The sequence below is a fragment of the Petaurus breviceps genome, unplaced genomic scaffold, assembly GCF_028583685.1.
Source record: "Petaurus breviceps papuanus isolate PSGF00001 unplaced genomic scaffold, PetGlider_PUasm1.0 89262, whole genome shotgun sequence".
Taxonomy (NCBI): Eukaryota; Metazoa; Chordata; class Mammalia; order Diprotodontia; family Petauridae; genus Petaurus; species Petaurus breviceps.
Window position 1 is genome coordinate 131521 of NW_027187032.1, and position 63542 is coordinate 195062.

General features: G+C 41.0%; 2 protein-coding genes across 2 annotated transcripts in view; both read left to right on the top strand.

Moving 5' to 3' along the window:
- BPIFB3 (BPI fold containing family B member 3) overlaps positions 1–5013 on the top strand; it is a 35172-nt gene extending 30159 nt beyond the window's left edge. Inside the window, exons 13-15 of the mRNA XM_069107231.1 lie at positions 1450–1513; positions 3404–3480; positions 4780–5013. Of these exons, the coding sequence (XP_068963332.1) occupies positions 1450–1513; positions 3404–3480; positions 4780–4815 (177 nt within the window). The 3' untranslated portion in view covers positions 4816–5013. The remainder of the gene's footprint in view (positions 1–1449; positions 1514–3403; positions 3481–4779) is intronic.
- Positions 5014–24714: 19701 nt separating this feature from the next.
- On the top strand, positions 24715–47295 carry BPIFB4 (BPI fold containing family B member 4). The gene is made up of 16 exons (XM_069107232.1): positions 24715–24823; positions 27528–27590; positions 27957–28461; positions 30734–30838; positions 31037–31180; positions 32748–32811; positions 33444–33504; positions 35343–35434; positions 37564–37767; positions 39463–39516; positions 40831–41001; positions 42390–42457; positions 42628–42670; positions 43968–44031; positions 45978–46054; positions 47272–47295. The coding sequence occupies exons 1-16, from the start codon at positions 24715–24717 to the stop codon at positions 47293–47295; spliced, it is 1848 nt and encodes a 615-aa protein (XP_068963333.1).
- The last annotated feature ends 16247 nt before the right edge of the window (positions 47296–63542 follow it).

Below are 63542 nucleotides of genomic sequence, written 5' to 3' on the forward strand. Positions count from 1 at the left end.
TGTGTGTGTGTGTGTGTGTGTGTGTGTGTGTGTGTGTGTGTGTGTGTGTAAATAGAAGCTACATAGAAAGTAGATATAATACAAGGAGGAGAAGGCCTCAGCAGCTACAGGTGGGGCTGGGGAAGATGACCAAGAAAGGCCTTCCACAGCCTTTTAGCTGAGACTCCAAGAAATCAGTGCGTCCTGAGAAGTGGAGGGGAGGGGGGAGGGTATATCAGACATGGGGGCAGGACAAGAGTCAAAGGGTATTAAAGACTAGCGAGCGGGCCAATATGGTTCAATTGTTGAGTTTGTGGAGGGAAGTAATATGAAAGAAGATAGGAAAATTAGGGAGTGACCAGTAGTGAAAAGCTTTAAATGCTAGAGGAATTTATAATTCGTCTTAGAGCTAATAAGGAACCACTTGAGTTTATTAAGTGGGTAGAGGTGACATGGTCAGACCTGAATTTTAGGAAACCATTTCTGTAGCTGTGAAGTATGGATTGGAATCTCAAGAAACATGAGGCTGGGAGATTACTTACAAGGCATGTATGTGTATGTGTATACATACATATACACATATGTATGCACATATATACATGTATGTTATATGTTTTTCCTTTTCCATTGGAGGAGTGAGATAGAAGGGAGAGAAAATAAATACTTGTTAATGGAAAAATAATAATAATAAAAAAGGCTATTGCAATAGTCCAGTTAAGGAAAGATCAAGGTCCAAACTAGAGTAGCGTCTGTGGGATTGGAGAAAAAAGGATATATGTAAAAATATGGGGGAGAAAGAAACAAGATTAGCAACTGATTAGATCTTGTGAGGTGAGCAAGAGGGAGGAGCTGAGGGTGGCACTGAGGTTATGAGTTCGGGTGACTGGAAGAATGGTGGTTCCCTCAAAAACATTTGTGCAGTTTAGAAAAGGGGCAAGTTTTAGGGAAAAGATGATATAAAATATTGTCCCAGTTAGGACTGGGCCATGGAAGTTAATTGAGCAGGGAAGGCTTCGGGGTGATCTTGAAGTATCCATAGTTTGCAGGGTGTCTAAAAGTATAAGGTTGCTAAAGTCTTTTTTATTTTTAATCTATGGCTTTGATAGTCTCCAGCAATGTTGTGCTCATTTTATAGAGAAGGAGCCTGAGATTCAAAGAGGGGGAATCATGTGCCCATGGGTGGGCACACCGCCTGATATTGTTTGTCTAGGAAGCCTCAAAGCTGAGATTAGAACCCAGGTACTCACACAAGGTCCAACATGCCAAGCTCCCCTTAGAGGTAGCCCAGGTCACTGGGCATGTTGGCTGGAAGGAGGCAGCAAGGACCTCTATCTCCTTGCCTGTGGTGATGGCTCCTGACAGGGCCAGAGGCAAATGTACTAGGCTTCTAATAGGCTGCACGTTAATGGAGGAAAGGAGCTGATGGGACCTTCACCATGCCTGCCAACGCCTCTCTGTGCTCCATTTCAGGCTTCACATCTAGAAGAGTGGCTCAGTGATGTCGTGAGGGCGGCCTACTTGCCAAAACTCAATGGTATGGAGTGTCTGAACTTCTCATTAGCTTTCCAGCTCTGTTACCATTCCTTTCTTTAGCTTGTTGCTGCTAGTCAGGGCTCTGAGACACTGTTCCTTCACAGCACAGCCTGGGGTTGATCTCTTTTTACAAGCAGTTTCTTAAATGATTTCAACCAATTAAATCCTTGACCTACAACCTATAGATGAACGAGGCCAGTGGGATCTCTCCTGAGGCTCCAACTCTGCCTCCTTACACAGGCAGGATTTACCTCCCGGCAACTGGTCAATCAAAACAAATTTATTAAGTACTTATTATACACCAGGAGCTGTGATAGATGTAAAAGGAATAAAGGTGGAAGCAGAAATAGAAAAAAAAATGTGTGCATATATGCAGAGTAAATACATATTGAATGTAAGATAGCTTGTGGACAGAGTGGAGGAGGAGACTCAGGAAAGTTCTCTTTAGAAAAGGGCTTAAGGCAGCAAGGGCTTCCAAAGGCAGATATGAAAAGCTACTGTGTTCTAGGAATGTAGGACATCCAGTGTAAATGCCTGGAGTTAGGAGTTAGAGCTTTGTGGGTGGGGATATTGAGTAAGATAGAAAGACTATCTTTCTAATCCCATCAACAAGATCCAATGGAAAACACAGAAAACTGAATATAAGGGAAGCAAGGGTGGGTCAGTGGATAGAGTGCTGGGCCTGGAGTCAGAAAGACTTGAGTTCAAATTGGACCTCAAATACTCACTAGTTATGTGACCCTGGGAAACTCACTTAACCTCTGTTTGCTTTAATCCAGGGTTTCTTTAACTTTTTCCACTCAGGACCCCTTCAGTGCTTCTTAAACTGTGGGTGGTGTTGCATCCCAGTTTAATCCATTGGAGAAGGAAATGGCAAACTACTCTAGCACCTGCCAAGAAAACCTCATATGGGGTCATGTAGAGTAGCACATGACTGAACGATTGAAAAGGGTGCAGGACCCAATATCTCTATGGGCTGTGATCAGAAATTTGAGTCCTGGATCAGGGCCTCAGTCCCTGCTTCCTACTCCTGAGTAGCATAGTTGAGGTCCTCCTACCAATTCTGTTCTTTGAGTCTGGCCTCAGTCAGAATCACCAGAAAAGGGAAACTCTTGGTACTTCATTTTAAACATTGCCTATACATTTATATATACCCTAAATACATGGCCTGGGTGGATGAATTATTGGTAACTGACCCAGAAGGGGAGGGGTGTGTATATTCCCTTTTGAGTCTATGTGCTCACCTCCTCTTATCTACAGTTCCTATACTATCAGAGGGGCCAAATTGACCCCAGATTTCATGCAGCAACCTTTACTGAGTGATTAATTTACCAAGACATATCTTCCTGCAGGGGACAGAGATTCCCCTTAACATGATGCTAGCCCATTAGGATGGCATGATCTCTGAGTCACATTTCCAATAGAGTGATGAGTTATGTTGAGTTAGCTACACTCATCATATTTGGACCCAAGGTCATAGGCTGTGGTTCACACTGTATCTTTTAGACAGAGCAAAGTTAAGGGGGAGAGGGATCAAACACATAATCTTGGGCTCCTTTGGACATTTTTAATCCACTGAACCAGCCAGTTACAGAGTCAAGTAAATGACAACATCTCTCAAACTACTCTGTGGCTCTGAGTTGAAAGCATCTTATAAACAACCATCTCATCTATCCTTCTAGTGAAATAAGTTGAGTGTGTGATTTGTCCCCATTTCACAGAAGAGAAAACTGAGGCCTATAGAAGGAAATTGATTGGCTTGAAGTCATCCAAAGAGTCAGTGGAGAGCCAAGAGAAGGATTTGTCTCTTTGTGCAGGCCTCTGACAATTAGACTCAGCAGTTAACTTGCTGCACAAGTTGGCTAATGTCTCATCTCCTAATTCTTTACAGTGGCTTTGGAAGTAGGCATCCCTCTGCCTAAGATCCTCAATGTCAACTTTGCAAATGCTGCTCTGGAGATCATTGATGTAAGTAAGGCCTTGATTATTGATTTCACCTGGATGGGCTTTTCATGTTGCCTTAGAGAACAATACCTCACAATTCATTCTCTGATGAAGTTTGAGTGGGGCAGAGGATAGATCACAGGACTTGGAGTCAGGACAGGCCCTTACTAGCTTGAGAAACTATAGTCAAGTAACTCAACCTCTCTGTATCCCAGTTTCCTTATCTGTAAAATAGGCATAACTGTACCTACCTTCTAGGGTTGTTGTGAGAGTCAAATGAACATATGTAAAGTGCCTTGTGAACTGTGCACTATATAAATGCTAGCTGTTATTATTAGCTATTCCTTTTGAATATAAAGCAGTATCTCCTTCATTTTCTATTTTGGTTTTCATAATAGCCATTCTCTGAGATGGGGAGAACAAGGCAGGGATCATTGTTCTCATTTTATCACTGCGGGTAGTGAAGGGAAAATGCTTCATAAACCTTAAAAGATTACACATATTGGGGCGGCCAGGTGCCTCAGTGAGTAAGAGCACCGGCCCCAGAGTTGGGATGACCTGGGATTGAATCTGGCCTCAGACACTTAGCACCCACCCAGAAATAACTGGCTGTGTAACCTTGAGCAAGTTACTTAACCCCAATTGCTTAAAAAAAAAGATTACACATATGGGACATTATATATATAATGTCATTATATGTATGTATACATATGTATATATATGTGTGTATATATGTAACTGGTCATTATTACTGTAGCTTCTGCATTGGAAAGAAAACTGGCCTTGGCATCAGAGAACTTGGTTTAGAATCTTGGCTCTGGTACTCCCATTACTTTATGACTTTGGGCAGTTTACTTAATATTCTGACCTATAAATGAGGAAGTTGGATTAGATGCTTTCTAAAATTTTTCCCCAGATCTAAATATTGTGATACCATTAAATAATGATTAACCAACAAACATATTCAATAATAGTAACAACATCAGGGTCATGTAGCTGGTAAGTAACAGAGCCAGAACCTGAACCTAGATCTCTCAGTACAACTTCTGCTCTGAGAACCTACTGTGCCCCTGGTCCTGCGCTAGGCACAGTGGAGGGACCTGAGAAAGACAAAGAAAGGGAATCAATCAATGCTATTGAAGTAATTTACTAGGATCTCTTAATAAACATTTCCTGTGTGCCTCCTATGTGATAGGAAATGCTGGGGGCAGGGTAGTAGTCCTGTTATCTCTGAGCTGTTTGAGACATTGAGGGATTGATGAAAATGTGTCTGGGAGGAGGTCCAGGAAACTTAATGGATCTATGTTTAATCAATCCTTCCAGAATGCTGTCTTGCTGACTGTGGCTTCACGAGGCTGAGGGAATGGAGGAATCTCCAGGGCTACACTACTTTCTGAAAATATGGGTGAAGCCTTCAAGCCTTACTGATCTCCTCTTACTCTGATTCTCTTGTGCGTAGATGAAAAAACAAAAACAACCCATGGGTGCTGGGCTGGCCCTTGGTGGTTCTGTGACCCTTTGGTGATGGTGCCCAGTCCAGCTCACTCAGCCTCTTCCTCAGGATGTGGGGCCCAGTTGGGAGAGCACTCAGGGTTTACCCCTGCAGGTGCTCTTATTTCAATAAAGGGTTCTACTATTTCTGCATTCCCTGACTGATGTTTTTCCTTTGACCTTACCCAGTTCTCTGGTTCTCTTTTTCCCTTTCTGGCAACCGAACAACACGATTTGGAGGGTGGGATGAGAATGTCTAGGCTCTGTACTAACCCCACATGATATGATCAATTCCTGATGGAAAATAATAGTAGCTTGGGGCAGGTGGTGCAGTGGATAGAGCAATTGTCTTGGAGTCATGAAGCGTCATCTTCATGAGTGCAGATCTGGCCTCAGACACTTTACTAGCTGTGTGACCCTGGGCTAGTCACTTAACTCTTTTTATCTCAGTTTTCTCCTCTGTAAAATGAGCTGGAGAAGAAAATTGCAAACCACTCCAGTATCTTTGCCCAAGAAAACTCCAAATGGGTCACAAAGAGTTGGACATGACTGAAACTACTGAGATTATTAGCCTTGGAAAGTAATAGTAATGATAACAATAATAAAATTGATAAGCACAAAGTCCTATTCATATTTAGTTGAGTGTATGTGTGCGTGTGTGTGTGTGTTGGGGGGCAGGGCAGCAGATTTACTTTTCTTGAACAGAACAGGTATTCACCATGGAAACCAAAGGATGGATACTAATGTAACTGAGGTGTCTTGGGTGGTCATACTTCAGTCCTTCAGAACTGAAAGCACCTGTCATTTCATCAGTGTGGTCACACTCTCCTCTTAACATGCCCTAATAGACAGTCTTTATGAAAGGCTGTGTCAAAAAAAGAAAAAATCAAACAAAAAACAAAACCTCCCACAAAGCAAAATCATTGTTGTGCAGTCAAGGTGCAAATAGTAATGAGTCTTCCTGAAAATAGCTGGTGGTGTGGGGCAGTAGACCCTCCTTCTGTCGCTAGGTTTGTACTCAGAGCCTTCCCAGATGGGAGTCACTTGCTAGAATTTATGTTTCACTGTCACTGCCTTGGAGAGTCCCTTTCATATCCTCCACAAGGAGGAATCAGAAGATGATTTCAGCAGTAGGAATGATCAAGTGACTGAGAATAACCATCGATCTAGCATTTAAAGAGCTGCCAAGACTCATGGTAACCCTATCAGGCAGATTCTATGAATAGAATTTTTTCCACTTTAAAAATGAGAACATTGAAATCCAGAGACTGTAAGTCACCCACTGGTGCCAGGGGAGGACATGAACTTCATCTTGCAAACTCCAAGACCAGCATGCTTAAGTGAACAGATTTATAGGAAGTTTTTTGATCACATATTACATTTTATATGGATAAATAAATACATATATACATAAGTGTACATATGTATACAAATAAATACATATATATATAATGGTACATTGTACATAAATTAATAAAGAGACACAATTGCTTCTTACTATATTCTTCTCAAGAGCTCATTCTGAGTTGTCCCCAATCCCACTGTGTTCAATGTATACACTCCTACTCCATCTGATAGTACAGAGACCCTTACCAAGATGAACACAAAGACACAACCCACTAGACTATGCAACCTGCCTCTATAAGACAGTTCTCATTTTACATAAATTTGCATTATACAAATTCAACTTTACATAAAGAATTCTGAAAGGAATCTGCACCCCTGAAACATCTGTGTTAGTTAACTTTACTGTGGGGTACTGTGCTCTCTCTCCTGCTCTTGTGCCTCCACTAGGTGCTTCACAACTCCCCCTCCCCCCAAAAAAGAAAAAAAGAAAACAACTTAGAAAAAACACATAAAACTCGCCTCCAAGTGAAAGTAGACAAACAGATTCAGGGAGACACTGCTACTTGGGCAGATTGGGGGCTTGGCTGCCCAGAGAGGAGACCTTTGTCTAGCTCCACCTACTCACCCTGTGTCTGGTCCCCATGTATCTCCTATACCCACATACGTTCTTTGAAAACTCTGAAGTCTGTGGTCTGTAGTGTTTTATGGTTATAAAACACGTTTTGATCTCTTACTTCATTTGATCCCTGTAAAGGAAGATAGAATAGTTGTTGTTATACCCATTTTACAGACAAAGAAACTGGGGCTTGGCTTTGTGATCTTGGGCAAGAAATTTCCTCTCCTTTAGGGACTTTTATAATACCAAGGAGAATGTCTTTGAATCTTTTTTTTTCTCTACAGAATACCTTTGTTCAAGGATCTAGGGACTTCTGGGTGGGAAACTAAGAGGAGATGAGTCATATCGGGTTGGCTGCCAGCATTAGAACTGACTCTGTGTATCCTGACCTCATTGGTTTCTACCTACAACATCTCAGGCAAGTGGTTCACCTGACTCCTCCCCTTCTAGTGAAGGGGAATTCACAGCCTCCCAAGGCAACCCATTCCACTTTGGGAAATTCTCATTGGAATGAAGTCTTTCCTCACAGTAAGCCTAAATTTGCCCACGCTATTTCCACACATTGCTCCTTGTTCTGTCTACGTTGGGCCAAGGAGAACAAGTTCAGCCTTACTTTTCCTGTGGACAGAGTTGAAACTTGAAAGCAGCGACAATGTCCCTGCTAAGACTCTTTTCCAGGTTAAGCCTTCCCAGTGTCCTCCTTGAATGCTTTCACCATCCTGCTCTTCCTTCTTGGAATGTGCTCTAGGTCGCCCTTGTTCTTCCTCACGTGTGGTGCCCAGGACTGAACACATTACTGTAGTTGTGAGCTACCCAAGGAAGAATTCTATGTTCTAAGGTTCCTTCTAGCTTTAAAAGTCTACGTTCAACATCCTTCCAGCATTGACAGACTGTGTTATGAGATCACCTGGAGATCTAATATTCTCTGATTCTTTAATTAAAAAAATTAATGAATGCCAGATAGAAACAGACAGATAAACAAAATAGATAAGGGATAAGAGACAGAGAAGAGAGATAAAATGAGAAAGTGAAAGACACAGGGAGATCATTTCCACATACAAAGTAGAACAGAAATGGAAGATTTTATGTGAAAGGATTAATCTCTATTACATGTACTCTGGATGATAGACCCACGTTCTGTTAGCTCTACCATGCAAAAAATTATATAATAAATTCAACAGGCCTTGCTTGTCCGTATTTCCTTCTGAATTTCCTTGTATTGTCTTCTGTGCGTTAGCAAAGGCTTTAACACTCCTCTTTTACATCTGTTGTATTTTCTGATTCTAAGGTTCTCCATTTCAGAGATTTCCCTCACAAACTATGTTTCATTCTCTTTCAGTTTTACTTTCTGAACCCCATCATAATGACGATGATTTCTAGGTTTCAGACCTTAGAGACCATCTAATCCAACGTCCTCACTTTATAGAGGAAGAAACAGGACAGAGAGACAGTAACTGGCAGAGTGGGTAGAGCACCATACTTAGAGTCAGGAAACCTTAGTACCAATTGATCAATCAATAAACATTAAGTGCCTACTCTGTGCCAGCCACTGTGCTAAGCACCAGGGATACAAAAAGAACCCTCAAGGAATTTATAATCTAAGGGTGGGGGCACATGCAAATAAATATATAAAAAGTAAGCTATATTAGTTTAAATAGGAAATTCTGCCTCTGACACTTCCATGCTGTGTGACCTTGGCCAAGTCACTTACACTCTCTCAGTCTCAGTTTCTTCTACTGTTAGACTCTGAAGTCCCACTTAACTCTAAATCTTACTGTGAAGTAACTTGCCCAAGGCTACACAAGTTTAGACTTGAAGTTACTTTCTCTGACTCTAAATCTGGTTCTCTTTTCCCTACACCATGCCACCTAATGATGCTGATGAAGACAGAGATGGCCTAAAATTCTCTATAGATGCAAAAACGATGCTGGAGATATGTGAGGATTCACATGGGAGCACTGCAGTCACTTCTGTTGTAGGGCAGCCCCGGTGGTTCTCTCTCAGGGGCTGAAAGCCAGATCCGATTTTGCAAGAACTACTCAGACAAAGGAGCTGTTCTGACTCTAGGCCGCCTAAGCAGTAGACTGCAGATTGAAATCTCTAGCAGCCTAAGTGGCTCGATGGAGCCTGTCCTGGAAGTGGGGCTGGCTCCTTTATCCAGGCTAATCTTCAGGAAAGTCATTTTAGGCATAAGCCTAGAGGATGTAACTCCAAATCCAAGTGTGTTCTTATCAAAGGTCACCAGAAGCCCCAGGAGTCCCAGTGGTGTGTACTGTGATGAAATGTGGGTTGATTCTCACTGCGGCAGTCTGTAGTGGTCACTGTTATGTAAGAGGACAAAGCAATACCTACCAGATGTTGCTACCTTGGTTCATTTAACAAGCATGGTGGAATTCAAGAGCTGGATTAGAGCCTGGAAATTCAAGATCACCCTGGTGCTTCAATTTTGACAGATCTTCTCCAAAGAGGATACGGGCAGGAGAAATTTTTAAAAATTTGTTTATTTACTTTTAGTTTACAACATTCAGTTCCACAATCCCTTGAGTTTCAAATTTTCTCCCCCTCCATTTCATCTTCCCTCACCCTATGGTGGCATGCAATCAAATAGAGGTTCTACAATACCTTCACATTAAACATTAGTCAGGTTGTAAAGAAGGATTAAAACCAATGGAGTGAACAATGAGAAAGAAGGGACAAAACAAAATAAAACACAAGAGAGAACAAGTAGTTTGCTTCAATCTGAATTCAGACTCTGTAGTTCTTTCCCTAGATAAGGATATTCCTTTCCATCATGAGTCTTTTGGAGCTGTCTTTTAACCTTGTATTGCTGAGAGGAGCCCAGTCTATCAAAGTTAGTTGTCACACATATGATGTGTCTGTAATTGTGTACAAAGTTCTCCTGGTTCTGCTCTCCTCATTCAGCATCAGTTTGTATAAGTCTCTCCAGTTTATTATGAAGTCAGTCTGCTCTTCATTTCTTATAGCACAACAGTATTCCATTACATTCATATACCACAACTTGTTTAGCCATTCCCTAATTAATGAGCATCCCCTTGATTTCCAGTTCTTTATCACCACAAAAAGAGCTGCTATAAATATTTTTGTACATATGGGTCCTTTTCCCACTTCTGTGATCTCTTTGGGATACAGCCCTAGAACTGGTATATGCTCCAGAATGATTGGATCAGTTCACAACTCCACCAACAATGCATTAGTGTTCCAAATTTTCCACATCCTCTCTAGCATTTATCATTTTCCTGTTTTGTCATCTTAGCCAATCTGACTGGTGAGATGTGGTACCTCAGAGTTGTTTTGATTTCCATTTCTCTAATCAATAGTGATTAAGAGCATTTTTTCATATGCTTATAGATATTTTTAATTCATTCCTGTTCATATTCTTTGATCATTTATCAACTGGAGAATGACTTATATTCTTATACATTTGACTCAGTTCTCTTTATATTTTAGAAATGAAGTCTTTATCAGAGACATTGATTGTAAAAATTCTTTCCCAATTTCCCACTTCCCTCTTAATCTTGGTTACATTGACTTTATTTGTACAAAAATTTTTCAATTTAATGTAATCAAAATTATCCATTTTGCATTTTGTAATACTCTCTAACTCTTGTTTGGTCATAAAATCTTCCCTTCTCCATAAATCTGACAGGTAAACTATTCCTTGCTCTCCCAGATTGCTTACAGTATCAGTTTTTATACCTAGATCGTGCAACCAGTTAGACTTTATTTTGCCATAGAGTATAAGATATTGGTCTATGCTCAGTTTCTGCCATACTATTTTCCAGTTTTCCCAGCAGTTTTTGTCAAGTGAGTTCTTATCCAAGAAGCTGGGGTCTTTGGGTTTATCAAACAGCAGATTACTGTAGTCATTGACTGATGTGTCTCGTGTACCTAATCTATTCCACTGATCCACTACTCTATTCCTCAGCCAGTACCAAGTAGTTTGGATGACTGCAGGCAGGAGAAATTTTCAAGTGAAAAAAGGAGGAGTAGTCATAGTTCTTAATAAATAGCTCCTATCTTAGGTCACTGTGGGCAAGTGATTTCACCTTTTGGGGCTTCATTTCCCTTGTCTGTAAGATGGAGATAATAATACTTGCATTACTATCTTATAGTTTCTATTCCTGATTACCACAAACCAAGGTGACTGCAAGGAGAGCACTTTGCAGACTTGAAAGCAACAATGCAGCTTTGAGGAGTTATCATCACGATGATCATTACCATCATCATCATCATCATCATCATTATCATCATTATAGCTACTGCTTAGTGTACTGATTAATTTCATATCATCTCTGGAGAAGGAGCCTTTGATTTGGAGAGAGGTGGAAAACCTTTTCCAAATAGGAATTAGGATTTTAGAGTTTTCTTTAGAAAAGTTTAGAGTTTCCTAATATTCTAGGAGGATTAGTATTCAGAGAAGCAAAATAAGTCAATGAATGAATGGTTAACAGAAGGATAGAGTGCCAGGTTTGGAGTCAGGAAGACCTGAGTTCAAATCTAGCCTTACTAGCTGTGTGACCTTGAAAATCATTTAAAATCTGTCCTAGTTTTTCTAAATATCAAATGAGGATAGCAGTAGAATATATCTCCCAGGGTTGTTATGAGGATCAAAGGAGATAATAAATTGTAAAACTCTTAGCACAATGCCTGGTGTATAGTAAGCTCTATATAAATGTTAGTTATTGTTGTTATTATTAATGACTGGGCCTGAATTGATGAATTGGTAGGAGCTGATTTTCTACCCACTTGTTTGTACTACCTATGTAGCTGACTTTACTTGATATTAATTTGCCTCATTTGGGTAATCTGGTCAACATGGGCACCTTGAGAGAGTCCTTGTCTTGTAGTTAGAAGATCTGAGTCTGATGTTTGTTGTGTGATTTCAGATAAATTTTCTCTTGCTCTGATTTTATCACTCATCAGGACTGGGACTTTGACCTCTCCGAGCCCCAGTTTCCTCATTTGTAAAATGCAGGTGTTAAACTGGATCATACCTAAGGTTCTTTTTAGCTTTAGAGGCAGCTAGGTGGCCTAGTGGATAGAATACTGGAATTGGAGTCAGGAATACTTTGTTCAAATCTTCTGAAAAGACTTTCATCACTTCGACTATTATAATCATCAGTGATATCATCACAATTAATATGACCATCTCCCTTAGAAGAATAATCATTGTAATAGTGGACATCATTAATAACTTCATTATCAACCCCATCTTTTAAATATTTTATTGCTATTTTCTTTTTTATGCCTCATTGTCCCTTTTATATGTTGTATTTTAATTATTTTTATACATTGCATTTTATATATTGTCACATTTATAAATTGTATGTTTTATATATTGTCACCACTCACTTCCACTTCCCTCAATAGAATTTTCCCTTGTTGTATGTTACTATATTTGAACAAAACAAATTAATCCACTGGGAATACCTGAAAACATGTCTAATTTTGTACCTCTAGTTCATAAGGGGAAGTCATATTTCACAGTCAGTCTTATAAAATCTTGCTGCCTCTAGCATGTCCCTTGTCTAAGTGTAATTTAGACTGGTCCAGATGCTCTACGTATTTCTATTTTCTTTATTATCATTTCTTTTACTCTTGTGGTACATAGGAGGTTCTGATGTTGGGGTTGAAAATGATGGATCCACTTCCATCAATTGAGAGAATAGTTACATTAATCTTGACAGGTCTTTTTTTTTTTTTTGCTATATCTTTACCATTTAATTATATCCTTAAATGGTCTTGAGATGAAATGCTTAATTGGTTTTATCACCATATTTTCTGTCAACCTGTTTTTCCCTCCACTACTTCTCATTTTAGAAATCTTGCTGTTACTTGGCATATTATTTTTTCCACTGGGCAAGAAGATTGAGTGTTTACTGACTAAAGTAGGATTTCGGTTTTTTTTGTTTGTTTTTTCATTTTTCAAATGCTTTATTAACTTCTGATTTACATAGTTCATTTCTGCCAGATTTTGAGTTACAAATTTTCTCCCCATTTTTCCCCTACCCACTGCCCCAAAATAGCAGTCCCACAGGATATCCCCTCCTCCAATCTGCTCTCTCCCATATCTTGTCCCATATCCCTTTTGACTTTTCCAGTAGGGCATGGTGGATCTCTATGCCCCAGTGCCTGTATATCTTATTTCCCAATTACATGTAATTAATAATAGTATATATATATATATATATATATATATATATATATACATATTTAAACATTTAATTTAAAAACTTTGAATTCCAGATTCATTCCCTTCCTCCCTAGTCAACCACCCTTACTGGGAAGATAAGCAATTCAGTACATGTGCAGCTAACGTAAAACATTAACATAGTACAAATATTGTAAATTACTGACTATATTTCCCTCCCTCCTATCCCACCTCCCACTTGTTCTATTCTCTACTTTGATCCCGTCCCTTTTCAAAAATGGGTGCTTCCAACTTCCCTTCCCCCCAGCCTGCCCTCCCTTCCATCATCTTCCCTCTCATCCCCTTCCCCCCCTACTCTCCTGTAGGGTGAGATACCCTATTCAGTGTGTATTTCATTCCCTCCCCAAGCCAAATTCAATGAGAATAAGGCTGACCCATTCCCTTTTGCCTTCCTATTCTTCCCCTCCATTGTAACCATTTTCCTTTGCCTCTTCTAAATGAGATAGTTTACCCATTCTGTCTCTGTACATCTCCTCTCATTATATTCCTCTCTCACCTCTTAATTTCACCTTTTAATTATCATCCCTTCCTATTAAATTGGTCCCGTGCCCTCTATCTATGTATACCTGAAAACATATATACACACAATCACATATGTATTCATACGCCCATATACCCTCCGATATAGACATATATATGTATATATTTCTATTCCCTTCAACTATTTTCATACTGAGAAAAGTTTCATCAGTTACAATAATTGTTTTTCCATGTAGGAATGTAAATAGTTCAACTTTGATAAGTTCCTTATGATTTCTTTTCCCTGTTTACCTTCTCATGCTTCTCTTGCTTCTTGTATCTGAATGTCAAATTTCCTATTCAACTCTGTTTTTTTTTTCATCAAGAATGCTTGAAAGTCCTCTATTCCACTGAATGACCATATTTTCCCCTGAAACATGATACTCAGTTTTGCTGGGTAGGTGATTCTTGGTTTTAATCCCAGCTCCTTTGCTCTCCGGAATATCATATTCCAAGCCCTTCAATCCCTCAGTGTAGAAGCTGCAAGATCCTGAGTTATCTTGATTGTGTTTCCACAATATTCAAATTGTTTCTTCCTGGCTGTTGTAATATTCTCTCCTTGATCTGGGAATTTCGGAACCTGGCTATAATATTCCCAGGAGTTTTCTTTTTGGGATCTTTTTCAGGAGGTGATTGGTGGATTCTTTCAACCTCTATTTTGCCCTCTGGTACTAAAACATCAGGGCAGTTTTATTTGAGAATTTCTTGGAGGATGATTTCTAGGTTCTTTCTTTGATCGTGGCTTACAGGTAGTCCAATAATTTTTAAATGATCTCTCCTGAATCTATTTGCCGGGTCAATGGTTTTTCCCATGAGATATTTCACATTGCCTTCCATTCTTTCATTTGTTTGGATCTGTTTAACAGCATCTTGATTTCTCATAAAGTCATTACCTTCCATTTGTTCCAATCTAATTCTAAGGAATGATTCTCCTCATTGAGCTTTTGAGATTCTTTTTCCATCTGGCAAATTCGGCTTTTTGAAGCATTCTTCTCCTCATTGCCTTTTTGTTCCTCTTTTGCCATTTGAGTTAGTCTATTTTTTAAGATGTTATTTTCTTCAGTCAGGCTGTTGACTCTCATTTCATAATTTTCTTGCATCATTCTCATTTCTCTTCCCAACTTTTTCTCCACTCCTCTTATCTGCTTCTTAAGGTCCTCTATGGTCTGTAACCAGCTCATATTTTCCTTTGCAGCTTTTGGTGCAGGAGTTCTGACTTCACTGTCTTCCACCTGTTCCATGCTTTGATCCTTTTTGTCCCCCAAATAGGAATCTAATGTTGGATTATTCTGTTTGCTTTGCTTCCTTTGCCTGGTCATGTTGCCACTCAATTACTTGACTTTTGGGCTTTTTGCCATAGTAGGACTCTGCTACCAGATAGGGGAATTTTGTACCAAATACTGGGGTTTTCTCAGCTGCCAGAGGTATTGTTTGGGTGCCCTCTCTGAAGCCTCCACAGATCTGGCAAGCTGGGCACACACCCCACGACCTCCACCCTAGACCGCAAACCAGATCCAAGCAGGTTAAAGCAAGAGTGATTACCCCTCAGATTGGTGCTTGGTCCCCCTACATTCTGCAGGCCAGGAGCTGAAGCTGCCATGTGGAGCTGGCTGGCTGTGCCACCATCTCAGCAGCTTTTTGCCCCAGGGGCAAAATCCAAGGCACTCCCAACTACTGGGTTCCAAAGACCACACTGCACTGACCTCTCACTTTGTCTTTTGCATCCATGTGTTGATAAATCTGGAAACAGCCACAGCTGCTGGTGATCTGGAGTCCCTCTAGCCTGCGGCTCATCAGGCCTGCCCTGGGGCTAAAACTTCGGCACGGGGCTGGGCTCGGCTCCCAGAGCACTGCTGCACTGGCTGATTCTTGCCGGCCTGCTGGGCTGTCCTCAGAGGGAGGTTAGCTTCTCTGTGTCATTTTGTGGGTTCTGTATCTCCAAAGTTTGTTCAGAGTCCCCTTTTACATGGATTGGAGGTGGTGAGAGCTGGAGCTGCGAGGAGGTCCTGTTTCTACTCAGCCATCTTGACTCCGTCCTGGGAAGTAACTAGAGTAGGATTTCTTGGCTCTTTTAGTCTGGTGATTGCTTTACAAAAGTTACAACTCCTTTGGAAAGGGTGATAAACTGTGTCAATGCCTGTTCTTTTATCTATTTGCCATATTTGGGTGTTGCCAGTTTATTTAAATAAGTCAGAATGGAGTTGCTTTAATAGTATTCAATATCCTTTTCCCATTTCTATTCTTTCTTGAGATTTAGTATTGATTTTAGTCTTTGAGAAATCAATTTTATAAAAGTTGATTTGGATATGATTCCCTAAGCCATGTGAAAACAAACTACTTAGAAATCTGTAAGAACAATAATTAATACAATGACCATGAATCTAGAACCCTGGTGATAAGGGATTTAGGATTTATATATTCATATATGTGTGTACTTATACACACACATTCATGCATATATTCACATATAGATACACAGTGCCAGGCAGATAGTAGGCACTTAATAAATGTTTGTTGGATTGGATATCCATCTATGCTATCTCCCTTTTACAGGAGGGCAAGCTGAAGTCCAGAAAGATGACATATGACAGCCAGTAACTAGCTGGGCCAGGATCAGAATACAGGTCTCCTAATGTAGAGGCAATGTTCTTCCCACCCCTTCAGTTTGCCTGTATTGTGTGGCCATGTTTTAGCTTGATTAATGGTGACAAGACAGACTGTGTGGGGAGTCTGAAACCTGCAGTTAAGAGCTGTGGGTCTTCAGAGGTTATACTAGTGCAAGGGGTTGGACAGTTCAGGAAAAGGTGCTGGACTTCCCCAAAGGGGGTAGGTGTGGTCAGAGGGAAGGAACCAATCAAAAAAAATGTTTAGACTAAGGAGAATGGAAGGAAGGCCACAAGGAGCCCCTGATAAGCAGGATAGATTTGAAAGTTACATTTTGAATTTGTTATATACTTAAAAAGAAAGAAAAGAATGCTGTAAAAGTAGAGATTCACGGTTTCATTTACAATCCTCTTTTTTTTTCTGTTTTACTATGTATATGAAAATGCTCATTTTTGGTGTTTGTTAAGTTCAGAAAAATAACAACAAAATTAAATGGCTAGACTCTGCTGTGACATTACTGTCAAAAGTAGGAGAATGATTTAGGATGTGGTTTAGCAAGTAAATGTAACCCTGAATGAGGAGAGAGAAGGGGATTGAGGGTGGGAAATGAACCTAGTCCTTGATTTGCTGTATGATTATGAGCAAATTATACTTACCTCTGAGCCTCACTTTCTTCATCTGTAAATTAAAAGGTTTGGATCAAATGTTTTCTAAGGTTTCTTCCAACCTAATCATTCTAATGTTCAAAGATTTCTTCTGATTGACATCGTTCTTTTAAAAAGTTTTAATGTTCTTTGTTTTTATACTACAAAAATTTCTCTTTAACATCCTTTCCCATTTTATTCTGTTATGAAAAGATATGTATTTACAAATACAAGATGATTGACACAGCAACAGTGTCTGATAGTGTATACTGTGTTCCACATCCCTGGTCCCCACCTCTTTACTGAGAGGAGGGTGCTATGTTTCCTTCTTACTACTCTGGGATCAATATCATCTGTTCCATTTTATCAGTTTGACTGCTTTTTCATGTTACCATTTTATAGCACGGCAGACATTGTGTGTACCATTCTGCTTTCTTGGCTCTGTGTCATTTCATAAAAATTTCCCTTTTTCTCTGAATACTTCATGTTTATAATTTCTTAAAGCTCAGTTGTATTCAGTTACATGCATGTGCCCCAGTTTGTTCAGTCATTCACTAAGTTTTAGACACCCAACTTTCCCCCCACAGTTTTTCACTGCTCCATAGAGTACTGCTTTGAATATATATGGGACCTTTCTTTCTGTTATTGACCTCACTGAGGGACATGTCCAGTAGGAAGATCATTAGTTCAAGGGTATGAACAATTCAGTGACTTTCACATAATTCCAAATTAATTTTCAGAAGAGTGGTGCCAATCAATAGCTCCACTGAGAGTGTGTCAAAAGTACCTGATTATCCACAGCCCTTCCAAATTAACTGTTGACTTTTTAATGAGCTTTGTTTATTTGATGGGTGTGAGGTCAAACTTCAGAACTGTATAATATGCATTTCTTTTGTTATTAGTGATTCGGAGTGATCTTTCATATGGTCATTGATTGTTTGCTTTTCTTCTTCTGAAAGCTGTACATATTCTTTGAATACATCTATTAGGAGCCATCTTTGACATTCCACATCCTATGTTGTAAGGTTGCTTCGAGCTCTGATACTCTGGGATTTTGACTTTGGTGGTGAGGTAAGTCCTTAGAGTTTGCATTTACTTTAAGGTGGAGCCTGGCCTGATTCTTGTCCTATAAGCATGGAAAGTTTTGTTGAGCTGAATTGTCCTTAATTCAATTTTGGAATTTTTTTTTTTCACTGAGGTATGTTATTCTTGAGCCTCAATGGTGCCAGTAGATTTTAAAACTGGCTTACCCCAAAACTGATTCAGGCTGGTTTTAGTGTTAATAGAGTCAGTTGTAAAAGGAATTCAGCTGCATCTGAGTTACCCAATAGTTGGGTTGTTTCTCTTATAGGCATTACTTATAAAAATAAAAGCTAGCATTTATATAGCATTTTAAGGTTTGTAAAATGCTTTAGAAATATCACTTCATTTGAAACTCACAACAATCCTGACAGGTAGGTGAATAGATAATTAATTTTTGAAATTATGAAATAGGGGTAGACGTGCCTGGTTCTTTTAGTACTGAAGAGGAAAGATCAAAATTGGCAGTGGGAAATAGGGCAGCAATCACATTTTAATAACTACAGAGGGTACAGAGACAAACACCAAAAATGGTACAGGGCCAGACAGCAGGATGGAAGAATGGGATGGTGAAGAGAGGCAGGCAACATGGGGAGTGGGATGAGAAGGGGGAGCTGCAGAGGGTATTACTTGGGTAACCAGGACTTAGAATTGGGGGCACTAGACAGCATGGCCCTGATGGAGTTGGGAGAGTTTGCTTGAGATCTCATTTTTATAGGATTAAAAAAAAATAGACCAACACCTATGTTTGCCGCGTTGGAACATCTTGTTCACTCACATATCCAAATCATCTCAGAGTTATTGATTCAACTTCAGGGTTGTTATCAGTACCTTTTTGATGTTCTGATGGAGTAGAGTTGGGTGAAGCCTGGAATTTTTCTGGAATTTACATATTCTAGGACTAGAACCCTGACAGAAGCATCTAGATGAGTTCTGCTGATTCATAGCACGTGAATTTTGGTTAATATAGGATACAGTTTGTAAATTATGCTCCTTCAGTCAGTTACTTCTAGGTTTCCCCTCACAATCTTATTTCCTGCTATTGCCCCTTTACACTGGCTACTTTTAAATTTACCATACCAACAAGAAGAGTGGTGATGGTCAAGTGGACCAGAACATGACACAATTTTAGCACAGTAGGTAGGCATTATTTTCCTTATTTGACAGATGAGGAAACTGAGGGAGACAAGGATTAAGTGACTTTCACAGGGTCACAGAGCTAGTAAATGTTTGAGGTAGGATTTTGAACTCAGGTCTCCCTGACTCAAAGAAATACTCCATCTATTGTGATATTACATATCAACTGGTAAATTGGAAAAGTAAGGAAAGTTTATCTCCCTTTTTCAGTGAGGAAATGGAGTGGAGACAATAATTCATACAAAGGTTTAAAATTCCAAAAAGCCACATGTGCCGCTCTTCCAGAGGCATCTGACAGTGTCTCGATTTCAGTACATCTGCCTTCCCTTTTAAGGACGTTTTCCGTCCTTTCAATCTTTCAGTCCTAAATCTTCTGAGTTATTCCTGATTCCTTCCTCTTCCTCACTCCCCATATCCAATTCATTGCCATGTTCTGTTAATTATATCTTCATATTGTATCTATACCCTCCTTTCTATTCTCAATTCTACCACCTTAGCTCAGGTCCCCATTACTTCTCACTTACAATATTTTGATAGCTCATCAATTGGATTTCCTGCTTCCACCCCCTCCTGTCTACAATACAGGAGGTGCTGCCATGTTAATCTTCTTAATTCAGTTCCCATCATTTCACCCTCCTCTTCTCAAAACCTTCAATAGTACCAAAGTAACTTTCAAAAAGCTCTCCACATCCTAGTTTTACCCTACCTCTCTCTCTAGCCTTATTTGTTAATTGCTTCCTATCTGGTGAGGCAGCAAGGTGGTGTAGTGGATAGAATGCCAGGCCTGGAGTCAGGAGGACTAAATCTTCCCTGAGGCCTTAGACACTTACTCAGCTGTGTGACCCTGGGCAAGTCAACTAACTCAGCCTGCCTCAGTTTCCTCATCTGTAAAATGATCTGGAGAAGGAAATGGCAAACCCCTCCAGTATCTTTGCCAAGAAAACCTCAAATAGAGTCATGAGATTTGACATAACTGAAATGACTGAAAAACAACACCTAGGGGGCGGCTAGGTGGCATAGTGAATAGAGCACCGGCCCTGGAGTCAGGAGGACCTGAGTTCAAATCTGGTCTCAGACACTTAATACTTACTAGCTGTGTGACATTGGGCAAGTCATTTTACCCCGACTGCCCTGCCTTCCCCCCTCCAAAAAGCAAAAAAATCCTCCAAGCCCCCCAAAACACCCCCCCCACCTATCTGGTACTCTCAAACCCATTCATTCACTATTCCCTTATCACATCCCTTACTTTCCAGGCCCCATGCTTCTGCTCATACTGTTCCCCCTGCCCAGAATTCCCTACCCCAAACCCTTTTCTCCACCTCTTGAAATCGTATATTCTTCAAACACTACCTCTTCTAGGAAGCCTTCTTTAATCCTTCTCTTAGCTTTGTATTTGTATCTCTCCTCTGTCATTTAATGCATGCTATGTTGTAATATACTTAATTGTGTTTCTATTTTATCCCACTTACTAGCTCAGAAATAATCCCCAATGACTACTTCATACCATTCCCTTTCACTCTGCCTCCCAACTGAACTAGAGAACTAGACCAGAAGGTGTTTCTTAATCTTGTCCTCTCTTGTCCCCTCCCTCTCCTTCACAGGTTCTCACAGGCTTTCTATCCAGTTCCATGTATTATTTATGTAAAATTCCCCTGTATCTGGGATGCACTTCCTCCTCACCACCTCTGGCAAAAGTCTTTCTCCTCTTTCAAGTACCAGATTAGGTACAACCTTCTCGATGAAGTCTTCCCTGATTCCCCCAGGTGAAAGCAGTTTCTCCCTCATCCAGTTTTGCTAGGTCATTAAACAGTTCTTTATTTTATTTTTACTGTTGCCATTTAGTTTTTATCAACTTCATTTCTGAACATATCCCTTTCTTATACCCAATCAGCAAGTCATTCCTTTTCACAAAGATTAAAAAAGAGAAAGTGGGGAAAAGCACTTTGCTAAATATAGCCAACATGTCAAACGTGAATGACAATGAGTTGATATTCTATATCTATTGTCTTCCACATTTGCAATAAAGGAGAAACAAAAATGAGGACACGTATTTATTAAGCACCTACTATGTGCTGTTGTTATTTGTCTTTCATTTTTGAAGAGGACCAATGACATTACAAGTGATGTTTTAACTTGCTCAAGAATTGCATTTAAGTGAGGCAGAGTGACACAAAATTTTCCCGATTTATCAAAGTCCAGTGGCAGGACAAAAGTCAAGGTAACTAGTGAAGGTCCGGGATACAGAGGATGACCTTGGCATCTTCAATGTCCAACCAAACTCTGACATTCCACAGCATCTGCTTCAGCCACCTCCATGGCCATTGGAACAAGTTGTTCTTATTCGCCCATTCCAATGGAGAAAGCCTTCACATGCCTAACTTACTGATGGGTTCGAAGCCTGCCGTTACCCTCAACCTGGTTTAGCCCATCTGCTGAGACAGTTTAATGACTTGCCAGAAGTCCTTTAGCTAGTAAGTGTCTGAGACATGACTTGAGCTCAGGTCCTTCTCCCTCCAGGTCCAGTTCTCCACCCACAAAGTCACCTAGTTGCCTCAGGAAAGTCACTGAGGTTCATTTTCTCAACTCTTTTCTGGACCACACTTGATTATCATAATTACACAGTGTTCAATTCCTTATTTTTTGGTTTTCTCCATTCACATTGTTATAGTCATGATGTACATATCATTTTCCTGGTTCTGCTTATTTCATTCTTTATCAGTTTATTTAGACCCTCCTATGCTTCTCCGAACTCCTCATATTTTTCATTTCTTATAACAAAGTAATATTCCATTATATCCACGTACCATAATTTGTTTAAGCACTCCCCAACTGATATTTCCACAAAAGGAGTAGAAAAGAAACCAACAATGCCCTCCCCTCAAACCTCAAACCCTTACTGCTTTACTGATGCTTTTAAAATGACACTTTCATTTTCCAAATGCCTCTTCCATCCCCCAGGAGAACCATATTGAACCAAAGGAGAACAGTTAAGCAAAACAAATGAATATGTTTCGAATGTGTGACAGGGCATGCCTTATTCCATACCTGTAATCCACAACCTCTCTACCTAGAGGAGTGAGAGGATTGTTTCATCATCAGTCCTGTGGAGTCAAAAGGCTCATTGATCTAAGTTCTGATGTCTCTAGGCAGTTAGAGGCAACTCAGTGGCATGGTGGATGGAGCACTGAGCCTACAGGCAGGAAGACAGAGCACCGATACTTACTATCTGTGTGACCCTGGGTAAGTCACTTAACCACTGTCTGCCTCAGTCTCCTCATCTGTAAAATGGGGGGATAATAGCACCTACCTCCCAGGGTTACTGTGAGGATCAAATGAGATAACTGTAAAGCAGTTAGCTCAGTGCCTGGCACATAGTAAACACTATATAAATGTTAATTATGATTATTTTTATAGAACACTGTCTGGATCTCCTCTGCTGCATCCCTGTCTCCTTACATGTGTTACATCCTCTCTGCTATTAGCCTGTAATATCGACTGAGGGTTGGATTGAGGACAGGGACTTCGTCATTTTTCATTGGTGAGAACCCAGGGATGAGTCCAGGAGTAACTAGTACTAATAGCAGCTTGTTGAATTAAATTGTTCAGCGTAGCTATTTAATTCATTTAATTGAATTGAAAGAGACATTTCTTAACCCGCAGAGATACATTCATTTCACCTTTCAGTCATTTCACCAATCAGAGAGAGGATATTTTGGGATGGGCGAGTGCCTGTAGCACATGAGCACCTGCAATGTTAGGTAGACTAGCCTCATTAACCTCATTAATGTAGAACTAGCACTACTCAAATCATGTTTCCTTAAAAATAACATCACATTTCAATAGCAATGTTAAGGTTTACAAAATGCTTTTCTCACAACAACTTTGTGGGAGCAGATATTACAAATGTCGTTATTACTATTTTGCAGATAAGGAAAACAGCCTCAGAGAAGTGACTTGTGCAGGGTTATGGAAGTAATAAGTGCCAGGTCCTGGATTTGAACCCAGCTCTCCTGACAACAAATCAGTGCACTTTGCACTGCTGGGTCCTGTCTCCCACCCCTTCATGGCCACTCCCCATGTTTTGCCCAACCTCGACCAGAGCTAGGTAGAACACGGTGAGGGTCCTAATTGGATTTTTTTCAGGAAGGAGCACTACCATCTCTTTGTTGAACAGGAAAGGGGCTGATAGGCTAGAAACCTGGGCCACTCAGCTGCCAGTCTCAGGGGCGGCCCCTCATCCTCAGGAATGCCTGGTAACAGCCCAGGCTGATTAAGTACAGGTTTATGTGATATCCTCTGAGGAATTCAAGGTTTTGGTTAATCATTTCCATCGGACTTAGTCACAAACCACAAAACACTGTGGTTTGGAGTTCTGGGTTTTTTTTTTGTTTTGTTTTTATTTCCCTACTGAGGAAATCCTAATTCTGATGTTTCTCAATTACCAGATTTCCCCTTATCCCCCCTACTAGCGTACACATTCTATAAAAGGGCAAATCTTGCTTCAAGGCACTCACATCCAGAGGTCCAGGGGACAGGACCTCCCTGGGCTGGAAAACACCTGGAGAGGAGGCACAGCCAGACCCTGCTTAACCTAGTGCCTGGACAGGTAAAGTGATGCCTCAGGCTTCTTGGGGATGGCTTCCTGTTCATCCTTGGGCCAACCTAGGATGCCAAGCTGTCTCTCTGAGTGTGTTGGGATCACAGATTTGGAGACTGACAGAGGCTCCTTGGTGGAAAGGCAAGTGCTGGATTTGGAGGCAGAGGATCTGGGTTTAAAACCCATCTCTGATCCATATTAAGTATGTGCTCTTGGGTAAGTCACTTCTCCCTGGATTTCAATTTCTACATCTGTAGAGTGAGGGAAATGGACTAGATGATTCCTATGGGTCCTTCCAGACAGATGATTGGGTGAAATTTCAGAGCTGGAGAGATCTTTGTTACAAGTATCTAAACCAGATGCCTTCAATATTCACATCTGTCCTTTAAAGCCCTGAGCAAATGCCCCCTCCTTCGGAGGCCTTTCCTGGCCCCTCCTATCAGTAATGATTTTTCCCTTCATAGCTCACATAGAATTGTGTTTTCATGGCTCTGATGCAGTTAGTGTACAATAGATACAGTATTTCTCTAATCTGTCTGTGCCTTTTGTTTTTGTTCAGTTATTTCAGTCATGTTCATTCATGTCCGACTGTCCATGACCCCATTTGGGATTTTCCTGGCAAACAAACTGGACTGGTTTGCCATTTCCTCCTCTGGCTCATTTTGCAGATGAGGAAACCGAGGCAGACAAGGTTGAGTGACTTGCTTAAGTTCACCAAGCTAGTTAGTGTCTGAGGCTGGATTTGAACTCAGATGTTCCTGACTCCAGGCCTGACAATTTATCCACTGAGCTGCCCCAGTTAACATCTTATTCCCCAGTAGGACTGTGAATTCCACGAGGCAGAGATGAGAATATCTAAGCTCTGTATGCTCCCCTCACGCCAAAGGACAGCGTTTTGTCTAGAGCAGGTACTTGAGGAATATTTATCAAGTTCCACTTCATTACCCCTGATGATCAATGAAAGGCTCTCCTCCTAGGAAACGCAGGCAAGATGCTGAAGACGTGGTGCCTGGCAGCTCTGTGCAGCTCCATGGTGCTCACTGGCACTCGGTCAGAAACAAACACGGTCCTCAGAGTGAGCAAGGAAGTGCTTAGTAATGGTAAGTGCGTCCCCTGAGGAGCTCACGTCAGTATCAGCCAATCAGCATTTATTAAGTGCCTACTATGTGCCAGGTACTGTGCTATGCACTGTGCTGTAAGAGAGGAGCTTGGGAAGAAATGAAAAGGTGCTGTCAGAGGGTGGGCAGTGCAATGGAGAGAATAGAGAGTCAGGAGACCTGTGCTCCAATCCTAGTCTTGCCATTCACTTCTTTTTTTTTTGGGAGGGGGGAAGGCAAGGCAATTGGGGTTAAGTGACTTACCCAAGGTCACACAGCTAGTCTCAAGTGTCTGAGGCTGCCTGCCGTTAACTTAGGATGGGGCAAGTTACTTTCTCTCCCTGGGTTTCAGTTTCCTTCTTTGCAAAGGTGAGGGTAGTTTGAAATAAATAGTCTCCAAGGTCCATTCCAGCCCTGACAGAACATGATGTGGTGGAGAGTTCTGGATTTGGGGTCAGATCCTCCCTTCAAATCTCACTTCGGCTTCCTCCTAGCCTTGTTGTCTTGACTGAGCCACCTCGATCTCTCTTTGTCTCAGGTTTTGTTTTTGTTGTTGTTGTTGAGTTTTTCAGTCTTGTCTGACTCTTTGTGACCCTATGGAGGTATTCTTGGCAAAGATAGTGGAGTGGTTTGCAATTTCCTTCTCTAGCGAATTAAGGCAAGCAGAGGTTAAGTGACCTGCCCAGGGTCACACAGCTAGTGAGTGTCTGAGGCCGGATTTGAACTCAGGTCTTCCTGACTCCAAGCCCAGCACCTATCCACTGAACCACCTAGCTCCTTCCATTGCCTTAGCCTACTTGTCTGTAAAATGTGGAATTTTTGGACTGGCTGATCCTATCTATGATTTTATCCGGAATACTTGAGGTAAGGTTAGTCCACTAGTAACTGGTGAAGAGTGAGCAGGGAAGTTACTTCCAAACCCTTTTTGTTCCCATCATGTCACTGAACACCTTTCTATTGCACATAAGGCAACTTCTCTGCCTTAGACATGAAGTCTAGTGACTATGGCTGAATCTTTGTTGTTAACAGAGGGTCCTGTTGGCCTTAGAATTACCCTGTTGCACAAGAATTCTTTCTGGATAGGCTGGACCATGATAATCTTATATCACCAATAATAATAATAATGTTTATAAAGTGCTTAGCACAACGTCTGCCATGTTATCACGGTCCAGTCATTCCAGAAGTGCCCAATGTTTGGGACCCCATTTGGAGTTTTCTTGGCAAAGTGGTTTGCCATTTCCTTCTCCAGTTTATTTTACAGATGAGGAAACTGAGGCAAACAGTGTTAAGTGACTTGCCAGTGGTCAGATAGCTAGTAAGTGTCTGAGGCCAGATTTGAACTCACGAAGATGAATCTTGCTGATTTCAGGCCTGGCGCTCTATCCACTGGGCAACCACATAGTAGGTGCTTCATAAATGCTTGTTCCCTCCCTTTCCAACTGTTCCCACAGGGACAGAGCTTTCTGACACACGTCAGCTCACCAGACACTTACAGGATCTCTGAGATGGAAGCAGAGCAGGGACTATCACTTTCATTTTTATGGAGGATAAAACTAAGGCCCAGAGAGCGTAAATATGTTTCCCAAATTAAAAAAAAAAAGTAGAAAGTAAGAAAGGCAGCACAGAATAGTGGATAGAGACCTGGCCTTGATGGTCTGGGCCTTGGTTTCTGTTTTTTTCTTTTAAAGAATCCCTATTGATTTATGGGGAATAGGATTGGCCCTGGGAACCCCCTTTCCTTCGTCTGTCCTGAAGGGAGTGTGGTAAGAGGGAGTGATGAGCCCTTTCTCTTCTACATTCATGGAGCTTTTGTTTTTTTGTGGGAAGGGCAGGGTTGTAAGGTGGTGGGTTAAGGGATTCCTGTATGTCATGCCATCAAAATTTGCTTGTTTGTTTACACACACACATATGCACACACGTGTGTGTATGTATATATGTAAATAGTCAGTAATCCTACTCTAGTCAATAAAGGATCCTTTGGTGATTGTGAAAGAAAATAAACAGACATGATGGGGTGTCATCTTAATGGTGATGTACCCTCCATATTTGGCCTGCCTCAGGGACTCAGGCTCAGACTCTGAATTCACAGAGCTGGTGTCAGTCTGTACTGGGGCAGGGAGTTTATCTGCTGAGAGTTCTCTCTAACAATAAAGTCACAGGTCTAATCTGGAAGAAACAAACAAACAACAAAATGCATCAAAACCAGGAAGTGACAGGGGCAGGCCCAGAACTCAATGCTTCTTAGGCAGTCCCTGCTGTTTTTCTTGCAACTCTGTGAAATGGGGCTGATGTGGATTGAGCCCAAGATACCCCCGGGAATTACCGACTTGTTTTCTTGCTCATTGTTTCTTCTTTTTACATTGGATATAGCAAAATCCTTCTGGCTAATCAAAGGCCCCCAGTAAAGGGAATTCTGGGTAATTGGGATTTTGCTCTGCCAAGACAAAAAAAAAATCTATGGGAAGTCAGAAAAAAAATTATCATAAAATTAAGCATTTAAAGATACTTTAGTAGAGGAAGAAGAGGAGGCATATTGTAGAAAGAAAATACAAAAGAAAAGAAAGAAAATACCCTCTTTATCCCTATTAAAGAAGAGGTTTGAACCAAATGATTTCTCAGATGCCTTCTGACTCTAAGGTTTATTGATCTTGTGTTTCTATGAAGGAAGGATATACTGATTCATGCAGTTTCTTTGCATTATTTTCAGCCATTTCTGGTACCCTGGAGCAAGGAGATGCTCTACGATCAGCCCTGAGGGAGGTTCCCCTTGGTAAAGCTCGTGGTGATGGTGGAGGCCCTCTGCTGGGGGGCCTTCTTGGTGGAGGAGGAGGTGGAGGGGGTGGAGGAGGCCTGCTGGGAGGCCTGCTTGGTGGTGGGGGTGGTGGGGGCAATGATGATCTCTTAGGTGGAAATCTGCTGGGTGGTGGTAGCAGCAGTGGTGGTGGGTTGTTGGGTGGTGGTGGTGGGCTATTAGGTGGTGGTAGTAGCGGTGGTGGGCTATTAGGTGGTGGTAGAGGTGGTGGGCTATTAGGTGGCGGCGGTGGCGGTGGTGGGCTATTAGGTGGTGGCGGTGGCGGGCTATTGGGTGGTGGCCGACACCATTATGATGACTACAGAAGAGCTGAAATTCCTCGAGGTGCTGGTGGTGTTTCCTATAATGACTTCCATGTTCGGGAACCCCGTCAAAAATACACCAATGGCAAGCAACTTGGAGGGAACTACAAATATGGCATCATTGAGTCCAATGAAAATACTGCTCATCTTGGTGGCAAATACAGATATGGTGAAATATTAGAAACAGACGGGACTCTCAGGGATCTTCGAAATGTCAATAATGCATATGGAGGTGGCAGAGGCCGTAGTGGTCGTACTTATAGGTCCGTTGAAGTTCCAGTTGCTAGAAATCAGCGTCGTGAGCTGCTCCCTGGAGAGATTCCTCCTGGTGTGGCCACTGGGGCATTAGGCCCAGGAGGGCTGCTGGGCACAGGAGGGATGCTGGCTGCAGATGGCATCCTGGCTGGACAAGGGGGCTTGCTTGGTGGTGGTGGTCTTCTGGGAGATGGAGGCCTTCTTGGAGGAGGAGGAGTTCTTGGTGTCCTTGGCGAAGGTGGCATCCTCAGCACTGTCCAGGGAATCACAGGGTAAGGAAAACTTTGAATCTCATGTACTGTATGTTCATGATAGAGTCTGATGGGGGCAGAAAAGAGTACTGAATTTGGAATCAGAGAACTTGGAGTCAAAGCCTGGCCATGCTACTTGTTTTCCGCAGGCTTTTAGACTCTTCTCTATGCCTCATTTCTCTTCTCTGTGAAGGGAGAGGGTTATTGTTAACTCCATTAGCATTTATTTATTTATTTATTGGCAAAGATATTGGAGAGGTTTGCCATTTCCTTCTCCAGTTTATTTTACAGATAAGGAAACTGAGGCAAATAGGGTTAAGTGACTTGCCCAGGGTCACACAGCTTGAAAGTATCTGAGACCAGATTTGAACTCACAAAGAGGAGTCTTCCTGACTTCAGTCCCTGCACACTATCCACTGATTCACCTAGCTGCCCAGTGAGTTTTAGACTACTTGATTTTTTTTCCTGGAATTTATTTATTTATTTTTCATTTTCAACATTCATTTCCACAAGATTTTGAGTTCCAAATTTTCTCCCCATCTCTCACCTACTTCCCACCCCAAGATGGCATACATACTGATTGTCCCTTCCCCCAGTCTGCCCTCCCTTCTCTCTTTCCGCACCTCCTCCCTCCCCCCCCAGACTACTTAATTTCTAAAGCCTCCTGTCAACTCTAAAGCCTTGGATCTTATGAGATCCTGGGTTCAAGTCCTTTCCCCATCATTCATTATTTGTATGACTTAGGCCAAATCACTTGACTTCTAAATCTCAGTCTCCTCATCTGTAAAATGAGGGGATTGAACTAAGATCAAGAATTCTTAGTCTGAGGCTTGTGAACTTTCAAAAAAAATGATAACTTTATTTCAATATCATTGGTTTCCTCTGTAATTCTATGCACTTTTGTTTATGCATTTAAAAGCCACTATTCTGAGAAGGTGCCCATAGGTTCACTAGATGGTCAAAGGGAGTGCCTAATACAAGAAAAGGTCAAGAACTCTTGAACTATATGCTTTTTGCAGTCCTTACCAGATTTATATCTATGAGCCTATAATATTACAATACTGTGACTCCTGTGAATGTGATGTGTGTGGCAAAGGCACAGGTCTTTCCAAATGTCAGAATGTGCTTAGGAAGGAAATCCAAGAAATGCTCCAAAGACATATGACAATCCTATCTTAAACCATTCCTCCTTCAGGAGGGAATTTTCTGGAGGGGTTTCCCCTTGGGTCTCACTATCTGAATGACTTGGAGATAATGAAATGCAAAGATCCCTTGTATTAGAGTTAGGAGACCAGGGTTTGAGTCTTGGCCCTGACACTTACTAGCTGTGTGATTTTGGGCAAGACAATTAATTTCTCTGAGCTTTGGTTTCTTTATCTATACAATAAAGATAATACTAACAGCACTCCCTATGTAACAGAATTGTTGAGTGAGGAAACCAAATAAGTCATAAAATGATATGGAAAAGGGAATTGTCATTACTTTTTAAAATTATTGTTACATAGTTGGCTGTGTTCCTTCTCAGAGAGTCATTGGGGGCAGGGGTGGCCTTGAAAACACAGAACCATTGGTTAAAGTTTTTATTGTAAAATCACAAGAAATTACATATGATTAACACATCAGCTTTCACTTGTAGTCATGTTTTGATTTTTAGTGCATGGTAGCTCTAGAAAGTAAGAGTTATGCCAGGAAAAGTGTTCACTGGCAAGGTTACCCAGGAAGGTTTCAACAATAAAGATCATCCACAATTGAGATTTGTGGGCCTAGTGCTTGAATAAGCACCAATGAGAGCATCTTTGGCAACTCCAGTATGTACACTCAGTGACTTGTCCCATTACCATATGGTTCAGGTTTAGGATTCAAGATTAGAAATACCCTGTGAACCAGCCCTTATTTTGCTGTGAGTTGGGTTGAGATTAGAGAGAGGGAGTTTGTGATCTTGTTGCTAGGTGGCCTAGGGGCAGGAGCACTGGGCTTGGAATCAGTCAGTCAGTGAACATTTATTAAGTGCCTACTATTTGAATCCTGTTTTCACAAATTGTACGACCTTGGGCAAGTCACTTAACTTTTCTCTTTCATAAAATGAAGGGGTTAGATTTGATAGTTTCTAAGGTCCCTTACAGTTCTAAGGTCTATGACCCCTTTCATGGTCTGAGAGGACTGAATTCCTTCTTAATTCCTTCCCTCCTTCTGTAAGGTACCCTGCTCTCCATATTGGGGCATGCTTATCAGCCCAAAAAATTTCTTGTTCCCCACACTTTTTGTGCTTATCTCTCCCCTTTCTGATGTGCAGGTTGAGAATTGTGGAACTAACGCTCCCCCGAGTGTCTGTGAGGCTCCTTCCCGGTGTGGGAGTCTACCTGAGCTTGTACACTCGCGTGGCCATCAATGGTAAGAGGTGAGTCTCCTTCACTCTGGAGCTGGACATCAGGGTCATTCATTAAGTGAATAAGGCTTAGCAACAAAGCTGTAATATACTGGTCTAAGGTCATGTCATTGAAAGAGCTAGGCTGTGTCTCAGCTCTGCCTAGCTGTGGGATCCTAGGCACAGTCCATGCCCTTGGGCAGACAACTGTTTTCCTCTTGTTCTTTTCAGTCTCATTGGCTTCCTGGACATTGCTGTAGAAGTGAATATCACTGCCAAAGTTCGGCTGACTATGGACCGCACAGGTTATCCCCGGCTGGTCATCGAGAGATGTGACACCCTTTTGGGGGGCATCAAGGTCAAACTCCTTCGGGGGTGAGTGACAGCTGGATCTGGGCATCTCCCTTCATTATATATTTCCCTTTACATAAAAAAGGCCCTGACCACTGGATAAATGCATTGATTTGTTTTCTGTATAGCATAAATGATCTGTAATAAGCATTCCCACTTCTCTCACTGATCCCTATTGTGACAGATGATTTACATGGGAAATGGGTCGCAGATCTGTCCTGAGGAACAGAACATTTAACTGCCCCTCAATGGTTCTAGTGAGAGGTAGTGTGATGTAGAGGCAGCCTGGGGCTGTGAAGAGTGTAGGACTTTGAGTGAGGGAGACCTGGGTTCCAACCCTGGCCCTGGCACTTGCTAGCTGTGCAACTCTGGCTTACTTAAGTTTAAATAGTTTAGAATGTATTGCTGCAGGTGACTCCCTAGGATTTACCTGCCATGTCATAGGTACGTTCCAATCAGTGTTGGAGGCGGCCCTGAATGGATGATCACCGATCCTTTTATTTGGATAGAGTGTAGCAAGAAGAGCCCTAATTTGGAGGGAGGTGACCTGGATTGTCCTCCCAACTCCCCAGTTCACTAGCTGTGCAAGTCTTTCAACCTCAGTGTCTTTATCTGTAACATGGAGCTAATACTTGCATTGCCAAGCTGTAAGGCAAGCATTTTACATCCTATGCAGTGCTATAGACATGTGAGATAATGTTATTATCACTCTCTGTGAAGTGTGAGGAAAGACCAGGCAGCACTGCTGTCTTTCTAGTTTTTTGTAAGGGTTTTTTTTTTGGGGGGGGGGAGTTTTATTGATGTCTTCTCTCTCTACATCCCACTCTTCCACCTTGTCTGACAGTGTATAAAATATCCCTTCCTAGTATTCCCCACCTTTCTGTCATGAGGGAGTAAATGTGTGGTGTGACTCTTTCCCAGGACCTTCACTGTTTTCCTGTTACTCAGAGGTTAATGTCCTTTGAGTGATCTTTTCGTTTGCAGTATTGTAGTTACTATATTATATCATTCCCTTGGTTTTGCTCCTCGCCTTTTTTCCCCCACAGCCATCGGGGAGAGTTAAACATGCAAAGACATTTATACAGTGCTTTGTGGTTTATAAAGTGCTTCATAGAGGGTATTTCATTTGTTTCTTACAATAAGCTAATGAGGTAGGTGCTATTATATCCATTTTACAGATGAGGAGCTTGAAGTTCAGAGAGGATGAGTTACTTGCTTATGGTCATGTGACTAGTCAGTGTTTGGTATAGAATATGAACCTGTCTCTTCTGATTCCAAGATTTCCAGGACTATCACTCTTCCCACTATATTAAATTGATACTCTTGACATGTCAACACATGCTAAACTGTGCTATGTGCCAACTCCCTGATGGCATGCTAATCATTTGACAAGCATTTATTAATTGCCTACTATGTGCCATGCACTTGTGTATGGGTTGAATATTTGACTAAAAAAATGAGGCAATCTCTGCCTTCTAGAAGCTTATATCTGACTAGAAAGAGAACAGATTCTTTTTTCCCTGGTACAAATCTAGGGAATGTTAATATTGACCAACTCCTACTAACTCACTTTCCCTTCTGGCTTTTCCAGCTTGCTCCCTAATCTTGTGGATAACTTAGTGAACAGAGTCCTGGCCAATGTTCTTCCTGATCTGGTAAGTGGGGGAGAAACTCCAAGGGTGCTGTGTTCTTTGTTTTTGGTCCTTGAGCTGTCCAATAGTGGAACTGGCCACTTTGGGAGGTAGTGAGATTCCTCTTTCTGGAAGAATTCAAGCAATAAATGTTTTGAAATCTCTTAAATCAGCTTTTTTTTCTTCCTGTGGGAAGAGGAAGAAGAGAATAGCATTCATTTTATTGGAACCAATTGGAACCAATAGAAGGGGCAATGATAATTTTTTTCCCCCTGGGAAGAGGGATGATGGGAACATATAAAGAGGCCCATGGTGAGGAGGAAACTCTATCAAAGACTCATGAAGGATGATCTTGGAGCATGATGGAGATGTATCCTGTTGACTGTCTCTCAGTGGGAAGGAAGCATCAAGGCCTGTCTCCTTGAATTCTTGGTCTTGAGACTAGGCTTTCCTCTGACCAGAGCAACCTCCTGATGGGAGGTCGTCCTTCTCCAGGAGTTAGTAAAGTGAATGTCCTCAAGAACTTCACAAAAATCCCCCCACCTCTTCTGAGACTAGAAGATCCAAGGGTCTCCCAGGTCTTTCTAGCCCTCGAGGGCTTGGGGCTAGAGTTTTGGTATGCCTCCTTGTGACATTACTGTTATATCTACTTTCAGCTCTGTCCAATTGTGGATGTCGTGCTGGGCCTTGTCAATGACCAACTGGGTCTTGTGGATTGTAAGTCCTTTTAATTCTCTCATGTTTTCTCCTGCCTCAGGATTCTGCCCTTCCCAATACTTTCAAGTCCTTTCCTTCTAGGCTTCTACATCTAAGCTCTGTGGAAGGGCAGGACTCTGTGGAAGGGCAGGATCTGTGAGTTTAAGCTCTATGCTTCCTCCCCAAACCATTCCAGAGGAGAAAACTCAGGGAGAAATTGGAGCTGGGTCTGGAATGAGGGAAGAGATGGCTTCATGGTCCTTGATCCTTGTCAGACCACATTTGTAGTATTGTGTCCTGTTGTGGGTAACACATTTTAAGAAAGGCATCGATAAATTCAGGAGCATCCAAGGGTGACTAGAATGCCGAGAGGCTGGAAAACCAGAGGAAAAGAGGATTGACTGGAGTTGGAGGTGTTTAGACTGGAGAAGATATGTAGAAAAGGGATTAGGATTTGCTCTATTTAGCCTTAGCGGGAAGAACTAAAAGCAAATGGTGAGAGTATCAGAGAGGGGGCAGATTTTACATCAGTATAAGGGAAAAAACCTTTCTAATAATTCGATCTTATCAGAAGAGAAATGGGCTTTCTTGAGAGGTTATGAGTTCTCCATCACTTGAAATGTTTAATGGGGTTGGATGACTGCTTGTTGGGATTTTTTGCTCAGGTTTGAGTTGGACTACATGCTCTCTTAGGAGTTTTCTAATTTGTAAATGTTGTGATTCTATGTAAGACAATCATAGGGTTGGAGTCTTCTGCATTCCAAACAGGCGTGAGCATCTTGAGGGCCAGCCCAAGTTATTAGTGTGATTAGGCTTCTATAAGGTCCTTCCATTTCTAGGAGGAAATTCCCTCCATTTTTGCATTGGGAGAGGAGTGGAGAACCTGGTGGGTTGGCAGTCTAACATTCCTAGGTTGGCAGGTGGGTGCAGGAGATCAAGGGGTTCTTATGCATAACCCTGAGTAGGAAGGAAGCTCCAAGTACATCTAGGGACTCAAAGGGGCCTGTTGGTTTTATTTTATGATTATCAGAAAGAACTTCTGTTGTGAATCAAGCTTCCCTATCTTGTCCTTCATACCCAGGCCCCTGAGATGACTTCTTTGAGGAGCGTTGGTAGGGGAGTAGGGTGAGGTTGGCTGGGGAAGCTGTTTGTCTGCCCAGACTGCAGGGAGGAATCTGGCTCCCTCTTGCCTACTTAGTCAAATTGAAAAATCTCTGCCTGGCTTTCAAAGGCCCCTACAATCTGGTGCCATCTTCCCTTTTCAGTTTTACTTCACACTCTTCCCTTCCACAATCTCACTACTCTAGACAATTTGCCATTCTGCATATTCTGAACTGTTCATTCTCTCATCTCAGTACCTCTGAGTGACCTATTTTCTGGTCCTGGAATGTCCTCCCTCCCAGTCTTTACCAAATCAAATACTATCTCCTTCAGAATGCCTTCCTTGACTCTTACCTTGAGTTGGTGAAAATCCTTCCCTTTAGACTGCAAATAGCATTTCATTTTGTACCTCTCTTGTATTTGTTTAATATTATATATTGCAGTAAATGATTGATATTTAATGCCAGCCCTGCCCCACCCCCCAGTATGTTCTTTTTTTATTTTTGGAGGGCAATTGGGTTTAAGTAACTTGCCCAAGGTCACACAGCTAGGTTTTTTGTTTGTGTGTGTTAAATGTCTGAGGCTGGATCCGAACTCAGGTCCTCCTGACTCCAGGGTCAGCACTCTCTCACTGTGCCACCTAGCTGCCCCCAGTATGTTCTTAATAAATATTTGTTAAATGAGTGAATGGATGAATAAACTGATATGGGCAGAATTGTATTCATCTTTTTTGTAATCTCTGACCTGTTTCCCTGCAGCTTTGATACCACTTGGTATATTAGGAAGTGTTCAATATACCTTTTCAAGTCTTCCATTGGTGACTGGTGAATTCCTGGAGCTGGACCTAAATGTAAGTCTAGCTATTTCATTGAGGTTGAGTTGGAAGGTGGTAAGAGCTCTTTTCTTTAAAGTTGGAGTTACTGGGGCCCCTTCCAGGGCTCAGGAATCCTTTCTAGAAGGGCCATCAATGGGCTCCTTTAGAATGGCCTGTCATAAAGATAGCATTGTTGGTGGAGATGGATTCTCACTTTCCTAATTCAGGGGATGGAGGATGCTGTACTCCCAGAAAACAATTCACATTTATGTAGCATTTTAAGATTTTAAAAGCATTTTTTTTGCTTTTTGGAGAGAGGAAGGCAGGGCAATTGGGGTTAAGTGATTTGCCCAAGGTCACATGGCTAGTAAGTGTGTCAAGTGTCTGAGGCTGGATTTGAACTCAGGTCTTCCTGACTCCAGGGCTCTATTCACCGTACCACCTAGTCACCCCTTAAAAGCATTTCATTCAAAACCCTGTAAACTAGGTAGTGTGGGAGGATTTTAGCATCCTCATTTTACAGATTGGGAAACTCTGAGAAGCTAAATAAGTGATTAAGTAGCCAACAAATTCCCCTTTGGGGCATCTGATAGAACTGTTCTCTTGACCCAAAGTCCAGAGCTCTTTCCACTCTTCCAGACAGATTCAGAGCTGAATCAATTTAACCTGAAATCAGGTGATATCAATCATACATGGTCCTCTTCCTAATCTGAGTTTCGCACCAGAGTGCCCTCCTGCTTACTCGGCAGATAGACATAGGCAAATGGAACTCTTCCCTAGGGTCCCTTTTCTCTTGGGAAATACAGAAAGGAGATACCATTCTGGAGTCCAAGATCCAAGTAGCAGGCTCATAAGCTTGTAGTATTTAAAGTTGGGAGGGATTTAAAAATACAACTCCCTCATTTTAGAGATGAGGGAAGTGAGACCTGAAGAGAGGGAGTGACTTGTTCATTGTCCTAAAGCTAGTAAGTGGCAGAATGAGATTTGAACACAGGTCCTGTGTGACTGTGAGCAAGTCACATTGCTTTTTTGAACCTCACTTTCCTTATCTTTAAAATGGGGGAATTGGACTAGATGATCTTTAAGATCTCTTCCAGTGTTAAATGTCTTGGATTATTGGACTCCAAATCCAGTATTTTCTATCACACTAACTTACCTGATAGGGAGAGACCTCCCAGCACTGTGTGTACATTGCATGTTTTCATGTTCTTACGTGTTCTGAAAGGATTCCATGTGGAACCCCTTCCCCTTCTCAACAATAACTTGCCTCAAGTGTTCAGAGACAAATGGCTAGCAACAATCACTAGCATTAGGCTGGTCAATGATGATTAGAGCATAGGGAGCCTAAAGGTCAATATTACTATTACTCCAATGTTTTCCAATGCATCCCCAGCCATCTCCAGTCATCCTGATTTCTGTCCTGCCCCTGGACTTCAATGGCTGTGAAAGAGAGTGAGGCTGATGGCTTTGTGGAACTGCTTCACTTAAATCCAATTCACTTGCAAGTCAAGACATCACCCTCACGATGTCATTGTCTCTCTTCAGAAAGTGAAGGATGAATGACTAATAAGATGATGTGGTTCTTATAAGCCAATACTAATAGCCTGTATTATAAAACACTCTGCCAAGCACTTTGCAAACATGCAATTTGATCCTCACGACAACCCTGGGAAGGAGGTGCTATTACTATCCCTCTTTTATAAATGAGAGAATGGAGGCATCAGAGGGAATTGCCCGGGGTTGTAGAGTTAGAAAGTGTCTGAGGCTGGATTTGAATTCAGATCTTCTTGGCTCCTTGTCTAGTGCTCTATCCAGTGTAAAGTTTATCTGTCCCCACTGACTTATCTAGGAAGGGAAAAGCAGCTTTCCAGCTATGTGACTACCACTGGTTCTCTTCCCATTGCAACGTGCCATTTGTGCCTTCTTCCTTCTACTGTGCTTTGTAAACTCTCTCCCTGGTGAGCCTTTTTGTATGCACATGTGGCTTCTGTGGCAGCTATGCTTCCAAGATCTCATGGGGAGGGGGAGTGAATGTCAGCAGTGCATCCCTGGCATTTAGTAAGTGCCTAGGAAATACTTGATTGACTGATGAGATACATTCAGGAAGTCATGTAGCTTCTTATAAGTCTCTTCTTCATCATAGCTTTCTTCCCTATTCTGGACAGACTCTTGTTGGAGAGGCTGGAGGAGGTCTGATTGACTATCCATTGGGTCGACCAGCCACCAGACCAAAGCCACAGATGCCAGACTTGCCACCCATGGGTGACTCAACCAATTCTCAACTTGCAATTTCTGCAAACTTCCTGGGCTCAGTGTTGGCTCTCCTGCAGAAGCAAGGGGCACTGGATATAGACATCACTGATGGCATGGTAAGTAATCCCACTTCCACCCTTAGTCTGGGACATTTCCTAGCTGAGCTTGGGGTAGGACAAGCAGGGAGGCAAATATCTACATTAGATCATAGAATTTGGAAGGGCATGGTACCTTAGGCATCCTCTACCAGGACTTCTTAACAGCATCTGTAGATTTAAAAAAATTATGATAACTATTTCAATATAATTGTTTTCCTTTGTAATTCTACATATTTTGTTTAAAGCGTTAATTATTTTGAGACGAATGTAGATATTTCACCAGAGTTCCAGGAGACAGAGAAGATTAAGAAGCCCAGATCTAGCCCAAGCCCTTTATTTTTATAGTTGGGCACATATGGTTCCTATTTTATGGGCATAGGTCCAGAGAAGGGAAGTAAATTACCCTGGACCACACAGGTAGCAAGAGTCAGAGCCAGGATTCAATTTCAGGTTTCTTAACTCTGATTCCAATGCTCTTCCTAACGTGTACATCAAAGTTTCTTTCTTTTATGCAAAGTTGTTTCTCTATTACACTGTTACATCATTTGATGTGTGAAAAACTTAGCTGATCTACCATTTGTTTGGATGATTTGGCCTCTGTAGCTTGGAATTATTAGGCATATGTCACTTAATTAGTCAATGCTGGTGCTATTTTAACAGAGTATTATTTTTAATCCTTACTAAAGTTCTACTTATACCTTGTTGCAGTGTGTGTGTGTGTGTGTGTGTGTGTGTGTGTGTGATCCTGTATTCTTTATGACTGTGCCAATTGATGGAAAGCTCTGTCAGGCTAAGGTGGATGGGCCTGAGTATGGGCCTTGAAACTGCTTGTGCACCTGGCATTTGAGAACCAACTTAGTGCCTCTCCATAAAGTTGACCACAAGGGGATCGTTATTATTAATGCCACAATTTATGATGAGTACTAACAGACCGTGATCTTCACTGGTGAAGGAAATCTGCACATAGATGAAATAATAGACGTTTTGAGTTATTGAAATACATATGTATATGTATGCAATACATATACATACAAGCATATGTGTGTACATCATATACACAATATGTGCATGCAAGGTTTAGAAGGACAAGTATATGCATGCACACACACATATATACACATACATGTATATGCATAACACATACACATATGTACGCATGATGGGAACGGTACCATTGTTGTTTTCTCTACGTGCTGCTTCTGTTATCCAGGACTGTTGTTTAGTCATTTCAGTGATTTCTGATTTTTCATGACCTTGTTGGGGTTTTTTTTTGGGCAAAGATACGGGAGTGGCTTGCCATTTTCTTCTCTAGCTCATTTTGCAGATGAGAAATCTGAGGCAAACAGGGTTAAGTGACTTGCCCAGGGTCACAAAGCTGGTAAGTGTCTGAAGCTAGATTTGAACTCAGGTCTTCTGGATTTCAGGACTGGTACTTTATCGCTGCTCCCAGTCCATATAAAATAGGAACCACCTGGTGAAAGTAAAACGGAATTGCAAGCATAGTGTGGCAAAAGCCCAAAGCTTAGCCTTTCTAGGGCTGGCTTTGTAAATCCAGACCTCTTGAATGGTAGTCTATGTGAAAAGCAGTTTGACTTTTTTCCTGGGACTGATTTTTTTTTTTGCCTTGATAGAGAATATCTGAATCCCTAGGGATTCATTTCCAACTTCTGTTGTAGGGAGGTTCACTGAAATCTCCTTTATTTCTCCTTACAGTTTCCTGAGCTCCCTCCTCTAACCACATCCACTCTGGGGGCACTGATCCCTAAGGTGAGTGAGGCTGATGTGATCTGGGGATTAGTCCCTAGGGTTCTGCTCTATCCTGAGTGTCCTCATCAGTTTTAAGAAGGTCAACTTCACAACAGCCCTAGGAGGAAGGCAACTCAAGTGCTACTACTTTCAATTTAAGAGGAAGAAACTGAGGTTAAAAGAGGTTGGTGAATTGCTCAAGATAACATAGCTGGTAAAGGATGGATTGGATTGGAAGAAAAGATGCCTGGCAATCTGGAGTGTCCTCCTCTCCTTCCTCAGGTGCACTGTGGTGGTGGTGAGGCTTTTCATGAGGTATTAGGTAGAGTCTTGGAGACCACGTCCTAAAGGAGAGAGGGAAGAATGAGACAAAGATTGAGTTCCAAGGCATGATAGTAACAGCAGATACAATAGCTCAGGGTCATAAAAATTTTTAAGCTACATAGTCCTTTATATACATGACCTTATTTGGTCCTCATAACAGTCTCAGGAGGGAGGCAGCCTTAGTATTATTACCTCTATTTATTTAATTTTATATTTTGCTTTTTGGAGGAGGGGGAAGGCTGAGCAATTGGGGTTAAGTGATTTGCCCGAGGTCACACAGCTAGTAAGTGTTAAGTGTCTGAGGCCAAACTCGGGTCCTCCTGATTCTAGGGCTGGTGCTCTATTCACTGCGCCACCTAGCCGCCCCTATTACCTCTATTTTAAAGGGAAGGAAACGTGATAGCATGATTAGCATGCTATGATAATGATGATTAGCATGATTAATGAATGGTGAGGTTGAGACTTCATCACAGGACTTCTGACAGAGTGTAGATGATCAAAGGCGGTTATGGCTAAATAATTAGAGAACTCTCTTCTCAAAGGAAATGCAACAATTAGAGACTATTTCAAAGTCAGTGGGACCTGAACTAGGTAAGCTGTAGGTTTATCTTTCTTTATGTAGTAGACATGGAATCACCGACCCATAGACTTTTACAGATGGAAGAGACCTCAGAAGTCAGACTCATTTTACCAGTCTCAGAGTTGGAAGGGTCCTTAGAACAAAAGGCATAGAATGTCAGAACCAGAAAGGACTTTAGCATGCATATTAGAGTTGGAAGGGACCTTGAGACAAAGATCTAGGAGAGATTTGAAAGATGATCTAGTCCAACCCCCTCACTTTATAAATTTGTAGAAGAATTCTGTGTCCACACATCAGAAACCTCTTGGAAGGCTGTAGGAAACCCTTGCTAATTCTAGGAAAGTTGACTGTTCTCCATTTTCCTGCATAATTTCCTGATGAAGGCTCCAGAGTCAAATGGTCTTGCTTTTTAATTGTCTGTGGTTCTCCAGGTTTTCCAGCAGTATCCTGAGTCACGACCACTGACCATAAGAATCCAGGTTCCCAATCCTCCTGATGTCTCTCTACAAAAAGATCAAGCTGTGGTGAAGGTCTTTGCCACTGCAGAAATCATGGTGTCCCAACCAAATGATGTGGAAACTACTATCTGTCTTCTTGATGTGGTAAGTTCTCGGTAAAAGAATGTTACTGTGACCTGACTCCTAAAAACTTAATGATTGGATCTAAAGTTTCTCTGGGGGATTAGAAACTCTTTCTATGTGTACTAAGGATGAATGACTTCCATCTTTGATGGTGGAGAAGAATAGCCATTTTTAATGTCTTCCTTATAGGCTTTTAATCAGTGACCATGATAAAGTGGTTTTTTTTTGTTCTTCTGATTATGGGTAGAAAACATTGTTTTCCCTAATATGGGCCAGTGATTCACAGACAAAACTATTCAAAGGAAATGAGGGATGTTTACTCTGGAGAGGGAAATACTTAGGGGATACACATGTTCACAGAATCATTGAATCTCAGCATTGGAATGTATATTTGGGGTCGTTTCATCCATCCTTCTCTGATAAATGGGTCCTCTTTACCTATTTTCAAAAATTCCAAGGATTGTCATGGTGAAGAGTGTTTACCTTTCTTCTTGGCCACAAAGGAGAGAATATAGGAACAATAGTTGGAAGTTAGGAGGAGCCAGATTTTGATTCAATATAAGGAAGATATTTCTAATACTCACAGTTCTCCAATAATGGAATGAACTGACTTCAGAAGTAGTGAGCTTCCTGTCACCAGAGGTTTTCAAGCAGAGGTTGGGTGATCACTTCTCTGTTATGTTGTAGATGGGATTCCCACTTCAGGTAGAAATGTCTGAGGTCTTTTCCAACTCTGAACTGATGAGACTCATCCTCTATCAATCAGGTGTTAATCTCTTTCTCCAGTAGTGGAGATGGGTTTGCCCGGAGTCATCCAAGCTTCTTTCTGTCCTCCTTGTGTGGAGTTGGAAACAAGATGGGGATGGCAACCTTTAATGAGGAGTGAATGAAATAACTCTGGAATTGATGGAGGTCCCTCTATCTATAGCTAGATGCCTGTTGTAGGAAGTGACAAACCACTCCTCAGAGAGACACAAGGAGTGATAGTCTTGTCAGGAAATGTCATTCATGGAGAGATAGTGTCCATGACCTTCTTCTTAGCATTGAGATAACTCATAATTACAATTACAATAGCACTTGACATTTCTATAATTTTTTTTCAACCATATACAAAGGGTTTTATAGATGTAATCTCAATGGATCTTCACAGCAGTCTTTGTGAGTACACTAGTCCAATGATTACTATCAACATTGGTGTAGGATAAAATGTAGATCTAGAGAAATGAAATGATTTGTCCAGTTTCACACAGTTAATTAGCAACAGAACTGAGTCTTATCCCCAGGGCTCCTAGCTATGACCTTTTCCTATTATGTCAAGGCACTTCTTAAAAGTTACATTTCTTCTGTTGACATGAGGTTGTGGGCTGCTTCTGTCCCTCACACACCTCTCAAACACTTTCTGTTTTCAGGACACTGATCTCTTGGCCTTATTTTCTGTGGAAGGTGATAAGCTTATGATTGATGCCAAGCTGGACACGTAAGCAACTCATTGAGTCTGTCTGCTTTCCTTGCCCCATAATGCGTAAGACTCACACCTCTGATGAGAGGTGCTGGTTCAGAGAATAACTCTTCTTATCATATTCTCTACCTGACCCATCACTGCTGATAAACATTCATTACCTTAACTGGATGCTTTCTTTTTCTTAGGACAACACTCACCTTGAAAACTTCAAATGTGGGCAATTTTGATGTAAGTGCCAAATTCTGGGAGGAGGAAAAGGGAAGCTATTGCAACAACATCACAGGATGTCAGAGCCAGAAGGGATTTAGAACATAGAGGGTCAGAGCCTAGAGGGGTCTCAGAAATCATCTAATCCCGGCCCCTTGTTTAATAGGTAGGGAAACTGAGGCTAGAGAAAGGAAATGACTTGCCTAAGGCCAAAGGGACAAACCCAGAGCTCAAACACAGGTCTTGACTCCCAGCCCAGGGATTCTTTCACTATATCACTCTGCCTTCCACCAAGGAGGGAGCCAGAAAGGACTCTGGTCTCTTATTGGATAGACCTCTCATGCTCCATTACCTTCAGTATTTTTCCCATGCAGATCAGCACCCATGAAATAATTAGTCTTCAGCGGCCTTTAGGACTGATGTTCAATAATTGTGCACTGTTTGAGAATCAGGGGGATATGTGTAGCATCAATTGTTTGCCTCCAGTGGTTAATGCACTTGAAAGTCTCACTAATTATAACAACAAGAAGTCACTTGTTGAATTAAAACAATGAGCTACTGTAGCCCTTATACATGGTGACTTCTGAGATGGCCTCTTGTATCCCCAAGTAATGTTACTGAGGATGCTTATGGGGTAGTTCTGAATGATGGAGCTGAAAGAATCCTGGCTGTGGATTCACTGGGTTTGAGATTTGCCTTCTGCTGACTATTCATGATGTAAAACCTTGGACAAGTGAATTTTCCTCTCTGGGATTCTGTTTCCTCTCACTGTAAAATGAGAGTGTTGGGTTGAATGGTCTATCCAGAGGTCCATAAACTCCTTGAGGGTAGGTTTCTATCCTGCTTCTGTATCTCTATCCCTAACACCCAGCAGAAGACCTGGATATTTTTCATTTTCTTTCTTTAGATCAGACCTGTGATTTAATTGGTAAAAGGGGCTGACTCCCTGTGAGAAAACTCCCTCTAAAAATGCAAATTAGCAACTTTGAGCTTTAGAGAGTTGCCTGGACACTAAGAGGTTAAATGACAGGTCTAGAGTCTTGAAGGCAGTATTTGTTAGAGATAGGTTTTGAACTCAGGTCCTCTGGGTTCCTCTATCCACTGTGCTCTGCTATACTGCCTCTCAAATCATTTTCTGGCTGACACATGGTAGGTGCATAATAATGCTTATTGATTGATTGCTTCCCTTAATCAATTTAAGAGCCAGGCCTTAAGAAAACTTATTTTTTAAAGGGAGTTGGGGAAGGTCTCTGGGTTACAGCTGAGTAATTGCTCCCATTTTTAATCTTTATAAAATCACTTTTCTTCTTCCTGATAGGTTGGCTTGATGGAAGTGCTGGTCGGCAAGATTTTTGACCTTGCTTTCATGCCGGCCATGAATGGTAATGACAGCTACCAATTCCTTGTAGAGAGATTGTTGTGTCTCATGCACTCTAATTTCACACTTAGGAGCACAGCAGCTAATTTCAAATCAATTGAGTTCAAATTTGAGGTAGTTATTGAATATACTATAATGTCATTCCTGTAATAGCATAATACCTCATTTTTTTTGGCATTGTCAAGGTCCTCTGATCCATGTAATTGGATTTTCCAAATAATTGAAGATCACCCTTTACCTTTTAAGAGGTATTTTTTTTTACTTTAGCAATTTTGGGTGCAAATCTTCTTAAAATGTATGATATACTTCTTCCTTTTTAAGGAGAGTCCACAAAATAAAATGGAAACCTTTAAAGACTCAGGGTCTTATTCTGAATATTGCTCCAATGGACTGTTATACCCCCAGCACCTATTGAATGTGTAGAACCCCAGAGTTGCCTGTCGCTGGGGTGGCTCTGAAATCTTTAAAAAAATTCAACGAATTTGAGAACATTGCATATAGAAGATCAGGGCTATCAGGGAACTTAGACCCCAGAATAGTAGAGCTGGAAGGGTCCTTAGAGCCTCTCTAGCTCAAATACCTCATTTTTCACAGGAGGAGACTGTCTCAGAGCACTCAGAGTGGAGGAAGTGAGTTGGCTAAGGTCACACAGGAAACTGGTAGCAGAAGTGGGGCTAGAATCCAAGGCCCCTCCCTTCTAGTGCCAATTTCTGTCCCTCTTCCCCTGCTATTGAAAACTCTATACTCCCTCTAGGCACCTCAGAATGAACCTCACTACTCTCTATCACAGACAATGAATGAGAGGAATTTTCATTGCACCTGCTACGATATGGGCCAGTTCCATCTGCAATAAGTCAGCCGGCCAACAAGTGTTCATTAATTACATGCTATATGAGAGGGACATGTACTAGGGATACAAAGACAGACAAAAAGAGTCCCTGCTCCCAAGGGATTTAGATTCTAGTGAAGAAGAAAATATGTGAACAACCAAGTACCTTCAAGATATGTATGGAGCCCTACATGTGGGATTTGTGTTGCCCATATAAGTTGTATGTGTCCACACGGGTTGTCTAAGAACAGATTGGGGAGGTATGGATAAATATCTCTAGAACCTTGCCCATCCCTCTCAAAGGGAGACTTTGATGCCTCCCTGGATTGGAATAGGAGAAGGGACCATGAGGCTGGCCACTCTGTTCTTCTCTGAGAGAGGTACCAGACTAGGATTTTATCTCTCTGTCCCGCCCCCCCCCCCCGACATCGCTGACTTAGGGGCACTGTTTTTCTAGGCTGCAAAGCAACAAAGTCAGTAGATTCTCTGGTTACTTTCCTTTAAATGGGGAGTGTAAACCAAGTTTACATCTACAGGCTTGATTTCTCACCAAAAGCTGATTTTGCAAAGACAACCACAGACAGTGAAGAGTGAGTAAGCCATTTATCCCAACAAATAGAAAAACAAAATCAGAAAATTCCTATGGATTAGAATATACCAGAAAATACAGATGAGTAAATGAATTCTTTAGATGGGAGAGAGCTGAAATCTCATTTTACTGAGACGGGCCCTGATGTCACCCAAGGAGAAATTTCCTGATGTCTCTAGGGAGTCAAGCCAGAAATCAGGGACATGTTGAGGCTCTTTTAAATTTCTATTGCTTCCCAAAATCTTTTTTTCTTTCTGTATTAGTCTTTCCCTGAAGAAAGTATAAAACAAAGTCTGTCTCTCTTGAAGAATAAATCAAATGGGTCTCTCCTCTCCAAATCTCTGTTATCTTGCCCTCATGGAAGCATGAAGCGCTGAGTCATCATTGTTTTACCAATTAGGAAAGTCTTATACAAAATGTTTCATGTTTGAAACCTGAGTTATGTTCATATGGAGTAGATGGAAGGCTTCCAGATGAGGTGGCTGCCCTCCCTTGTGCTACACTGATCATACCTGTCTGCTTCTCTTCACAGCTGTGCTAGGCTCTGGAGTTCCGCTCCCCAAAATATTGAACATTGACTTCAGCAATGCCGATATTGACGTCTTGGAGGTGAGGGTATTTGGCATGATGGGTCTACTTTCTCCTGTGCAGTGTCTGTTTTCCTGTTGCTTTCCCCTCCCATTCACCCATCTATCCCCTTTTCCACTCAGCCCATTTACCAAGAGATAAGATCCAGGGCCCAAAGCAATCAGGCCATAGGAATCCTTTGTGGTTCAATTTCTGTCATGATAATAGTTCATTTCCATAGCCTTTCCTGGTTACAAAGTACTATTGCCCACATTTCATTCGATCATCACCATAGCCCTATGAGTGAGGGAGGGTAGGACTTATTATCTTCATCTTACAGATGAGGAAATTGAAGCACAGAGACCATAGGTGATTTATCCAGGGTCACATTTTCTAAGTCCAGTGAGATTTGTACTATACCTGTCCTGCTTCCTCCACTGGGAATATGGTCCAGCAAGCCTTTCCACACGTCTGTTGCTTTTAGATGAAAGTATATTTGTAGCCAAGAGACTTGTGGCACTGGAGCAGGGTCTGGGGATAACCCAGAAGGGGGTTTCAGGAAACATGATTGGGGACAGTGAAGTAAATGGAATCACTGTAAACTTGCTGACTGTTGAAGCCCACACCAGAAATTTGTTCTGTGGCACTGTTTATTCTGAAACAGAATTCCAATTCAGATCAATTCAGCACTTATTTAGTCCTCTGTTCAGTGCTGGGAATACAAAGATGAAAAACAACACAGCTCCTGCCCTCAAAGGGTTTAAGCATGTATATAGATAGGCTTAATAAATATAAAGTGTAATAGGGTTGGAGGGGAGATCCAAAGTGTTTTAGGAAAATTTGAAAAGATGGAGAATACTTTCAGATGTATGGAACAGAATTTTCAGGGAAAACTCATAGAAGGTAGAAGCTATTCTGAGCCTTCGATAAGTAAGGATGAGAAGGGAATGTGTTCTGGGCATGGAACACTGGTCTGCTTGAATCTGAGGAACTTGATATGAGGCTTACCTACCTTGTGCCCTATCCAAAGGGTGTGACCACTGAAGTCTTTGCCTTTGATTACTCCAGTAGGGCTTCACTTTAAGGCAATCATCCCTCCAAGGTTAGCCCATAGCACACACCCTGAGGATAATATTACAGGGGACACCTTGTGGAATCCCTTCTTTTGTTATTTTCCCCACCAAGTTCTCACTAGCTGCCAAGCTCTCTTTCTCAAGTGACAAATGTGACCTGAATGTCTGTGTACTTTATTCTCTTAGGACCTCCTTGTGTTGAGTGCGTGAGTTCAAGAAGGCCAAGGCATGGAGCTCTAAGACCCCTCTCTCCATCTCCAAGTTGATACTCCATAGTACCATCATCACAGCTCTGAAGAAGGCAAGACCATATTCTCCTTCACTATTATCTCATGATGATGGTGCCTGAGCCCATCCTTACCAAAAGCTGACTTGATTGAAATAGACTGCATCCACAGTTTGCTCCAAAGCAATTGAATTTCCCAGTTTGCTGAACCGAGATCAAGCCCAGGCAGAGGGACACGGCCATATTATCTGTGGAGAGAAGGATGTTTTGAACATTGTTTGTTGTTCGTGTTGCTCTTTCAATAAAAGATTCCCCTTTCTTGGCACTTCAGATGGGGATGAGTTTCCATAATGGCGCCACCAGTGCTCTTTCCATAACCCCATGCTGCCTCATGGCATGATACCAGTTTCTAGTCATCCTGGGTATGAATTTGGGAGGGGTGGTCTCAGAGCCAGCTCACACCAGTTTCAAGACCCCAATGCTGGTAACACTGACAATACAGCAATTCAAGTTGCTTCTATTCCAAAATTTCCTGGGCCTCTTAGGACAAGAGGCAGTGTGATATAGTAGAAGGAGCACTGGATTGGGTAATGGAAAACCTGGGGTTCAAATCCCAGCTCTGATACTTACTATGTCATTTCACCTGTCCAGGTTCAGTTTCCTCCTTTATGAAAGAAGGCAGTTGCATTGGATGATCTTTTAAATCCCTTTCAAAGATAAGTCCTCCAATATTACAGTTCCAGTGAATCTTTGATCTTACTGTCCTGAGTATTCCCTCCAGACTGGACCCCATGCTTCTCACTACTTGTGTGACCTCTGGAGCCCCTTTCCCTTTCTGGGCCTCCAACAGGAGACAAGATTCTCTTTAGGGTTTATTCCAGCTCTACATTTATGATCCGAGAGTTCCAAGTTCCCTTCCAACTCGATGCCTTATAAGCCTATGAAATAGCCCAAACCCTGAATTCAAAGCCTAGAATGTGGTGCCAGTTATAGCTAATGATAATAATTAATAATAACAATTTGAAGAGTCAGGAAACTTAGATTTGAATCCCTGCTTTGACAAATACCTGCTGTGTGATTTTGGGACTATCCCTTCCCTCTCTGAGCTTTAGTAAAATGAGGGAATTTGACTAGTTGGTCTCTCTGGTCCTTCCTAGTTCTGACAGCAAGCTTGTTTTCTCTCTGTGAACTCCACTACTATCTGATATCACCCAATTGTATGCTCTGGTTCCATTGCCAGGCTGCACACACACACACACACACACACACATACCACCTCAGGGATTAGGTTAATACAAAAGCCCCAGTGTGAGGTTGGGCAAGGCCCCTGGGTAGCCCCAGGGCAGTTGGTACAACTGAAATCTGAGAGTCTTTTGTTCTTTACTCTGACTTGGCACTCCAACACACTGTGCCTCATTAACCGTTTCTATCAATCTTTTTTTGGGGGAAGGTCACCTGTTGTGTCCCTGGGACCCATCTCTACAATTGGCTTTTTGTCCTCTGGCCATTAGAGTTAACCTGTACTTTGGATCCTGATCAGGATGTGGGGGTTACCTTTTGAATCACCAGTAATAATAGCATAAAACATACAAAAATTGACCATATATTAGGACACAAAAATTCTAGAGTTTAAAGAAGAAATATTAAAAGTATCTTTTCTAGATCACAATGCAATAAAATTATATGTAATAGGGGGTCACAGAAACATAGATTAAAAACTACTTGGAGATTAAACAACTTAATATCAATGAATAGGTTAAAGAACAAATCATAGAAACAATCAATAATTTTATTAGAGAATGACAATAATGAAACAACATATCAAAATCCATGGGATATAGCAAAATCAATGATCAGAGGAAAATTTATATCTCTAAATGCTTACGTCAATAAAACAGGGAAAGAGAAGACTAATCAATTAGATATGCAATTTAAAAAAGCTAAAAATTCCCAATTAAGCACTAAATTGGAAATCCTAAAAATTAAAGGTGAAATTAATGACATTGACTGTAAAAAATTAAATCAATAAATAAAGCAGTTGGTTTTATGAAAAATCAATAAAATAGATAAATCATTAGCTGTTTATTAAAAAAGAGAGAAAACCAAATCACTAGGATTAAAAATGAAAAGGGTGAATATACCACTAATGAAGATGAAATGAAAGCAATAATAAGGAGTTATTTTGCTCAGTTATATACCAATAAATTTAACAGTTTAGGTGAAATTGAAGAATATTTACAAAAATATAAATAGCTCAGATTAGCAGAAGAGGAAATAGAATATCTTAATAGATTTAGTTTAGAAAAAGAAATTGAACTGAACAAAAATGAGCTTCCTAAAAAAAAACAAACCAACCCCACCAGGATCAGACAGATTCACAAGAGAATTTTATCACACATTTAAAGATTAACCAATTCCAACATATAATAAACTATTTGGAATAATAGACAAAGAAGGGTTACTACTAAATTCTTTTTTTATGAAGCAAATATGACACTGATATCTATACCAGGGAGAGTAAAAACAGAGAAATGAAATTATAGACCAATTCCACTAATGAATAAGAATGCAATAATCCTAATTAAAGTGCTAGGTAAAAGATTATAGCAATATATAACAAAACTTGTACATTACAATCAAGCAGAATTTATACAAGAAATGCAGGGATGGTTTAACATAAGGAAAACTTAACATAAGTGATTATTTCAATAATAAAAGAAAAAAACCATGTGAATATATCAGTAGATGTAGAAAAAGCTTTTGATAAAGTACAACACTCATTTCTATTAAAAACTGCTGAAAGTGTAGGTATAAATGGATTTTTCCTGAAATTGATAAAATTTTAGAATCATCAGCAAACATTATTTGTAATGGGGATAAGAGAGAAGACTTTTCAATAAGATCAGGTGTGAAAAAAGGATGCCCACTGTGACCAATATTATATTCAAAATCCTAGTCTTAGCAATAACAGAAGAAAAAGAAATAGAAGGAATCAGAATAGAGAATGAGGTAATAAAACTATCTCTTTTTGCAGACAATATGATGATATACTTGGAAAACCTCGAAGACTCAACTAAAAAGTTAGTTGAAACAATGAATAATTTTTAGCAATGTGGCAGGATATAAAGTAAATACACATAAATCATCAACATTACTATATATCACAAACAAAACCCTACAAGAAGCGATAGTAAGAGATACTCCATTTAAAATAACAATTTAATAATTGGAGAAATATTAATTGTTGATAAGTAGGTAGGGTCAATATATTAAAAATGACAGTTTTACCTAAACTAATTTATAGATTCAGTGCCATCACAATTAAATTACCACAAATATAATTTTACTGAATTAGAAAATAAATAACAAAATTCATTCAGAAGAGCAAAAAAATGAAAAATATAAAAGGAATTAATGAAAAAATGTAAAGGAAGGAAGTTTAGCATTACCCAATCTTAAACTATGTTATAAGGATATAATTATCAGAATTATCGGTATTGGCTAAGAAATAGAGAGGTAGATCAGTGGAACAGACTAGACATACAATCTATGGCAGCAAATAAATATAGTAATCTTGTATTTGACAAGGGTAAAGACTTAAGTTTTGGGGATAAGAATTCATTATTTGGTAAAAATTGTTGGGAAAACTAGAAAACAGTCTGGTAGAAATTGGGCATAGACCAATATCTAAACCATTTACCAAGATAAATTCAGAATGGATACATGACCTAGATATAAAGAGGGATATTACAAGAAAATTTGAAATACTTGGAACATATTATTCATCAGACTTATGGATAGGTGAAAAATTTGTGAATAAACATAAAATGAATAAATAAAAAATGTGAAATGTAAAATGGATAATTTAAACTATATTAAATTTAAAAGTTTTTATACAAATAAAACAATATTAGAAGAAAAGCAGAAAATTGGGAAAAAATTTTATAGATTCTCAGATAAAAGTCTTATCTGAAATATATAAAGAATTCTGCCAAATCTATATTCTTAATAGAAGCCATTACAAGTCATTCTTCAATTGATAAATGGTCAAAGGATATGAACAGGCAGTTTTTCAATGAAGAAATCAAAACAATTTATAATCATATAAAATTCTCCAAATAATTATTGTTTAGAGAAATACAAATTAAAATGACTTTGAGTTATTATTTTACACATATCAGATTGGCTAAGATGATTGAAGGGGAAAACCATAAATGTTGGAGGAGATTTTGAAAAATTAGGACACTAATTCACTGTTGATGTTAGAACTGTGAACTGATTCAACCATTTTGGAAAGTAATTTGGAATTATGCCCAAAGTGTTATTAAATTGCCTATATCCTTTGACCTAGCAATACTGGGAAACTGAGACAATGAAAATTAAAATGACTTCCCCAAGGTCACACAGCTAGTAACTAGTACAACTGGGAATCAGACTCAAGGTTTTTGATACCCTATTCAGTGCTTTCTACAATGGCACACTTGTCTCCTCCACACCATGAGTAACACATGGGGGGCACTCTAACCAACTTGCCATAAAAGAAAAATGTTTAGGTGTCAGAAGTTTGAAAAAAAGTTTATTAATTGGAGGGATGTTGGCTGGCCTCTACAGTGTTAGTATCAAATCTATTTTAATTAACACCTTCTAGTAGGCCAATGCAACCTACTCTTAAAGAGCATTGAGTTCAATGCTTTCATTTTAGAGAGGGGAAAATTGAGACCTAGAGATAACTTGTTCCAGGACACATAGTGATTTATGGCTTAGTTATGACTACAGGCAAAGATTTTGGACTTCCAGGCTAGAACTGTTTTTATTACACCAAACAGATTCTCAAGTAAAGGACTTCCCACTTCTTATAACCTCTTGAACCTCTAAAGGGGCTACTTGGTCAGTATTTACACTGGGAAAGAGGTAGTATATTATGCCAACTCAAGGAGAGGGACCTATAATACAAAATGCAGAACTTCAAAGCTGAAGGTCTTTAGACATCATATAACTCCTCATTTTATAGATGTGGAAACTGAGGCCCAAAAAGGAGTCTGTAGGATATTACAGAAAGAGGAACTGAGGTTCAAGTCCTGGCCTGGCTCTGTTACTTCTATGAGAGGCTTTGGGAAAGTGTCTGTTTCTGGGTCCCAGTCTCCTCTTCTGTAAAATGAAGAGGTTGAACTCAATGATATCTCAGCTTCATTCATTCCAACTCTAGGTAAATAATCCATAAGTCTATGTGCTAAACCTCACATAGTAAGTGACAACCAAGGTCTCTTAATGACCAGTCCAATGGCTGAAAGTAGTAGAGGTTTTGGGGGAGAGGGTGTGTGGGACAGTGAGGACACTTATTGTGCCAGTGTGGAAGCTTCATTCTGGAAATAAAGGAAAAGGTTGTAATATATAGGGTGGGAGTGGGTGGAGATGGAGAGTTGCTGTGGTTGGGGAGGAGAAGGGTAGAGATGAGCTAAATTATTGGGGCTTAGAATTTCAGCGGATTTTCCAATATGCTCTGGGATAGAGGTTGACTCATCCTGTAGGGGATCTCTGAGAATATTCCAGGAAAATGGTACCCTAAAGATCCACAGTTTATGGACCTACCTCCAGCTTTCTTTACAGGAACGGAGAAACACCTGAACCTCCTCCCTCTATTTCCTCCTTCTTCAATGCCAGGTTATGATCATATTGGGACATGTGGTTTGGGTATGATGCCTGGCTTAATCCAGAGGGTTATTTGTTTCCCTCCTCTTATTGACTGAATTGTGAAAAAGACTCACCCCCCCCCCCCTTAGACTCCAAACTGACCTCAAACAACCCTTCTTGGGAAGGCAGCCAAAAATAGCCCCTGCGGCTGAAGATAAACTGACTCTTACGAACTCTATCCCTCTGGATCTAAAAAATGATAAAGATAACTCACATTTCTATGGCATTTAAGGCTTTCCTCACTATATCCTGATTGGATAGTTATTGAGGAGACTAAATGGAAGTTCCCTGAGGGGAAGTGACTTGCCCAAGATGACGTAAGTGTCAAGGGACAAAGTACAGAAAGGGGAATTACTCATTAATCCCATGTCTCTGAGAGCCAGGTAAAAAGGCACAAAAATCTTCTGGACTTTTAAAGCCTTTCAAAAATCAGTTTTGTTTTAGGAAAAACAGAAATGTCTGTAATACTCACTTTTCTTTTTAACACCTGTGCTAGATCTAAAATGTCTCTGTTAAATAAGACATGAAGGTGTTATGTTTAACTGGGGTCGCTCCTGAACTGATCTTGTTGGATATGTCTAGAGCTAGGCATAGTCAGAGGAAAAGGGGACAAAGTTGTTGATGTATGCATATATGTGTTTTTTTCTTCTTCCAGATTCTTTTTGGAAGAACAAAAACCCTGAATTTCCCAATTTCCTCAGGAAATTTGTTTTCCTCCCCAACATTTTTGTATTTTGTTCCTAAGTTTTCACACTTTTGTAGCCATATGATTAATATTTCCCTAATAGGAAAGCTGAGTCCCAAGGAGATGAAGTGGCTTGGACTGTCACTCCCCCTGATCCTCAGTTCTCTTCTCTACAATGAGGGGCTTTGAATAGAATGATCCTTCTGAAGGTTCTTCGAGCTCTACATTCTGTATTCAGTGGGCCATCTTCACTCTGCATGTTGGGTTGTAAGGTCCCTTCCACTCTCATATTCTACATTCCAGGGTCCCACTCAGTTCTGATAATTGTATTCTCACATTTGTTCCAGTTCTAACATTCTATATTTTAAGGTCCCTCCCAACCCTGACATTCTATGTTGTAAAGTCCTTCCAAGTTTTGACATTCCATGTGCTAAGGACCCTTCCAACTCTAATATTCTATGATCTAAGTAAGGTCTTTCCTGGCTTTGACATTCTAGGTAATATGTTTCAATGTCCCTTATAGATCTGACTGATATTCCAAGGTATTTTTATGGTTCTATGTCAACTATTGAAGCCTCCTAGAATTACAGAATTTCAGAGGCAGAAGAGACCCCAGAGGTGATCCTGCTTAGTGCCAGGATCCTTTTTATATAGCCCCTGCAGGGATGAGTAGGTTTACAAGCCTTCCTTAGACAAGGTGGGATAATGGATCATGCTCTGAATTTTCAGTCTGGAGACCTGGGTTCAAATCCTGCCCCAGATACTTGCTAGCTTTGTGATTATGGGCAATTCATTTAACCTCTCAGGTCCTCAGTTTTCTCATTGGTAAAATGGGGATAATAATACTTTTATTTGTCTTACAAGGTTGTTGTTGTAAGGAAAAGGTTCTGTAAACTTTAAAGAGCTAGAGAAATGTGAGTTGTTGCTATTTCCAGGCCAAGTTTAGCCTTGAGTCTCTTCGCCACTTTTGTCCTTGCCTCTCAGAGTCAATGTTTCTATCCCCACAGAAAATCTCCAAGGTCTTTGCTTTCCTTTCACACTCCTGTAGACACTCTTCCTGACTCTCTCCATAGCCCCTTCTCTGAATATCCTTACCCTACTTATGACATCTGACCCCTTAGCCCCCCACTATTGAGAATATTGAGATTTCCTTTCAGGAAGATTGAACACCACCATTAAAGAATTAAAAAAAAAACACTTTCCTGTTGCATTTAGAGTCCCATAATGAGTATTGAGAATTACTTTGAAGCTAGCAATTCTTTTCCTCATACACAACATTTTACTTCCTGCCTATCCCTTTGGATAGTCAGGCAGCTGTCCCTGGGTCTGGAATGCAATCTTATTTCACTTCTATCTCCTAGAAGCCCTGTCTTCTTTCCAAACACCTCAACTTCCAATTCTTACACAAGACCTTCCTGAACTCCTCTTGAATCTCTTGAAATGACTTATTACTTTGCATATATTCATTTGTGTACATGAGTATTCCCCAAAAAGAATTAAACTCCTTGAGGGCAGGAACTAATCCATTTTTGCATTTAGGTCCCCAGTATATGTATTTATATTTCTATTAGCACAATGCCTGGATTGTAGCCATGACTTAAGTGTTAAATTCAATTGAATGAGAATTTCTTCATGAATGTTGTAACTTTTTTCAGGAATATTCAGATGTAATGAGGAGAGGTAATCTGGGGGATCCCACATTATCTGCTGGACTGGGGCATTTCCCATGTTGTTGAGCCTTTAGGTGGGCTCCATGCTTAGGTCACTTTTAGAATGTACTAGAAGTCAGACTGAACTCCATAGGCAATGCTTCAGTTCAGAAGTTCAGGGTGGCTCTGTGTTTACCTCCTGATACATGGATTCTGTCAGGAAATGTCCTATAGGAATATTCAGAAACTCTGAAATTGTGATAATTTTAATAGGAATGTTTTAGTGAATGTTCCGTAAGTCTTCTGACTCCCCAGTGTACCAGAGACAAAGAGAGATCAAGCTCTCTTCTTTGCTCTGTCCCTTATGTCCTACCACATTCACCAGGAAGTGTCTGACCTGGATTTATCAGCCTAAAGGGTCAATGACAACCTCCCTCCAATCAAACAATGTTCCTCATTCCTGCAGTTCACTGAGCACAGACCTATATAAGGGCCCCTTCCTGGCTGCCAACCTCATAATTATATGCTAACTGTGTGTGCTGGTCAACCTTGAGCTCCATGCCAGGTAAGTTCCCCAAGGTGGCCTTTAACCCACAAACCTCCAATTTGTTCACAAGTTGCTTTAGAAGATAGGGGGTAAAGAAAAAAGTCATAGGATCATAGTTTGTTCTGGATCAGCCTTCAGTATGTTATAACCAGAAAAGCACTAAATTTGAAGATGGAAAGTCTGGGTTCAAGCCCCAATCATTTCCTACCTGAATAACTTTGGGTAAGTCACTTTACTTCTTTGGGCTTCAGTTTTCTCATCTGTAAAATGGGAGAGTCTGACTGGTGATCTCTAAGATATGACTTCCACTCTCTAAATTATCTAAATCTTATAAATTCTTATAATTTTATGACTTGAATTTGAATCCTTACTCTACCACTGTGGGGTAGCCTTGGATGAGTAATTTAGACTCTCTGGGATTGTTTCCTCTTCTACAAAATGAAGGTGTTGAACTAAATGACCTTTTGGGTTCCTTCTAGCTCTTAAGTTATTTTTAATAATGCAAACTTCTTGTTGACTTGGAAGGCAGGTGATATCCACCTCCAGAGAAAGGGGAATTCTGTCCCAAATCAAGCTACAGAATTAAGAAAGAGGAGATTCCTTCAATATGAAAGTCCTGAGGCTTCCTGGCCAACTACCAACTCCATATTTTACCCAAAATGCTGTGTGTTTGTCAAGGACACTAATAGGAGATAAACGTCAAGTATGGTGACATCATCATGGGTTCAACTACCTTTCACCTGGAAATTTAGCTACCATGGCTGACATTATTTACATGGGGATTTTTTTCTGGTGGTACTCTCCCCATCCCCAGTCATTGTCTCAGTCACCATGAGAATTGTGGCAATCATTGGGATAGAGGAACTCTTGGGGATGAAGGGACTGATTGGGCTGAGAAGATAGCATGACTAATGAATGGTGAGGTTGAGACTTCATCACAGGACTTCTGACAGAGTGTAGATGATCAAAGGCAGTTATGGCTAAATAATTAGAGAACTCTTTTCTCAAAGGAAATGCAACAATTAGAGACTATTTCAAAGTCAGTGGGACCTGAACTAGGTAAGCTGTAGGTTTATCTTTCTTTATGTAGTAGACATGGAATCACCAACCCATAGACTTTTACAGATGGAAGAGACCTCAGAAGTCAGACTCATTTTACCAGTCTCAGCGTTGGAAGGGTCCTTAGCACAAAGAAAGAGAAAGAAAGACAAAGAAGGAGAAGAAAAAGACAATGTTTTTCTTTAAGGGAGATGAAAGACTTAGGGGGTTTGGTTACTGAAGAAGGAGAAATGATAGACTGAGAGAGTCAGAAGACTGAAGGGACAAAGGGAATAAAGGCAATTAAGGTATTTAGGGGCAAAGAGATCATGGGGGGAGGAAAGGGAATAGGCATTTATATAGCATTTACTACGTGCCAGACACTGTGCTAAGTGCTTTACAAATATTATCTCATTTAATCCTTACAACAATCCTGCAAGGTGGATGCTGTTATTGCCTCCATTTTACAGTTTAGAAAACCGAAGTAAACAGAAGTTAAGTGACTTGCCCAGGGTCACATAACAAATAAGTATCTGAGGCTGAATTTCAACTCAGGTCTATCCTGACTCCAACCTGCTCTATCTAGCTTTCTCATGGGATTTTAGATCAAGAGCTAGAAGGAACTTTAGAGGCCATCTATTTCAACCACCTCAATTTAGAGTATTTCTACTCAATGTTACCCCAACAGGTGGGAGGGAAACAGATTAAAAAGGATATGGAACTGAGGGGGCTAATGAGACTGATCATAGGATTATAGATCTAGAGATGGCAGGGAGATCATCTAATCTGATCTTCTCATTTTCTAGATGAGGAAACTGAGGTTTTCAAGGAAGTTAAGTGACCTGTCCAAGGTCATACAGAGAGTAAGTCTCAGAGGTGGGATTTGAATATGGGTCCTCTGACTCCAGTGCTCATGCTTTCCCCACCATTCCACAATGCTGAAGCAGTCAAAAAGACTGAACGGGCTGAGGAAACTAAGGAGTTAAGGCAGCAGCAAAGGGACTGGTGGTGGCAGTCCAAGGACCCTGAGCTGATTAGACTGTTGTGTGGATCAGCAGGAGAGGGAAGGTGTGAAGGAGCTGAGTTCAGGGCCAGGTGCTCTAGGGCATATTGGGCTGTGATGGATGGTGCAGATTTCTATGCATCCCCTCATGTCTCCCATCCCTCTCAGGCTGGTCCTTGGGACCCTCTCTAGCTCTCTAGAATGGAGCATGTCTCCTCCATCTTCCTCTTCTCTCCTCTAACCACAACCATAGGGGTGATTACCCACTTTGAATAAGAAGTGACTTTGGACCTCAGAGTCATGAATCATGGAAGTATATAGGTTCTCATGTCTGGAAGGGGTCATCTGTTTCTGCCCATACCTGATCATGAAGCCCCTCAGCCCCATCTCTGGTGAGTGGTCACCCCATCTCTACTGGACTATCTCTAGTGAGGGAGAATTGACAATAGAATGGAATGCCCCTGGTGGGTTATATATGAACCATCTGTCTGGGATGCTTGTAAACCAGGCATTCTTAGATTGAGGAGTGCTCCCAGGTTCTATGAGACAGAATTGTCATTGGATCAGATTGACTTTGGCTTCATGTAACTCATGATGAAACATGCTCCCCTTCTAGAAAAAGAACTGATGGAAACAGAGGGAAGATTAGGACATACCAAGAGTATGTCCAAAAGTTTTTGTGATTTCAAACTAGGTTAAAATTGAATCAAAACTTTCAGAACACTGTGTGTGTTTGTATGTGCATGTGTCTAGGAATGTATGTACAAGTATGTGTGTATGTATGTATGCATGTATATGTATGCATGTACTTTGGATACAGCCAGTGCAGTTTTGTTTGTCTTCTCACATTTATAACAGGGATCTCTCTCTCTCTCTCTCTCTTTCTCTGTCTCTCTCCTTTTTTGCTCACTTTCCCTTCTTCCCTTCCTTCCTTCCTCTCTTTTCTTTCTTCTTTCTTTCCTTCCTTTCTTTCTCTAACATGAATGTTAAAAACTGTTTTTATATGTAATTGAAATAAAGTTTATAATATAATTAATATAAAATAAACAATAAAATAAATTTATTTATAAATTATAAAATAAATTTACATTTAAAATATAAATAAATAAACAAAATATTATTTAAGATAGATTTAATATTTAAAAGTATGAGGCATCATGGTTTAGTGGAGAGAGCACTGACTAGAAACCAAGAGACCTAGGTTCTGCAATCATCAGTTAATCAGCAAGCATGCATTAAACACCCGCTGTGTCCCAGGCACTTTGCTAAACACTAGGGATACAAAGAAAGAAAGAAAAAAAAACCCATGGTCCCTGTACTCAAAGAGCTTAGGTGCCTACTGTGTGTCAGGCACTCTCTAACGTTCTGGGGTTACAGAAACAAAAAGTTCAAATCTCTGTCCTAAAGGAGATTCCATTCTATCAGTAGTGACAATATGTACATATACAAATATCTACATAATAATAATGGCTAGCTTTTCTATTGTGCTTTAAGGTTGACAAAGCTCCTTAGGAATATCTCATTTCATCACAACAAACTCTGGGAGGTAGATGCTCTTATCTTTTCCTTTTTACAAATAAGAAAACTGAGACAGACGGGGCTTAACTGACTTGCTCAGGATCACACAACTAATAAGTGTTGGAGGGCAGATTTGAGCTTGGGGTTTCCTGATTGCCCCAAGTATGGTGTTCCATCCATTGAGTCCCCAGCTGCCTCTAAATAAATTCAATATAATTTGTGTGGGGGAAGGAGGTTACTAGAAAATGTGGGATGAGGAAAAACTTCACATAGAAGGTGGATGTATGGGTCAAATTTTGAAGAAAATTAGGAATTCTAAGAGATTCAGGAGAAGCAGCAGCATGGAGATCGACCTGTTCAAAGGCATGGAGGGAGGAGATTGAATGTCTTATCTAAAGAACAGTAAGAAGGCCATTTTGACATAGAGGCCATAGAAGACAAAAATATATAATTAGGGCAGAAAGATAGGTTGGGACCATGCTGTGAAGGGCTTTAAATGACAAACAGAGGAGTTCATCCTTGATTCTAGAGGTCATGGGGAGCCAATGAACTTTATTGAGTAGGGGAGTAATGTGGTCAGAGCTATGGTTTAGGAAAATCACTTTGGTAGTTACATGGAGGATGGAAAGGAGAGGAGAGAGACTTGAGGCAGAAGGACCAATGAGGAGGCCATTGAAATTGTCCAGAGAAGTGGGAAAGAACTGGACTAGAATGGGGGTTGTTTGAAGGGAGGACATAAAATATGGGTTGGGGAGGTCTGGACCTTCTTTGAGTACTTTCCTCTTATTTGGGCCTCAGCCTCTTCATCTATAGAATAAGGGGGTTGGAATGGGTTATGTCTAAGAGCCTTCTCCAAGGACCTCACATATTGTATCTGATCCTGACACTCCAAGTCTGGGAGCACCATCTTTACTGCTCATGAAGCCTTTCCTGGTCTCCTGCCTCTGTAGTGTCTAGGGTCCTAGTGGTCTTCCTGATATGCAAATCTTCCTTCCTTGAACCCCACCATTCAGCAAAACCCTCCCTCCTTGAAGGCAGGGGCAGTTTCATCTCAGTGCTTTGGTACAGTGCCTGGCACAGAGTAAACAGTGAAGAAATGCTTTTCACTGATGGATTGAGTTAATGATATTATTAACCCCATTTCATAGATGAAAATTAAAGGGTAGGGAAGGCTTTATATATAAATGCTTTAACATTGCCCCTGGCAAAGCTAGAAGCATGTTATATCATAGTCAGTTCTAGGGTTCTTATGAATTATAGAGCAACTCTACCTGGTCCTCAGTTTTATCACCTGTAAAATAGGGATAACAATTCTTTCCCTCATAGGATGATTATGAGAGAGCATGGGATCATAGATCCAGAGCTGAAGCTGGAAAAGACCTCAATAGCCATTTAATTTTACAGATGAAGAAACTGAGGCCCAGGGAAGTTAAGTGGCTCACCCAAGGTCACTCTGGTAGTAAGCATCAGAGAAATTTTGACTGGGTTTCTTTGGAACCATAGGGTCAAGTGAAAGAACAAATGGCAAAACTCTTTTTGTCCCTTCAAAGCTGGGCATAGGTAGATTTATATGGTGGTGGGTCATCTGATGACAGGATGGATGCTCTCTCAAGGCAGAATGAAGATCGTCAAGATGTTGTGGTCCTTCACTGTTTCCTGCTCTCTGCTCAGTGTATGTCATGCTCTTTTGGCGAGTTCCAGTTCAGGATCAAGTAAGTGACTCCCTGTCCCCTGAGAGCTAGACATCACAGGCTCTAGAGGAGCCAAACTCGCCATTCATCAAGGTTGACTTGGTGCCTTGTGTCGGTCACCCCTTCCAGACTCTCAACTTCTTCCTTGTTGTTCAGGAGAAAAATCTTAGATTGGAAAAGCCTTAGTCAGTTTTGACTGCATGCTGTAAAGGAAACCAAACTGTCTTTTTTAGCAGCAATATCTCAACAATATTTCAGCCTTTCTTTGCCTGATTCTTTCTCCTCTCCCAGAAGTACCAGCAGGTGGGTAATACCTAGCTTTCCTCCCATGGCTTTTGCCTTTCCTTCCATATTCCTCTCATTCTGAACTGCTTTTTACTCCCCAGTGACAGAACAGATGTAAAGCACTTTATAAACCTTGAAGTGCTATGTAACTGTTAGCTGATATTGCTATTTTGGAAGCACATGACTTCACCGTGTCTGCCTCCAATTACTGCTACTTTCTTTCAGTCTTTTTCTTTCTGGATAAAGGACTTCCATTTTCCCACCAGACTTTTGAGAAGAAGACTCAGACCACCTTCACCAAAGTTAAATTGTGATGAGTCCTCAGGTTCCTTCTAGCTCTGATGTTTTATATTCTAGGACCTTTATTTTATCTCTGACATCCCAAATTCCCTTCTAGTCCTGACACTTTTTGTTCTAACGTCCCTTCTAGCTCTCAATACTCTTTTCAGTGAACTCCTCCTCCTCCTCCTCCTCTTTCTCCTTCTCCTCTTTTTCCTCCTTCTCCTCTTCCTCCTCCTCTTCTTTTTCCTCCTCCTCTTCCTCTTCCTCCTCTTTTTCCTCCTCCTCTTCCTCCTCCTCCTCTTTTTCCTCCTCCTTCTCTTCCTCCTCCTCCTCTTTTTCCTCCTCCTTTTCCTCCTCCTCCTGTTTTTCCTCCTCTTCCTCTTTTTCCTCCTCCTCTTCCTCCTCCTCCTCTTTTTCCTCCTCCTCTTCCTCTTCCTCCTCCTCCTCCTCTTTTTTTGCCAGCATTTATATGGGTCTTTATGGTTTACAAAGTGCTTTATATGTGCTAATTCATTTGATCCTCACAAAAACTCTACAAGGTAGGTGTAATTATTATCTTCATTCTACAGAGGATATACCGAGGCACAGAAAGGTTAAGCTGCTATCACTTTGATATGGAATCTGGCATAGTGCATAGAGAGCCCCTAGACTTGGAATCCCAAAGCCTCTGACATTATACTAGTTGTGGAAACATGGACAAATCACTTAACCTCTCAGTGTCCCAGCCAACTCTCTAAGTTATTATAGATGAGTTGTCTATCTGCATTGGTGAAAGTAATTTCTACAAAAGGAACTCTCCACAGTGATGAGATTATAGACCTGGACCAAATTGTCAGGGTAAAAGAAGGAGAGAATACATGTAGGAAGTGGGAGGCAGGTGGAGGGTAGCAGGTATCTTGGTCCCTGTGGGTGGGACCAGTGGAAATCAGGGGACTTGTGAATTTATCTGTACTTCTGACAGTTTTCAAAGCCTCCTTCTTAAAGCTGGGCAGCATAAACCTCTTTGCTGTGACCAGGGTTATCTTGCTGAAAGACAGTACTGTCACTGGGAGTTTTCTGAGGTTCTGTGGATTTGATGTTTCTGAAACTTTTGCTGTATTTCTTTCCCACTAGGCAAAGAGAAAGGCAAACTGCTTAGGAGTGGTGGCTTGCTTGGCACAGGGCTTTTCAATGATGGAAGTCTTACAGGGAGTGGGGGTTTGCTGGGCACAGGACTTTTAAGTCATGGTGGTCAGCAGGCCATGAATAAAGCTCAAAGTAATCCGGAGATGACCAGGCAACACAATCCTTATCACAGTGACGAAAATTTTGAGCATATTGTTCTGGATAACTCGGAAACAGAAGAGTTTGCTCACCATCATACCGGCATTGAGGTATCTAATGTGGCCAAGCGTGGAAAAACTGCTATAAACACAGCCCGACCTTGGAAGATGACCAGTACCACCCAGTCCATGAAGACCAGTGTGGCCAGAACACAACAAGCAAAAACCGGTACGCACAATGTAATCCTACCTATAAAAAACAATGTAACTGGAGGGGATACCTCTAGCAAAGAGGCTTTGTATGCTTCAGGCCCTTATATGCAAAGGGAATTAGATAAGTCAGATCTCACTGGACAGGGGTCTTGGGCTGCATCAGGTCACTCCAGAGAAGTGGCAATAGCTGAGTCAGCTCCTTACAGGCAAGGGACATTAACTGGGTCAGGCCCATCCATACAAGAGCCATTAGCTAGATCACACACCTCTAGCCAAGGGAAATTAGCTGGGTCAAGTCTCTCTAGACAAGGATCTTTGACTGTTTCAAGCCACTCTGGCCAAGGGACTTTAGCTGGGTCAGGTCCCT

Coding starts and splice junctions, on each gene's coding strand:
- BPIFB4 (XM_069107232.1), top strand. CDS start 24,715: ATGCTGAAGACGTGGTGCCTGGCAGCTCTGTGCAGCTCCATGGTGCTC. Junction 33,505..35,342: donor CCAACTGGGTCTTGTGGATT/GTAAGTCCTTTT, acceptor GTTTCCCTGCAG/CTTTGATACCACTTGGTATA. Junction 42,458..42,627: donor ATTGATGCCAAGCTGGACAC/GTAAGCAACTCA, acceptor TCTTTTTCTTAG/GACAACACTCACCTTGAAAA.